This window comes from Quercus robur, chromosome 7 (assembly GCF_932294415.1).
Source record: "Quercus robur chromosome 7, dhQueRobu3.1, whole genome shotgun sequence".
In the NCBI taxonomy this organism is placed as follows: Eukaryota; Viridiplantae; Streptophyta; class Magnoliopsida; order Fagales; family Fagaceae; genus Quercus; species Quercus robur.
This window is the reverse complement of record NC_065540.1, coordinates 50,618,813-50,690,901: the sequence shown is the minus strand read 5'-3', so window position 1 is coordinate 50,690,901 and position 72,089 is coordinate 50,618,813. Positions and strand designations below refer to the sequence as shown.

At 36.4% G+C, this 72,089-nt stretch overlaps 2 protein-coding genes and 2 long non-coding RNA genes across 6 annotated transcripts in view; 2 read left to right on the top strand and 2 right to left on the bottom strand.

Annotated features, from left to right (window-relative positions):
• LOC126691567 (uncharacterized) overlaps window positions 1-1,148 on the bottom strand; it is a 1,619-nt gene extending 471 nt beyond the window's left edge. The window contains exons 1-3 of the mRNA XM_050386586.1: window positions 903-1,148; window positions 432-829; window positions 1-349 (exon numbers count right to left, since the gene is read on the bottom strand). The exon at window positions 1-349 is cut by the window's left edge and continues 38 nt beyond it. Coding sequence (XP_050242543.1) covers window positions 1-349; window positions 432-827 — 745 coding nt within the window. The 5' untranslated portion in view covers window positions 828-829; window positions 903-1,148. The remainder of the gene's footprint in view (window positions 350-431; window positions 830-902) is intronic.
• A 38,927-nt stretch (window positions 1,149-40,075) lies between these two features.
• On the bottom strand, window positions 40,076-48,027 carry LOC126693812 (uncharacterized). The gene is made up of 4 exons (XR_007645535.1): window positions 47,951-48,027; window positions 43,828-43,917; window positions 42,252-42,309; window positions 40,076-40,625 (listed from the first exon to the last, which is right to left on the bottom strand). It is a non-coding gene; the product is annotated as an uncharacterized LOC126693812 (long non-coding RNA).
• Window positions 48,028-50,894: 2,867 nt separating this feature from the next.
• Window positions 50,895-59,635, top strand: LOC126693811 (uncharacterized). Of its 3 annotated transcripts, none has more exons than XM_050389954.1 (13): window positions 50,896-51,203; window positions 51,884-51,979; window positions 52,139-52,254; window positions 53,176-53,205; window positions 53,327-53,463; window positions 53,595-53,774; window positions 53,910-53,973; window positions 54,080-54,187; window positions 54,760-54,913; window positions 55,903-55,992; window positions 56,639-56,694; window positions 57,597-57,654; window positions 59,143-59,635. In XM_050389954.1, the coding sequence occupies exons 2-13, from the start codon at window positions 51,898-51,900 to the stop codon at window positions 59,484-59,486; spliced, it is 1,419 nt and encodes a 472-aa protein (XP_050245911.1). In that variant the 5' UTR covers window positions 50,896-51,203; window positions 51,884-51,897; the 3' UTR covers window positions 59,487-59,635. The 3 variants fall into 3 exon arrangements, with proteins under 3 accessions (XP_050245912.1, XP_050245911.1, XP_050245910.1); XM_050389953.1 differs by having other exon boundaries at window positions 51,860-51,979; XM_050389955.1 differs by lacking the exon at window positions 59,143-59,635 and having other exon boundaries at window positions 50,895-51,203; window positions 51,860-51,979; window positions 57,597-57,659.
• Window positions 59,636-60,554: 919 nt separating this feature from the next.
• On the top strand, window positions 60,555-63,827 carry LOC126693810 (uncharacterized). Its single transcript, XR_007645534.1, has 3 exons — window positions 60,555-60,641; window positions 62,570-62,639; window positions 63,515-63,827. It is a non-coding gene; the product is annotated as an uncharacterized LOC126693810 (long non-coding RNA).
• Window positions 63,828-72,089: the final 8,262 nt, after the last annotated feature.

The following is a 72,089-nucleotide window of genomic DNA, read 5'->3' as shown; positions in this document are numbered from 1 at the left end:
GACGGAGAGAATCATCGAAGCCTTGAAGGAAAGACTTTGACAGCTCGCCCAAACAGGACTCTGAGTCGCGGTACTCCTTGACGGCTACCTCTTTCACATGACGGATCTCTTTCTTGAGTTCTTTAATCTCCGCCTCCTTTTTCTCTATGACCGTCAACGCATCGACCGTCTTCTCCTCCAGCTCTTTCCTTGCCTTCTCAGAAAGCTCCAGCTTCTTCTCCATATTGGACCTCCATTTATGGAGTTGACCAAGCTCTTCCTCTGTCTGCTCCGCCTTTGCGCGCACCCGGTCCAAGGTACTCTCACGATTGAGACACCGGTCCAGTAATCCCTTCATCATGACCAAGGACTGCAAACAAGAAAAGAGCCCGTCACATAATGTAAATAACAACGAAAGAGAAAAACAAACATATTTGACGAATATAACCAACCTGAGCAACGGCAAAGAGGCCCGTCTCCCCCATGGCCTCCGTCGAGTGGTTTCCAAGATCTTCATAGTCTTCCGCCGTGATGATAGACGACAGCTTCTCCAACGCATACTTGGAGTCGTCGCGGAGAAGGGAAGGAGGTCTCTCTTGCTTACCGTCTGGGGCCGTCATGAATCCTTTTCCCGTCCCCTGCTTAGCTGGGGTGACGGTCTTGTTACCCTCAGCCATTAAACCAACCACAGGTTCAAGAGAGACCTTTGGTTGCTTAAATGGACGGTCGGATTTTGATGTCGGTTTCCTCTTCGGGGCTGAAGCCGACACCCTAGGTACCACCTCGCCGGATTCCCTCTTCTTGACGGCTTGAGACTTAATTAAAGCTCTCCTTTTTGCGTCTTCCATCTCTGCAAATAATGACGGATGAAATTAAAACTAAGTAAAGTCAGTTAAATGGCAAAGTAAAGTCGACGGGCTTACGTCTATGAACTCGCTCGTCGTATCTAATTGCCTCTTGGGTGGGCTCAGGACCGTCGCAGTACCAATGTATGGTCTTCGGGTTCACCAACTTAGCCCAAGTCCTTTCCTCCGGCGTAGTTTTTCTGCAAATCTTTTCAAGGAAACTAAATTCCTCAAGGCTAACTTGTGGGCGCCGTCTACCTGCAGAGAAAGGCGATCAAGATATACACATAAAAATGGACGGATACGAAAAGCATTACAAAATTAAGACGGGTGCATACACGATTGATTTATCACTACCCAGGTTGTGCCGACGGGCATATACTCCGTCTCCCCTGGACGGCCCATCCATCTGTCACCTTCCAGGAAGAAGTAGCGACTCTTCCAGTCTCTATTTGAGTCTGGGGTCTCAAAGATCACCTTCAACAAGGGGCTCCGACTAGCAAAACTATACATCCCCCTTGATCCAGAAATCTCGTCTGGACGGTAACAGTGGAGAAATTCACGGACCGTCAGTCTCCTTTCCCCATCCGACATTGCACCGTAAAGAATCTCCATGGCTATGAAGACCCTTCAGGCGTTAGGGGATATCTGGGTGACGGACAACCCCAGATAGTGCAAAAGTTCCCTATGAAGTGTAGAAAGCGGGAATCGAAGTCCAGCCTTCAACGCCTGCTCGTATACTCCGACACCGTCTACCCCTTCATAGTAACACTTCTCCGACACATATGGTAGACGGATGGAAACGTAGTCCGGGATTTGGAAGTTGGTTCTAAAAGTGCTGAAATGTTTCTCCCTGATGACGGATGTAAACCTATGCACCGTCCACTCTGGCAACATGATGAACCGCCTTAGTCCATCAGCACCTACAACGGACTCCAGTGCTTGATTCCCGTCGTCATCAGAACCCTCTATTTCAACTATCTCCACATCCTCATTTGTTGAGGATGAAGAAGAGGCAGACGGACTCCTATCTTCGCCGGGGCTCTCTTGGTCTTTATGACCGGACGGGTATACATCCTCGTATTCCGTCCCATCACGAACCACCGACTGGTTACTTGACGCACTAGACATTTCCTACAATTGACGATGAAACCTAAGACCGACGGGTTTTAAAGTATTGACGGGTATGGAAAGCCTAACAACAATGCATGGACGGAAATGTAACTTGATTATGGTATTAGAAGTACTTACCACACTTAGCAGAGGAGAGGTGACGGTTGGTGTAATCAGTAGATACTCGTCCTCGACGAATTGCTCTGACAAGGTTGACGGCTTCGTTCTGACAAACGATTTCTGATTGAAAATTGAAGAAATGAGAGAGTGAGGCGCCTTATATATATAGGAGATGCACGGAAGACGAAGCGACGCTTCGATCCTATACAACGGCCATTCAGAGATTGACACGTGGCATGCTCAATAAATGCTGACAACCTGTCAGTACGCATCAACAGATTTGTACCCATCATGTAACCGTCAACTTGATGGATCTTCCTCTGAAGGGTTGATTCGTCTGGAACCGTCATCCTATCTTGCGTAAATCCATCAACCAGTTGTGACTATAAACTTGAAACCTTCTTTTGTCCCACGGATTTCACTCCGTCATAAAATACCCGTCATACCCATACGTTAGGATCGTCACCCCATTGATCCTTTGACCTAAAAGGTGACGGACCATTGGGGTGAAGGGGGCAACTGAAGATGGTAAAATATAGAGCCTGATGGGCCTACCTTAATGGGCCTGACGGATCGGAACTGCTGGGCCTGTATAAAGATGATCCCCTGCGCTTTGAAGGCCCATCGCTGACAGACGTAGTAAGGGCCCATGATCCGAAATCCGTATCGCCTAGAAAAGCCCTAAGATCCAAAAATGGAAATCCTTGCTCACCACGCTCAGAGGAATTTGTATTAGAGTCCCACATGGAAAAGATTTGGAAACCAAGAAGAAAAGTCAACCCTTTATCACTATAAAATGCCTAACACCCTCAGAAATCGAGGTACGCTTTAATTGACCCTTTCTAACACTCTAAGTAAAACAGAAGAATTCTAACTTGACCGTCGGAGAGCTTTTGGCCGGCACCACACCGGTGCTCTCTGAAGGACTTCTTTCGATCGCTTCTGTCGTGCAGGTTCGCTTCGATCGCTTCTGTCGTGCAGGTTCGCTTCGAGTCACGAGTACGGTGTGACCCATTGGTGACAATTTTCGACGTCATCACATCCCATTCACATGTACATGATCAGGTAGTGTGAATGAAAGATGTGTGATATATATGTTACTTTCTTTGCTTAAACTATTACGTTTTGGATCAAGTACTAGAAGTTACTGAACATTGGAATAATCTTTCTTCTCATTCTTCTTTTATCCTTGCTTTAACTGAACATTTGGAATAATCTTTCTTCTCATTCTTCTTTTATCCTTTCCTTTTTCTAATCAATGTACATATAAATGATTCCCAAATGAAAATGTTAAAAGGAGTTCACCTGTTTATTATCCCCATTCATAGGAGCAAATGCCTTGAAGATTGATAAAGAATTTTGCTTTTCTACCCCCATAAGCTTCCTAACCAAATCCCAAAATTCAATCTTTCCCTCCTCTCCTTTCCTCTATAGGTGGCTTCAAACCATTTTTATTCTCCGCATGAATCCACAATTACCAATTGGGCCTAGGAATGTACCTCCTGAGCCAGGTGATGTACATAACGCATCGCGGAACGTACCAAATGAAGTGCATCATGACATGCCAACAGTAACATTTTGGCAAGCAGTAGAACATTGGTGGAGAATTAATCTTTGGAACCAACAGGCTCCTCAAGTTGAAGGTGATCACCTCCACGAACATGTTCGCCCAACCCCTCTAGAGAGATGGTTCACAATAAATGTTCATCCCCGGGTGACCCCTGTCCGAGTCTTTTGGTTCCTTCTAGGCTTGATTAGTTCTCTTTGTGCTCTTTCCACCTTCACTGCAACTCAATTTTACCTTTTAAAGATTGGAGGTCATGGTAGTGTTGTTTGCATGGTGGCAATCTTGCACACAGTTGCACTCCTGTGTCTCTTACTATTTGGGTTCTTTAATGCTGCATGTGAGAGATATAGGAAACATTTTATGGTCAAATCAATTGGAAATTTTATAATTATGTTTGGACTATGTTTTCTGACTTCAGAAACAGGACGCAAGCTTATTAGTCCCTTTGAGGCACCATATCCAGTGAGGCCAACTTATCACCAAAAGATAAAATTCTCTGAAATTTCAGGTGTTGTAACGAGTTTACTTCTCACAGTTGATGCCCTCTCTATAATCAATTTACTGAAGCCTGGCCACCACTATTTCATCTTTGAAGCCACGGCCACGTTGACAATGCACCTGAGCATGGATTTGCTACTGAATTGGAACCCTTTTCAAGGTGCTTTTGTAGATTCAATTATCTTTGTGATTGTTGTCTTCAAAAATTTCATTTGGCGTAATGTTGTAAATGGGCAGCCCCCCATGAATCATCAACATCGCCTTCCATTGGTTCCTGCAGAAAATATTGCTTGAGTTGGATCGTTGCATGGAAAATGATACAAATATAACTTAGTAGAATAATATGATAATATATAGAAATGTCTAGCAATAAGGGAGATTGAGATTCAAATCCCACCTACGCAGAAAACCAACTAGAGTTCTAATGATAAAAACAATTATCATTAGAACTTATACTGTATATATCCAAAATAATAATATTGTACATATGTATGTTAATAGAAGTTCTTTTCATAAATGTGGAACAAGATATGCAACTGTAGTACTGTCTTCTTTTATCCATAATAAATTTGAATTTATGTTGGTGAGAAAGAAGATATGTACTATAAATCTATATATTTCTTCTCTTCTTCTTCTTTTAATAAATACTTCCTCTCAAGCCTAAAGTCAAAACTCATGTATATTAAGTTTCACTTCTTTTCATTTTAATTTTCTAAGTTTGCATTTTGTCATTTCAGTCCTCTAAGTTTTAATCTTCCCCAATTCAGTCATCCATTAACATTCAATCCATTCCTACAGTTAACTTGCCCAAAACGACGTAGTTTTGGCCTTAATTTAATATTTATTTCTTAATAAAAAATGTTAATTATTAAATAAAATAATAATAACCCAGAAATTATAATAGCAAAGTACACGTCCCTCCTATCTGAAGAACACGATCAAATAGAATCCCACCCACCCCTCGCCTAACCCATCGATAGCAGAGATTAAAATTCCGAAATTAAGTAACTTAGGGAAGAAAATCACCCATTTCTAGCTCATATGTACTACAGATATAATTGATGTGGTGAAAAGCATCATAACCCATAAAGGTTCATTAGGATGACAAAACTATCATTCATGACGACATTGATATATATGTTATTTTCAGAATTTGAAGTACATTGGTATAGGAGGATTTTGGTTTACGATTAACATTTGCAGCCCATCATCAATTCTTACCAGAGATGCTTTAGTACTGTATATATGAGAAATAACCCAGATCTTTCCTTATCCCTCTTTAGTCTCAGCTATCGATGGGTCAGGCTAGGGGTGGGTGGGGTTTCTATTCGATCGTGTTCTTCAGATGGGAGGGACGGAATTTTTTTTTAAAATAACAATAAATATTAAACAATTTAGTTAATTGTCATATTTCAAAACAATTTTGAAAAATAACATCTCGAGTATCTAAAACTCGAGTTCCAGATAGAACTCGAGTTTTTAAGTCTCGATTTGGAGAAAAAAAATTGCGCTGAAAATCGAGTTTTAGAGACTCGATTTTTATAAATTGCAAAAAACGCCGCTATAGGTCTATAAAACGTCACTATAGGGCTTAAAAACGCCATTATAGGGCTCCTTAAACCTGTACTTATAAAAAAAAATTTTGCAGGAAAACGTCGCTATAGGGTTTTAAAACGTCACTGTAAGTCTTAAAAACGCCACTATAGGTTAATTTTTTTTTGCATAAAACTGGAGTTTTAAAGGCTCGAGATCTAAAGCGAGTCTTTAAGACTCGAGTTCTAGAATGGATCTCGAGTTTCAAAAACTCGAGATGTTAGTTTTCTAAATTGTTTGAAAACGTGCCTAACTAACTAATTTGAATGGTTGAAGAAATCTAATATGCACAATACCTCGGGAGGGACGAGTAGTTTGCTATAATAAACTTGTGTCCATCTATTGTTAAATGACTTCATAGAGTCCTAAGTGTAGTCTCAAAGATAAGGGAATTTTGGTTTTTATTTTATATATATATATATATATATATAATTAAGAAATAAATATTAAATTAAGGCCAAAACTATGTCGTTTTGGATAGGTTAACGACCGGAATGGATGGAATGTTAACAGAGGACTAAATTGAGGAAAATTGAAGTTTAGAGGATTGAAATGACAAAATGCAAATTTAAAGGACTGAAATAAAAAGTAGTGAAACTTAGAGGGTGAGTTTTGCATTTTGGGCCCAAAAAAAAAAGTCATGGATATAGTGGGAAAGACCATCTTGAAAACATAATAAAATTCAATCGGCCAAAATGAAAAATCTCAAATTTAAAGAACTATTTTTGAGGAAAAATTTACAGAACTACATGGTAAATACAATGAAAATAACCTCTAAACTTTAAGGGTTAAAAATATAATTTAGTTTAAAATAAAATAAAACAAGTTAAACAAAAGAGGGCTGGTTTGAAAAATAATATATCTTCATAATTTTTATGTTAAAGCAATCACATTTCATAAAAAGTTGAATTTTCAAAGATGAAGAATAAAATAAAAATGGGAATAGAGGGAACACCACGTAAAGTTAGTAATAAGTCACTATAAAATCTGTAAGGACCCAAATTGGGAGACAGCCCAAGATGAATGGACTTAGGCCCAAAAAAGCCCAAAACAATGAATTTGTAGAGAGTGGGTTGGAAAACTGAGCCAGAATGAGTTGGACCACAAATATAATAGGCTTAATTCACAAGGACTAAGACAATAGATTGGATTAAGTTCAGAAGAATCGTCCTCGGCACAAGTCCGAGGTGGTCAGTTTGTATGTATTCCTCACAAGTATGTTTACAGGTTTGATTCTTGAATGTTACAATGTTTCTTTCTTGATTTTTTCGATCCCCCTTCATGACCTATCTCTTCCCTTATATAATTCATTTTCAACAATCTTGGCCCTCCACCTGTTGATCATCTATGCCTCCACTTAAGTGCCTGTCCCTTCGGACACTACTTCTAGCCTCTTATGTGCATTAGGGAAGACAATATAACCCTGTTTAGATGTCTCCTCCACATTAATGCAACCAAAAAGTTAGCTGTAGAGCCTTTAATGCAGTGGTAATAACTTTCTTCTTAGATATTTCAGGACTCCCCTCTGTACTTTGTTTTTGCCATTCTTATCTATGCCTCCAGGACTTCTGGGAACATCCTTCCAGACGGCAGACCGCCTGTTCGGACCTCGGCTTGGTTTATCTGAGGCGGAATTTGTCATCGGTAGGCCTTCTTGTGCCATTATGTCCCTAAATGACTTTGTCATTCACTAACACGGGCTCTCTTAGTAACATTTCCCTATTCTCGGATGATCCATAATCATCGGCTTGGGCTTCGGGCCCAATACTTACATGGATAATGAGTCCCTAGGCCCAATACCCCCACAAAATCAATTATTAGTATCTCTGGTTATCAAAATCTTTCACCTAAATCCATAATCATCATTCTATATGTTGTCGCAAAGATGATAGGTTTTTTTTTCCCTCTAAAGAAAGATGCAAGTAGTCATTCACATGGGCTGTATAAATTGTGGAATAAACACACATTTTGTGTATGTTTGGGTGGCAGCACATTTTGCATCTGGCATTTTAAATGTGGGTCTTGTGCACTGTTTACGGGACCCACAAATCTCTTTTTTAGCAAAATTTTCATTAAAAATGGGTCTCACAGCACTATTCACTTGTTTAAAAATTATTTTGTTATAGTATTTTCAGTTTTCAGCAATAAGCAGTATCCAAACAGACCCTTTGTGAGCGTTTAGATGCACGTCTCTCACCCTACGTTTTGCGTTTTAGCCAGTTTTTTTTTTTTTTTTTTTAACCAGCGCCTATTGCATTGTTCATGGGACATGAACAGTGCAAATAAGCAAATGAACAATGTTTTTGATGTGAACAGTAATCCGGAAATTATTTTTTTATAGTTTTCAATTTTCTGCAAAATAAGCGATATCTAAACGCACCCTTTATCTAATCTATATATATATATATATATAAAACCGAAGCTTTTGAAGCTTCCACAAATTTCCACGTCAGCACAATATTAAAAAAAATAAATAAATAATTAATAATAAATTTTTTTTAAAACCCTACCTGATGCTCTGCGTTCTCTCACTGTTTTATTTTTCTTTTTATTTTAGGCTCCAGAGAGACCGAATACTTTCTTCTTTGCCGTTCTCTCTGCTTCTCTCAATTCTCAGAATCCCCAACCCGATGCTCTGCGATCTCTCACTATTTTATTTTTCTTTTTATTTTAGGCTCCAGAGAGACCGAATACTCTTTCTTCTTTGCTGTTCTCTCTGCTTCTCTCAATTCTCAGAATCCCTAAACCATAGCCCATGGTCACTCTCTCACTCCTTCAGTGGCAAAAAGTGCCAGCCTCCGGCCGCCACCGTCATATATCGCCAAAGCCACTACCAATGCAGGTATTTTATGATTTAATTTTTGCTATCTTAGATTTAGGTACTTGGATTTGGTTTGATTTTCTTTAATTTAGGTATTTGGATAATTGGTTTTGATTAAGGTTGAACCTGTGCAAAATTGAAGATATCTGCTTCTTCTTCAACTCTCTCTCAGCCTCCATCTTTTCCCTCAAAAACACAAAACACGAACTGACCTCTGACCTCTAGGTTATTGGTGTTAAATTTTTTTTTTAAATTAAATAGGAATTATTGAAGCTTGGCTTAGACTATATGGGAGTGAAACACAAGAAAATGATGGGAAAGTTAAGAAGATTCTGCCGTGCGAGCCTTTTCAAAGGCGATTCTGACTTTGTTGGTGTCATGGTGGGTTAACCCCTGAAAATCTGTCTTTATTAATCTTAATTTTCTTAATTTGTTTTTTTGTTTTTTTTTTTTTTTTTTTTTTTTTTTTTTGTTTTTTTTGTTTTGGTTAGTAAATGAATTATGAATGAATATTGGCCTCAGTGTTGTATCAATATGCCTCTCTTATATTTTAGGTTTGATTTGTTCAAGTTTAGTTGAAGCTACTAACTCTGTTGGTTGACCAAATTTGTTGATTTAATGATTTTAGCATCATCTTCTTAAATCATTTTCTAGGGAGGGTTTATTACTTTTATTTTATTAGTTATTGAAGAAGACCTTTGTTCATGTTAGGCACACATTCACGCAATGTTTGAACCAATCTTAGATGCCTAAACCGTTCTTTCCTTTTTTTGGGGTTTACAATAAATGGATTATAGGAATTCAAACCTAAAGTCTTTCTAGAGAGAAAATTGAATAACACCATTTACTTATCATTGGAGAGTATGTTGTTCCTGTGATACAACCTCATAATTACGAATAGCTACTTTTCATCTGTAAGGGCAGGAAGAGAAGATGTGGAAAATTGTGGTGCTTTGGTTAGCCAAAATTAAGTTACTGGTGAAGGATCTGTCAATTGCATGCCACAAAACCTGCATAAGTTTGCATACTCCTAATTTGGCTTTCAATATTGGTCATTGTCCCTAGCAGGCGATACAGCAAGACTTCTTTTGCATCTCTCACGCCCACATGAACCACATTGTGAGTGTCCTTTCTGTGTTTTTCTTACTTTCTCTTTGTTTATATTGATTGCTCTTGGTATTGGAAATTTTTTGTATACTTCATTGTGTGTGTGATAAATTACAATGGTTAGATGTTAAATACTTAGTAACTATTTATACATTTGTATTTTGTTTAAAGTTGTACTACAAGTTGAAGATTTTGGTTGGTGACTATGTTATTTGCTCCCCAAAGCATTTGTAAAAATGCCTAAACCAAACTTTCCATCACTTAGGAAGTACAAGGAAAAAAAATCTAATAGAAAACTTTCCATCCTTACTGAAAGTTATTTTGAATCTTAACTTCAATGTGAAGGGTTCACTGAATTTTTTTAGATAAGCTTTCACTTTGAGGAAAATATTTCCTATTAATATAGCAGTCCTACACTCCTATTGTTGAGTGCTCTGCTTATGGGGATATTTAGATTTGCTTAGGAATTTTGATTCATGGGAACTGTTTTTGTTAAGGTGGTGCTGTCTTTGTTAGAAAAAGAGGAGAAGGAAGTTTATAAGAAGCCTAAATCTGAGATAAAGAAAGGGTATTTCTTTCCCCATTGTTACTTCCCAGAAATGCCAAAAATAATTGTTTCACTTGAACTTGGGACCTATATGGCTTGAATTGTTTAAGAACTTTGTATGTCTGGAGCAATTTAGTAATAATTTTCATTTCTTAATCCTACTTAGTTTCTGAAGATATTTTTTTCATCTATTCTTTGTTTGCTGATATCTATTTCTTTCAAATGGTAAATGTTTCAGTGACTCTACTTCTTTACACTATCAATGTTAAAGTTATTCTCTATATATGAGTGAAAAGGCTCCACATGTGAGGCTGTACTAACACTAGCATATATATAGTTTGAATGGCGCTCTCTTGATTTTCCTTATCTTATTGATGCAATTGAAATATTTAACTTTCTCATCATTGATGCAAAATTTCATACTCTTCTCTTTGGTTATATTAGTCCTAACTTTGTATTGCTTTGTTCTCTTTATTTTTTTTTAAAAATCATTTATTTGTTTCTTTTGTTACAATTTTATATAGTGTTGAGGTTAAGGTGTATATGACCATATCTACATTACATCTAATTTCACATCATGTTTTCTTGGGAATTGCTGAATTCCCAATACTAGGCTGCATCAGGAATATCCAAGTTGGGGTCAAAGGTACAATCTTTTCATCAAGGTAAACATATTACACATGTTTGTATTATTTTATTGTGAACAAAATAATTAAGAACTTATTATTGTCACTATCTAGAATAATTTGTGCATCATGTATCATAAAGAGCTTAATTGTGATCATAAATAAAACTGTCTTTTAAATATATATTGGAAGACTCCTAGAATAACCTACCGTAGATGGGTGGAATCTCATTAAAAATCTTGAGGTGAATGGGATGTATGGTCCACCATGGTTAATAAATAGACTTTAACAGGCACATGAATCAGTAATGAAATTGGTCTGTCCAGTTCACGCTGATTTGTTACTGTGATGATTTCCTTGAAACTTCAATATTAATGAAATGGTAGTGAAGTGATTTGTGTTGTTGCCTTCCATTTCTTTGTGTATTGGCAGAATACACACACACACACATTACACTTCAATCAATAACTTCCATGGGAATGTCCTGTAACTTCTGTTTATGTAAGAAATATGAAGTAGAAATCAAAAACTGCTTTTAAGCAATAAATGAGTAATCCATCCAATGCTAGGTAACAATAAGAAATAAAGAATTGAAGGAAAATTCAAGTCTAAAACAATAAAGCTAATCAAAATCGTAGAAACCCCATAAGAGATTATCCTAAAGAAAACAAAATAATTTTCTCTCAAAGACTATTTCTTTGGCTACTGATTTTATGGCTACTAAATTGGATATGTCACTTGATGATCTTATTAAAAATAGAGGTTCCCGTGAGAGAGTTAGATAAGTAACAGCTATTTGATTTAGTTTTATAGATTTTTGTAGATTAGGTATTTTGTTGTATATTTGCTTCTCATAGTGCTTATTAAAAGTGGCTGTATTGGATATTGCATGATGGTGGTAATGTTTTTTAGAGACTTTTAATTATTGATATTGTCCTTTTCAATGTTGGGCTTTTTTGGGTTTTGCATGTAATGCTATTCTTAAAATTTTAGTTGATAATCTATTTGAGTGATGAGGGGAGAAAATCAAACGTCTTGATTTGAATTATATGGAGTAGTAAGCATGGTTAAGCTATATATAGGTAAATCATTCCAAATTTTTGCAGCATTCCCTGTTTTAATGTTTTGAAGATAAAATGTTAAGGATAGTCTTTAAAAAAAAAAAAAAAACTATGTAGAGGGTTGTAATTTACTGCTTCAGTTTTTTAATCACATTTATGATGAGTATTTCTAATCATGACTTTTGATTAAAATTTAATGGCCAAAATTGCACCATATTTGTCACAAATAAAAAGATATATGTGGCAACTAACAATGGCAAAATTGCTAATTGATGTGCATCATTAAAATGTTGAATTTTGGTTAAAAGGCTGATATCAACCTAATTTTTAGCATCTTTCACAATTTTAAGTGAATACGTGTAAATTTGTTCAAAAGTTAATTTTTATGCCTTACAGGGTTTTGAGGAGTATATAAATTTAATTCTAGATGATGCTGGAAAAGTCAACATCAAGAGGAAGAGCAAAAAACTTTAGATGGGTTCATTTTCCTTTACTTTTAATCTCCCAAATGTACATGCTTTGAACATGGTACATCTATTTTGTTATGGGTTGATTACATCAAAAAAAAATGTAAAGGGTAAATTCTTCTTAAGAGATGCAACACAACAGCCACCTCTCTCTCTCTCTCTCTCGCAATAATGGAAAGTGATGATTTTAGCAATGGTGTAAATCGGCATTATGTTGCCTTTTCAATTCCATTAAGGTCTAGCATCTTTGTTTACTGGCAATGTTAGAATTTAGATACATCTTGGACATCAAGAATGATTAATATAATTTATGAAAGATATTTGATTGAATGAGTATGAAAACTATATTTGTGTAATTAATTGTATTGGATAGTACTTATATCAGTTATATATATTTTAAATATGATTTCAAGCTCTTGGTTATCACGATTTCTCAGTGCATGTGATAGATTTTATTATCATGCAAGTGATAGATTTTATTGGTTTGGTATATAAATTACATCATGATATTGATTTTTTTTTCATATTAGGGAAGTTATCAATAGCTTTCCCGTGCATCGCACGGGTTAGCGACTAGTATGAATGTACATTGTAAGCCTTTTTTTTTTTTTTTATAATTTACTTATTTGTTCAAATTTTTTTAACCTATAGAATACTACATTCGGCATTACAAATTGACTAAATTGGTATTGGTTCCATGCCGTTTCATGAAGCAACTTAACTGGTTCCATTCCTATTATTATAATTTTTGTAAGAATCTTTTTTCTTTGCCTACTTTGTACGTTTTCTTTTACCTTAGAAAAAATTTGGAATCTATCTTTGCGTCTATCTTTTATGCTTTTTTCTATATGTACAAGTAGAGGTTTGGAATAGATGCTATTTGAAGACCAATATAAAAAGCAAAACACCACAACTCTCCCACCAACTTCAAAACCAAAATCAAAACCCATTTTCAAGAAAGTTCGCTCTAGTCCTCTTCTCCATACCCCTTAATGCCCATTCAATTAACCTTCCTCATCACACAATGAATTTCCAGATGGAGATCTGGGTGGTGGCGGCATCATGCACCTTAGCTATTTGGAATGGGCGGAGTAGGGAAGATGTGTGGCATCAGTTCCCCTCCCTCAGAGGGGAGTTTCTAATGCTGCCCCATATCCGAAAGTGCCATACATATGGGTATTCTCTGAGTCAGTGTCGATGCCCTCTCTATAATCAATATTTTGAGGCTGGGTCATCACTGCTCAATATTCTTCTGTCACTTCAATGCAGCATTGATAATGTTAAAAATACTATAAATTTTACAACATAAACCTTACAGACTGACATGCCACCAATCACAGAAAATTTATAATTCAAACAATTATTTATTATATTGTTTAAGTGATACCAATCATATTCTTGTCACATCAATTTGTAATTTTTTTGTAATGAAATTTGTAGTAGATCTTATATTTTTTTGCATTGATATTGCACTTGAGCTATAGAGTATCTTAGCGCTTTCCACCCTTTCAAATTAGAGCAGTGGAATATTTTTTGGTGCTAGATCATTGGAGCCATAGATTGAAAACTTCTTTTGGAGCTATGTTAGTTGATGGACTATTTTATTATGTTTTCTTATGATAGTGAGTTTAGTATTTGTGAAACTATTTGAGATTGTATTTAGAGACTTTATTGTTAAAGTTTTAGTTTGATGGAGTTTATAAGAAAGACTTGATGGTTTGAATCTTATTTGTGGATATTTAATTACGCTTGGTTCCATTATAGCAAATGTTGATTATTTATAAGACAGATCAGGCATCTAAATCCTTAGTATGGATTTGGAGTGTTATAGTTGGTGTAACACAATGAAACTAGAACAACTCTGTAATGCATAAGCATGTACAATAAACAATAAATGTAAAGCTTAAAGAGAAGGGAAGAGAGATGCAAATACAAGATAACACCGAGACGTGTTATTGAAGAGGAAACCAAAGTACTAGATGAAAATCCTCTTCACGGCCCTTCAAGCTGAATTGATCCACTGGTGAATAAAGTTGGAGTACAAGGATATCAATTTTGTAGATATTGAGGGTTTATATAGTGTGAGTAAAGAAAATGAGAAAAACACTTTTTAAAACTTCCGAGTTGAGACTTCCATGGGTCACTCGCGACTTGGCCAAGTCGCGAAGTGACTCGCGAAATACAGCCTAGCTTAAAGACTGTTTAGATTCCAGTATGTGCTTCTCATGTGGCCTTTTATGAATTGTCCAATCGCGAGCCAGTCGCGAACTTCGCTATGTTGATCAATTCTTCACCAAACTCTCACACTTAACCCTTACATTAAATCCCACAAACAAATAAGGAAAAGATTAAACAAAATACAATCAAATTTGACATGGAATTAAAGCCAACAAAAAAAAAACATAGTAATAAATCACAACTTTACATCATCCAACATCACCTACTTACAATTGATTGTTGATTTTAAGAATATTGTCCTGTCACCACTTCAAACCATATTCCAACCAAGATAATATAAATTTTCAGCTTGCAATGCATCTTCACACAAAATTAATTGGATGCAGTGATATAAACTACGTACAGCAATCCACTGACAAGGAAATGAAATTCTACAAAATAATAAACTAGGCTTTATCACCAAACAAACAAAAACAAAAATATTTTGGAATGCCTGAAGTAAAATCGCCAAGACAAGTTCTCATATGAGGTTTGCAATTCCCTTTTGTGAAGCACTATATCTAATTTAACAGCGAGCGCAACAAGAAGACACAAGAAGTGTACATGGAATTTGAAATCACCTTGTCTAATTTAAGACATACTCCACTGCCTTTTCTTGGGGGCAAAGGCATGGGTTGTAGTTCCGAAACACTCTCTAGTCAATTTTTTTTTTTTAATAATTTAGAGAGAGAGGCAAAGAGAATCTATTGGCTGTGACCTGAATATCTTTGGTTCGTTCTCGGGTGAATTCATCTGTGGAGCGTGAAATTGCTTTGACCTTCATAGTAGTTAATTTGTAGAGACAATCTCTAAAAGACTAGTAATTATTTCCACCAGAGTGAGCAAGGGAGAAAGAGTATGTGCAATAAAAATTCCTAGTGTAAAATTTTTTTATCTATTTTAGCATATTTTTTACTTTACAATTACATAACCATTTTTATTAAAAAAAAAATCCACATCAAATTATCTATTTTACACTATATTTTATTAAAATATTATTTCTTTATCAATTTTTTACTACTCTCTCAAATTATATATGTAGGGTCACGTTTTTCAGGCCAAACCCAAAAAGCATGGTACCTTAGACCAGTGAGCCCGGTATAATGAATTTGTAGAGAGTGGGCCAAAGAGCTAGGCTTTAGTGTATGGACAACGGTAATCACAGTGTTCTTCATGGATCGAGTTTACCAGAGAGGATTGGTCCTCGGCACGATCCGAGGAGCTTTTTCTGGTGTCTCTGGTGTGTTGGGGGGTCTCAGCGCCCACCTTTCTGTCTCCTTCCCCTCCCTTTCTATAGTAGTTTCCTTCTTCCTGAATGGAGTTCCTTGGGTAGGTACTTGTCCCATCAGCCCTTTCCTCCAATTGTTGGGAGTGGTTGTAAAGGCAGAAAAGCATGGCTATGTCAGGCACAAGGCACTAAATGCAGTCATGGTAGCTTTCCCCTCTAACATTCCTATTTTCTCCGTTGTACTTTTCTGCTCTAGTCCTTTTACTGTTCCGTGGAATGATCTAGAATGTCATTACCAGTGGTGGATTGCCCCCTTTGTCCTCGGCTACATCCATGCCGAGAAGGGTTCTTCCCACAGCTGAGGAGGGGTTTTTCCCTGGACAGGGCCCTTGGCCCAATGTGGACGTTGACATGGACCTTTTTGGTCTTTTACCCCCTATAATAGCCCCTCAAAATCCTGCTGTCCGGCTCCTCGGACGGAGAGGAGGGTTTTGGTGACGTCGGGCTTATGTCATGGCCTGCCAAATCTTGCCCTCTATTAATGCCAGAGTCTCTTCGCTTGCCTGAGGCACGTTCCTGGCCAGGAGACATTCTTTTAGTTTATCCAAGCCGCGTTTCTGCCGTTTCGGTGCACGAGGCGCGCTTTCATTAGGATCTCTTCACGAGGCGATGCGAATCCAATGGCTGAAGGCTACTTTGGAAATTGAGTGAGATTTATCTCGCTTGTAATTCCTTCTTGGAGATTTGGGCGAATTGATTGCCACCAGGCTTGCCCCCTATATTAGACACATGGGGGGAAATCATTCTCCTTTATTCGCAAATCCCTGAGTTTTTCAAGTTTCTAACTCCCCAAATGTTCCCAAAGTCCCCACTATGAGAGTGATTGAGATTTAGGGAGTGAAATGGTCAAGAATAGGGTGAGGGTGAAGGAACTAAACCCTCTTCAGAAGTCCCGGATGTCTCCGAGATTTAGAATGGTCCAGTTAGGGCAAGGGAGACAAAGGCTAAAGATATTTCTCCCCATCGACTGGACAAGAAAGAAGTCTCTCTTCCTTCAGCCAAAATCCGAAGCAGGTGTAGTTCGCATCAGATTTTTTATGCAACAAAATTTGGGCTTTCATCCGGCGCCGTGTGTCACGCATGTGAGGGTTTGGGCTTCCTATCTCCGGTACCATCCATACTTGCTCAATTGCTGCTAGAGCAAGATTGAGGATTTATCGTTCCCGTGTACCCTTTTTTTTTTTTAATAGTTAGCTTCTAATATAGACTTGTCTAAGCCTTTTTATGTACACTGTACTCTTTATTTATCTAATAAAAAGACGATTTTATTTCATTTTGCATATCCTTTCTTTTCTGCAATAACTGTTTTATGAATGGATGTGCTGGTGTCTTTTCTTTCGAATAGTACTTAAAACTGATGCCATTGGTGGTAAAGAGTTGTCACTCTAAACTTATCAAAACTGACAGGCACAGCAACGCCAACTTTAAGTAAGTTAGCTATATTAGACTAACTGGGAAAAACAACCGTATGCTCTGTACTGTGAATAGGGCGACCGCCCGAGGACGTGTAACCTAAAGTAAGCTGTCCGAGGAGATCACCGTGTACTAGGGTTCATTTCCACGTTTCCGGTGATATTTATAACTTTAACTTGCTTTAGGCGTTTGGTCCGAGGATCGAGGCATGATTGAACTTAGCTTAAACGCTTAGAAAGGTACCATCACGTGTTAATTTCCACAAAGCCTGAAATCTGAGGATCACACAAGACCTTCGTTCCGTCTAGGTCTTAGGTTTTTCTTGAAGTAGCTAGTTTCCCATAGGTTTGAGTCCGAGGACCATACAAGACCTTGGTTCTGTCTAGTACTTAGATTTTTCTCGAAGTAGCTAGCTTCCCATAGGTTTGAATCTGAGGACCATACAAGACCTTGGTTCTGTCTAGTACTTAGATTTTTCTCGAAGTAGCTAGTTTCCCCATTAGTTTGAGTCCAAGGACCATGCAAGACCTTGGTTCTGTCTAGTATTTAGATTTTCTTGGAGTAGTTAATTTTCCCATAGATTTGAGTCCGAGGACCATGCAAGACCTTGGTTCTGTCTAGTACTTAAATTTTCTTGAGTAGCTAGTTTCCCCATAGGTTTGAGTCTAAGGACCATGCAAGACCTTGGTTCTGTCTAGCACTTAGACTTCTGGAGTGACTAGTTTCCTTATAGGTTTGAGTCCGAAGACCACGCAAGACCTTGGTTCTGTCTAGCACTTAGATTTTTCTCGAAGTAGCTAGTTTCCCATAGGTTTGAGTTCGAGGACCATGCAAGATCATGGTTCTATCTAGCATTTAGGCTTTTAGAGTGGCTAGTTTCTCCATAGATTTGAGTCCGAGGACCATGCAAGACCTTGGTTTTTCCAACACTTAGGCTTTTGGAGTGACTAGTTTCCCCACAGGTTTGAGTCCGAGGATCATGCAAGACCTTGGTTCTGTCTAGCACTTAGGCTCTTGGAGTGACTAGTTTCTCCATAGGTTTGAATCCGAGGACCATGCAAGACCTTGGTTCTATCTAGTACTTCAAAAGATTCTGGTTTGACCCTCGGCTTCTTTCTCCGGAGGGAATTCAGTGGACTGGACTATTAGGCCTACGAGAATTAGCCCCTTGTCAAGTGCACAAGGTGCACATCTGACGTTAGAAGCCCCTAGGACCACGCTTCGCTTAGCAATCCTTCCCGCATAATCAACGCTTCAAAGTGTGGACCTGAGTGGAAGCTGAGTTATGGCAATGACGGTGTGTTTTTGGAAATAATGGGGAGGCTTTCGTGTAGCTTATACCACCACCACAATGGTCTTCCTGAGGGACTCCTACTGACAGGAGCTTGATCCCACCGTGATTAGCCGTTGCACTTGATAATGCACAAGCTCTTCCCACAGTCGGCGCCAATTGTAGAGTCACATTTTTCAAGACAAACCCAAGATGCATGAGACCTTAGACCAGTGAGCCCGGTACAATGAATTTGTAGAGAGTGGGCCAAAGAGCTAGGTTTTAGTGTATGGACAACAGTGATCACGGTGTTCTTCATGGACCGAGTTTACCAGAGAGGATTGGTCCTTGGTGCAATCCAAGGAGCTTTTTCTGGTGCCTCTGGTGTGTTGGGGGGTCTCAGTCCCCACCTTTCTGTCTCCTTCCCATCCCTTTTTATAGTAATTTCCTTCTTCCTAAATGGCGTTCCTTGGGTAGGTACTTGTCCCATCAGCCTTTCCCTCCAGTTGTTGGGAGTGGTTGTAAAGGCAGAAAAGCATAGCTATGTCAGGCACAAGGCACTGAATGCAGTCATGGCAGCTTTTTCCTCTAACATTCCCATTTTCTCCATTGTCCTTTTCTGCTCTAGTCCTTTTACTATTCCGTGGAATGATCTGGAGTGTCATTACCAGTGGCGGGTTGGCCCCTTTATCCTCGGCTACATCCATGCCAAGGAGGGTTCTTCCTATGGCCGAGGAGGGGTTTTTCCCTAAACTGGGCCCTTGGCCCAATGTGGACATTGACATGGACCTTTTTGGTCTTTTACCCCCCATAATATATATCTCTCTCTGTATGAGTAAAGAATTAAAGTATTAAAAGATAAATTTGCATAAGAACACTGTAACTATAAATGCATTTTGCATAATATTACATAAGTTGATGTGGATGATTTTTGTAGTTTTTTTATTTTATTTTTTTTATTTTTAAGAAATAGATGATTTTTGTAGTTGGTTGTGCAAAATTTTCCCTTATGCCATTTTAATAACCATCCTAAAAAAGATTCCTAGAGCCGCCGTTGACATTTTACAACCAAATTAATCTATTTATACAAATTAAAATACTCATACAATTCTTCAATATGTATTACACATATGTTGTACATTGCACAACCAAAATTAATTCTTCCAATATCTAATTTGTTACTCCATTTAATTGATGCTTCTCACCTTACATGTCTATGAAGCAATGATTTTTCCACAATATTAGAGGGGAGGTAAAGATGACGTAAGATAAAATTTGAGGAAATCAAAGGATTTGATAAAGAGATAGAGAAGAAGAAGTTAAAGAAACCTAATTTTAGGAAAAAAATTTATGCAAAGAAAAGTGTTCAATGTACAAATAATAACTTCGATAGTGTCAAAGGAAACATACCTCCTTGAAAAGCAAGATGGTGATGAAGTGAGAAAAAAAACTATGATCAAAGGAATTGTGGAAAGAGACTTGATAAAGAGATAAAGAAGAAGAAATTAAAAAAAAAAAAAAAAAAAGTGAGATTGGTAAAAAATGATGAAAAGTAATTACTCATTCTAATTAATGTAACTATTGAATTATAAGAAAAGGTGCTTATGGTTATGGAACTGTATAGATTAAAAAGACATTTTCTTTTTATGGAAGATTAAAAGATTAGTCTTATGGAACTATCAAAGAAATCAAAGAATTATACATTAGTTGAAACAACATTGCAAATGATACTAATAAACAAAAATAAATAGATTTTTCATAAACTTGCGACTGACTGCATTAATTTCTAAGGTTTTCTTGAGAGTTGAGAAAATGATAGCTTATCTCTAGAGTCTAGACAAACCATGCAAGTGGTGTCAAATTTTCTGATAAACAGAGTTACCATGACATTTTCAGAGGCTAAATATTCTATTTAAATCAAGTATCCCATCTTTTCATTTTGCATTTTTTTTATATAGATTTATTTAATAGAATAATACACAACAACCATGCATATCTGTGAATAAAAAAGAAAATATTTTCTTTCACTCATTTTACATTTGCTAATGTACATATTTTAAAAGGCAAAAAATGTAATATTTACATCTAAAACATGAAAACATATGCGAGAGAATAAAAGCTCATGAATAATTTTTTTCTTTTAATAATTGGACTATGAATAAATCTAGTCTCGTGCTTATTGATGTTTCTCATCTCAACTTGATGGACATGAGTCACAGGACTACGAAATGTTTTAGGTCAAAGAAAATGAGCGCCCTAAGAAAAAAAAAACAAAAAAAAAAAAAGAGGAGAAAAATATAGTATATACCAATTTGAAATTACGTTGATTGATTGCCATTAATAGAGGTCTATAATTAACTTCCCAAAACGATAATAACTAATTAATTTCCTTCCATTCTTGCTAATATTTCAGTTTTTTTTTTTTTTTTTTTTTCCTTTCAGTTTCTTTGTCTTATATATAAGGTAAATACTAATTTCCTTTAACTAATTTCAAGTAAAATCCCCGTTTATCTATTGCAATATTATTTAGGCAGATTCACCATATGCCTAGCCGGAGCCGGATCTCTTAAAACTCTTCCCAAAACCAACATTATATAATTTCCATTTTATTATACAATTCACAAAACAAATTCGGAAATTTTATTCCTATTAATTTTAACTAACTAAAATTTACTCACGTAATTTATTTTATTCAGTTTTTTTTTTTTTTTCGAGAAAGTACTATAATTAAGGTCATCACCTTATGCTTAGACTTTACAATTGTATATTGTCTTACCGCCATTGTGCCATATACTGACAATTCTTCGTACCCAAGAACAAACTGATCAACACTTCCAAAAAAAAAAAAAACTCATAGCAATTAGTTGCGTCTGTGAATTGGTTGCTGCAACATGTTGTGGCAAAAGTGACCTTGATGCATCTTCCAAACAGTATTCAACCTAAATGAAGCTTCTTCCAATATTTATTTTCTTCATCTTGGTTACCTCCTCTAAGGTTTCAAGGGCTGTAGATTGCAAAAATGAAAATATAATTAGGTCCACCATTACTGTGGGCAAGTCTGGTCCAGGAGTATTTCAGACAATACAAGCCGCCATTGATTTGATTCCTTCCAACAATGATCAATGGATTAAAGTTCATATTTCTCCAGGCATATATAAGTAGGATTATTTTGTTATATAGTATTTAACTACTTTTCATATCTGTACCATTTACTTCTTTTTTAAATCAAAGTGGGACTACAATGGTTTTTTTTTTTTTTTTTTATTAAATTGAAATTTGGTTTCGTTAATGTGCAGTGAGAACCCCAACACTAGTGAGTTTCCCCGTTTAGATCTTTTGGACTCCATCTCACCACCCTCGGCAGGGGGCCAAGCCACGGACAGCACCCCAGAGGGGAACGATTCGGTTCTCCCTGGGGCGGCGAGGATGACGTGTATCGTCCCCATAGGAGGTCTCATAGATACATCTTTCTGAGGCTCTTGAGCTGCTTGGCCCAGATGACCGCTGGAGGGGTGTAAAAGGTGGCGTAACTTTCCTTCTCGGACCAACTAATCCAGATGATTCCATAGATTCCTGTAATCCTTGGTGGTATGCCTGTGGTCTTGATGATAATGACAATATAGGTTCTGGTTGCGCTTTGAGGGGTCTCTAACCATTTTACTTGGCCATTTGAAGAAAGGCTCATTTTTGGCTTTCTCCAGAACTTGTTGCACTGGCTCTCTGAATATGGCATTAACAGTTTGCATGTTGGTTTGTCCAACCTGTCTCGAAAAATCCCTTCTCGGCTGGTTATTGTTATAACGTTCCGACCTGTACTCATTCCTTTTGGGGGGGATGATCTTCTCCTTTCCTTTCCCTTGTAGCTGGTCTTCTTCCACCCTTTTGTATTTGTCAATCCTGTCCATCAATTGACGAACGCTGGTGACGGGTTTACCAGTTAGAGATTTCCTTTAGCCGTACTCAGTGGGGAGACCACTTTTAAACGTGCTGATGGCGACATCATCGTGATTTTCATTCATCTCATTATACATCTCCCAATACCTATTCAAATACGCCTTTAAGGTTTCTCCCTCGTGCATAAATAAGGATAATAACGAACTTAGGGGTTGAGGGACTTTGCTGTTTTGTAATAAAGCGAGAGCAAAAAGCCTGAGTGAGCTGCTTATAGGAATCTATGGAATTCATCTTCACTGCCCAAGAAACGACAAAATGATGTGTTAAAACATGATAGGATCTAATGATCTTACCGAGGAGAAGATGAATTGCCTTACCATCGCAAGATCTCTCTTCAGGGATAGGAACAGCTCGGGCTGTGAAAATAACCTGTAAGCCTCCATGTCCCTGGGAAGGAGCACGGGCTGCTCTAGGGCTTCAGCTATATACCCTACTCAGCCCCTGTTGTACTCTTGGACTGAAGCATTATAGGGAATGGTGGCTCCGTCCACTTTGAGTTTCGGGCTCCAAGTACGCGTAGTAACGCGCACTTCAACCAGCTCCATTTCTTCTCGGCTCTCTACAGATGGAGCCCTTTTGGCCCTATGCTCTCGAGCCGTTTTTTGCTGTTTACCCTCCTGGCGAAGACCCACCTCGCCTTCCTCGAGGGACTCAGCTGGCCTTTTCTTCTTCAGGTCGGGATTAACTTGGAGGGCACCTTCGGTGATTGCCCTTTGCCTGGGGAAGCCATCATCTCTCGCAAATTCTTTCCTTTGTCAGAGTCCATGTTATCCACCTCCTCGTCTGAAGAGTCGTCTGAGCAAGCAATAACAAGAGGAATGCCGACCATGGAATTTTTGTCCTGTTCTCCCTCAGGGTCTGAAAGCTCGATTAGAGGAGCTTTTGGAATATCCTTTTCAAAGTAAAACTCGTCTATCTCCTCCTCAAGAGAAAGATGAGATGATTCAGTCTCTTCTTTAACCCGCGCTGCAACTTCAGGATTTTCTTGTGGAAGTGGTTGTGTAGCTGGCTGAGGATTCTGAATAGCAGGCAAAACAATCGGCCTAAGATTGTTTCGAGCTAAAAACCTTGGCTTCAACACGTCGATCCTAGCCAACCTTGGACTACCAGCTCTTATGGATTGGCCGATGTCTTGGAAAGTGCGGGACAAGGGTTCATAACCCAAAATCAGATGAGCCGCTCGTAATTGTCCATCCTCATTGACGTAGATCTCTGACCTCAAAAGGTAGTTCAAGGCCTGAACGTTTACGTGGCTGAGCCGAGGAGCGATGTGTGCTCTATCTATAAAATAGCCAAGAAGGAAATTTTAGTTAGGTTACAAAAATTTTGAATCTTCGATCAAAAGAAAATAAAGCTAAAGGGCTGAACCCCCCTTCCCAGGGGATTTATCCTAAAGGCACCGCACTTGGATCTCCTTCCCAAGTTGGACAATGAAGACCGTCGCTCCACTCTCCTGAGGCAATAAGAAAGTCATCTTTCATACCCTTATTGGATTTAGGAAGACAGGAGATTAGCCTAACGATCTCAGACCGAGATTTAAGGTAGTATCCTTCCTTGTCAAGATGGTGGCATTCGTACATTTGAACTACGTCATGCCATGTAAGGCCTAAACCCATCCACTTGTTCAGGACATCTATGCTGCCCAAGACCCTAAACATGTTGGGAGCGCATTGATGCGGTGTCAACCTATGGTTAAACAAGTAGTCCCGGGTAATCCTATGCATGGGAAGCGTCATTCCTCCTTCTATAAAAGCAATCATGGGAATGACGACTTGACCCACTTCCCTATCAGTCAGCACTCCTTCCGGAGGACAATACTCCAAAACCACCCCCTGCGGGATGCGATATTTTGCCCTAAAGGCCTCCATGGCAGTCGGAGTATCTGCTAGATACTTGAATCTACCCATTTAGTCAAACCGGTGGGCCGAGGAGGAAGGCCGAGGTGAAAATCGAGGTTATAAAGAGGAAGTTGAACTTATAAGTATCCTTACGACAATCTCTAAAACTCTTAGAGATTTCCTCAGGGAAAAGTTTCTCACTGAAGTAATCACAAAAATTTGAAAGCCTGGAACATTAATGAAGGACTGGGCGCTGAAATTCTCTGGCAAACTGGAGCATTAGAATAAAAGAAAAGCAGAAAGAGCTTCTTCAAGACCTTATATAGCAAGAGAGAGAAGGGAAGGCCATTCCCTCTCAAAATTCTAGGAAGAATGTCAGCCGTTAGATCTGCGCTTCACCATTAGATGAGGGAGACATAAAGCCACCTGGAGTAATAAGCTGCATCTCGTAAATTGTAACGCGTCAGAAGCAACTACCCCCACACGTGCAAACCGGAAACTAATTGATCTTATCCCTTGAAAAGTCAAAACCCCGCTTTTCACCTCAGAAGGAGATAAAAATCGGAGTTTTGAGGGGCTATTGTGGGGACTATGGCCCAAAGTAACAAGTGGGGCCTTGGGCTCGTCCGAGGACACCAGCCCGTCTGAGGAGTTAACGTGGCATAGGCAATCCATGTTAAGCCTATCACTGGAAACCAAGAAAACAGGTCAGAGGAGAAATTTCTCCTTGGACACCAAAAATCTGGAGCAAACATACATCCAAGCCACTGAAGCCCATTCCCTAGATACATGAAAAGGAAGGAAGCACAAAATATCTAAGCAAAAGCTGCCACCACCACATTGAATGCACTACAACTACTTTCCTGGCCGCATTAATGTGAAGAAGACCCCTAAATAGTGTTACCTTGGCTACCGCAACTCACAAAGAACTGAAAGAGGTGTCTGATGGAACAGATGCTCAAGTGGAGGTTTGGATGATTGACAATTGTAAAGCCCAGATGATAAGAAAATGCCTATATAATGTGTTAAAGCCCCCATAAGAAGGGGGGAGAAAAAAGAAAAAAGGAAGGAGAGTACTGTAGCATACAAAGGAACCTTACTGCACTGATCTGTATACTCAAATTAAGTTTTTAGCCTATCAGATCGTGTGATCTTTCTGTGTAATGGCTTTTGTTCTTGTTCACGTGTTCCTTTATTCCATGCAATACCCCGCTTAACTTATTTAAACCTAGTTCTTTGACCCATACTCTACAAAAATTCATTATGTTGGACTTTTTGGACCAAGACTTACAAAATAGGGGTTTGGGCATCAAATTGTGGCCCTACAACTATTATTTTTGATAAGCAGCCTATATAATACTTATCATAACATCTTTTCTAAAGAGTCTTTTTACTACTCTATATTTTAGATATACACAATTCTACTATCTTTCTCTCCCACATATTTTTTTGTGAGAGATTTTCACAATTCGCTCCAATACCAATGGACTTGGTCTGCGATCAAATGCTATAAAAGATTTGTGCCCCCTCATCCTTTACCAATTGGTCGTTGGATAGATCGGTAAGACACATGGTTTGACAAGTGGTATTAGAGTCCGGTTATAGGTTTGAGTCGTTGGAGCCGCATTGTAAGGGAGGGATTGTGAGGGATTTTCACAATTTACTCCAATACCAATGGGCTTGGTCTGCGATCGAATGCTATAAAAGATTTGTGCCCCCTCATCCTTCACCAATTGGTCATTGGATGGATCGATAAGGCACACGGTCTGACATTTTTCTACAAGAATATTTGTTTTTTTAAGGAAATGTAATAGAAGGTTGTTCTTAAACCTCTTGTGAGTGGAAGTGTGTATAAATGCTAGGTAGCAACTTATAACCGTTGTCGCATGATTGTGAAACAAAACTTTGTCATAGATTGAATAACTTTGAATCCCCTAACATGGTGCCAACCTCGGGCTATTTGATACTTAAGTTAAATATTGTACTTTTCTTATTAAATCCAAAACCATATTTCTTTTTTAAAAGATTTTTCTTACTCACATGTTACCCCTCTAGTTTTCTGCTTTTTAAGGTCATTTTAGACTGTTACTAAAAGGGAACTATTTCCTCAAATTTTGGTGTTGTAATAAACAACATTTAGTAACTTATATCTATTGGGGGCGTAATTAAATAAATGCAATTGGCATGTTATTGGTTTGGGAAAATTCTTAGGTACTCCCGGAGCATGGAAAAGTAGTGTTCACTTTAGGCTCTTCAATACTTAATTTAGATATTGATATGTTTTCCTTAAAATGAAAAGTTAAATTTCTTTTTAAAAGAATTTTTTATTTTATTTTATTTCATAATACGTTGCCTGTTAGAATGCAAGCTCTCATACAATCTTCATTAATGGAGGAAAGCAATCAAACCATGAGAGAGATGAGAGAATTGTATATGCTTGTATTGATAAATATCTAATGCTCTACCCTTTATATAATAGGATCAGAGGTGGGAAAACTAACTGCTCTAACTAACTTCTAATCTAGCCAATACAGAGGTGACAAGTGTCAAAATAGAAAATTAACCAAATGCTATATACAAACTACATGTAGCTTAAGCATTTCTAATCTAAACTATCTTGTAAACTACTTGTAGCTTAGGCAGTCATGTACATAGTTTAACACTCCCCCTCAAGATGAAATGTATATATTTATCAAGTTCATCTTGGAAAGAAGATGAAAGAACTGCCTTTGTCCGAGAGCTTTAGTAAAGAAATTTGCTATTTGGTGCTTTGTTGGAATGTGGAAAGTCTTGATAACACCAGCTTGAATCTTCTCTCTAATAAAATAACAATCCACTTCCACATGCTTTGTTCTTTCATTATACACTGGATTGGCAACAATATACAGATCAACTTTGCTATCACAATACAAGTAAGTAGCTTGTGTATGATGCACCCCAAAGGTTTTGAACAAGGCAATTAACCACACAATTTCACTAGTTATTGTGGCCATAACTCTGTACTCAGACTCAGCTAAGGATCTTGAGACAACTTGTTGTTTCTTGCATTTCCAGGAAATTAAAGTATCCCTTAGAAACACACAAAAACCTGAAACAGATCTTCTTGTATCAATGCAAGTTGCCCGGTCATCATCACAACAAGGCTTCAGTTGTAGGCTTGAATCTGCAAAAAGAAACAAACCCTGCCCTAGTGTTTTCTTCAAGTATTTAATGATCCTATAGGCTGCTTGTAAATGAGGAACTTTTGGAGAACTAAGGAATTGGCTCAATTTATGCACTGAATAGCATATGTCAGGCCTAGTCAAGGTTAAGTAAAGAAGTTTGCCAATTAGTCTTCTATACTATGACACATCTGAAACTGGTTCACCAATAAAGTTGCTGAATTTTGCAAATGGCTCCATAGGTGTGCTTGTAGGTTTACTAGCCAACAAACCTGTATCAGCAAGAAGATCCAAGGTATATTTTCTCTGACATTAAGAGATACCTTTTGTAATTCTACCCACCTCAAGTCCAAGGAAATACTTCAATGTACCAAGATCCTTAAGCTTGAACTTACTATCCAAAAATTGTTTGAAAGAATTCACTGCATCCACATCATATCTTGCAATTAAGATGTCATCAACATATACCAAAATGATAATGATAGAGCATCCCTTAACTTTAGTGAAGACTGAATAATCAAATTTGGATTGTACAAACCCATGATTAACAATTGTGGTAAACAATTTAGCAAACCATTGTCTGCTAGCTTGTTTAAGTCCATACAATGACTTGAGCAATCTACAAACCTCCCCTTTGCTGCCAAACCCAAGTGGTGGATGCATGTAGACCTCCTCATGAAGATCATCATGAAGAAAAGCAGTATTGACATTAAACTATGTCAAATGCCAACCAAAAAATGCAGTAAGAGCAAGTAAGGTCCTGACAGTGACAAACTTAACCACAGGAGAAAAAGTCTCAAAAAATCAATTCCTTCAGTTTGGGTAAACCCCTTAGCTACCAAACAAGCCTTATACCTCTCCACAGAGCCATCAGCCTTTAATTTCACTTTGTAAACCCATTTACACCTTATAGGAACCTTGCCAGGAGGAAGTGGACACATAACCTAAGTGTTGTTAGCCTTAAGAGCATCAATCTCAGCTTGCATTGCCTCTTGCCATCTACGATCCAAGATGGCTTTAGCATAAGAATCAGGCTCCTTAGAAACAGAAAGGGAAATGAAAAAAGCCCTATAACAAGTAGAAATTCTATCATAAGCCAAAGTAGAGGAAATGAGGTAGAGAATACCTGAAGGAGTGGAAGCATTGGAATCATGAGATTGAGTAATGGAAGCTGAAGCTAACACATGTAGAAGCTAGATTACAATGACAATCAAGAAGATAAAAGGGTGCTTTGTGAGGTCTAGAAGATTTTCTTTGAGGCTGAGGTGATGGTGGAGAAACAAAATTGGGAATCACAGGTAAAGCAGGAGCAAAATGAGATTGCTCTAAGGTAGAAGGAAGAGGCACAAGGTCTGGAAATTCATCCGGAGGAGTTGCAATATATGTGGTAAAGGCAGGAGTGAATTTTGCAGAAACATGAAGAGTAAAAAGGTCTGTAGAAACAGGTGTGGAACTTGATTCAGGCAAAATAGGTTGAGGTGGAAACACTAAATCAAAAGATGAGAAGGAAGGAATAGGAGTGGATTTAGTAGTCCAATGTTTAAAAGGAAAACAAGACTCTTTGAAGACAACATCCTTGGAGACAAAACATGTCCTAGAAGCCAAATCATAAAGCTTGTAACCTTTGGTACCAAAAGGATAACCAAGAAAAATACAAGCCTTGGCCCTGAGATTAAATTTGGACCTCTCTCTAGCCAAGGTAGAAGCATAACAAAGGTAGCCCAAAGACCTAAGATGAACATAGGAAGGAGGCTTACCTAGTAACATTTGGAGGGAGTGAGATCATGCAAAAGAGGACTAGAAATTATATTAATCAAGAAAGTTGCAATTAGAACACAATCACCCCAAAACTTCAAAGGAAGATTGGCTTGAAATCTCAAAGCCCTAGCAACAGCAAGAAGATGCCGATGCTTCCTTTCAACCACTGAGTTTTGTTGTGGTGTTTCCACACAACTAAGGTGATGTATAATTCCTTTGGAAGCATAAAAGGAGTTTAAAGCAAATTTAGGTCCATTATCAGATCAAAACAAGAAGAAGAAGAAGAAATAGATGCAGGAAAAGGCAACCTTTCTACTTGGCTAGAGGACAAACAAAACAATCAAATGTTTTATTAATATTGCAAGTAATGACATTTGGTACAAGTGATTGCAACAAGACTAATCTTTGTGAGGAAGGGTGACCTAACCTACAATGCCATAGGCTAGTCTTGTTGATAGGCCAAAAACGTATTGACCCCTTGTGATTAAATTAATTGATTAATTAGCCAAATTTATTAATTAATCAAATTAACATGCAAAGCGCGTGGTAGCACAAACAAATCACCAATTAAACTAAGTGTAGCAGAAATTAAATTGACACGGTGATTTGTTTACGAATGAGGAAAACCAACACGGCAAAAACCCCACTGGGTGATTTTAAGGTCACCACTCCCAAAATTTCACTATTATCACAACAAGCGGTTACAAGTAAAGGAATCTCAGTACCTTATACCAACCTACAGTTGAACCCTTACCCCAATACTCAATTGAACTTGTTCTATAATGACAATTTCTCCTTTTGATGCACAGCTCCCAAGTACATGACTAACTAATTGCGCAGATCCTAGTACGCGACTTCAATCACCAACTAGAGAAGGTTGTTGGCTGCAAAGTTCTTCAGTTTATCCCAACGATGAAGATCAAGAAGATTCTTGGTCACAAAACCCTATGGTGCACATACACATCAAACACAAGAATGATGAACTAGGGCAAAACTTTGTCTCCAGTCACAATTTGCTTGAACAAACTTTGCTCAATGCTTGTGCAAATTGTGAACACTTTGACGGTCCTTAAAATAATCATTTTATATGTCTAGGGTTAGGAGAAAAGAAGTCTCAAAGACACATTCATGGATTCTAAGACAGATCAGAATTTTTGTTTCTTTCTTAAACCTCGACAGATAAGAGGTGTCGAGCAGCTGTCAAGCACACGGGCTGAACAACTTCTTAAACTTCAACACATGCTAACTATCGAGATAGCTGTCGAGCTTTAATGAACTTGCACTTCTCAGCTTGTTTCTTGGACAGACTTGATGACTTCAACACTTGATCTTGAAACCTTGTTTCTTGAAGTATTAAAAACACCTAGATCTACCCAATTACAAGTAAAGTGCATTTTGTTAAAGGATTAGCTAATTATATAAAATAGTGACATATGTTCCTAACAAGTGAATCACATATGTCCTAACAATCTCTCCCTTTGGCAATCCGTGACAAAACCACAACAAAAAAATAAGCATATGAGAGAAGTCATAAATCACTCAACTCATATTTACTTGTTGAATACAAAAAAATCTATCCTAACACAAACTCTTGAAAAACTTTGCAAGAACAGAGTTTATGGTAAGTAGACTTTAACAACTTGTATTTCGGAAACACTTGAAACAAAACTCATCAAGGCATCTTTGTGTGAAACAGAAATAATAGATTGCATACAAGTAATAAGAAGCATTTGCATAAAGAGAGAAAAGAAACAACACATGCAAGGATAGGTGAAAGAAACATACATCAACGTATAGAGAAAATAAGTACAATGTATGTCAATAATGATCACAAGACCCAAAGTACAAGAACAATGTATCTATAAAAGAAAGAAAAGAAGAGATACATAGCATCCTCACTACATCCATCAAGATATCAACACTCCCCCTAACAAAAATGTCATATACTAACTCTTCCCCTAAAAATGACTATTCTCATATCCAAAACTAAAACTACTCACCCTTTTTGTCACGAGTTACAAAGGGTAAGAGTGTTAAGTAGACATCTCATCAGTAGAGCTAGCATCTCCATCATCATCATCAGAAGCATCATCGTCATCATCATCCTCAGCCTCAGAATCAGAAGCCACTGAAGGAGGTGGTGGAGGAGAAGCCTCAGGAGCAAAACCACCCATAGTCGCTTGTCATCTAGCAATGTGGCCAACACGGAAGTTCACCTAATACAACTTTGTAGAGAGTGTATCTAGTCGAGCATCCATGCATTGAAGCTGCGACATGATGTCTCCTAATGACACAACGGTCGTGGAAGAGAAGGGAGCGGATGTGGATCGAGTAGATTGAGATGGAGCCGAACAGGAAGGAGGAGTTGCTGACTCTTGTCACGACCTAAATTGCACCTCGCTACGTTTTACGGTAGTGGCATCTATGGCACAAATATGAGTGAAGTGGTCGGACAGAGGAAAAGGGACGGAAAAATGGCGTAATATCCTTGTGATAGCAGAAGGAAAGATGAGCTTATCACGGGACGTCGATTCCAAATGAACAGATATAATGGAAAGAATAAAATGAGAGGGGAAATCAATAGTAAGATGCTCAAGAAGGGACAACAAAAACCAAGCATGAGGCTCTATAATGGAGTTATAATGAGGGAAATGATGGAGTACAAAGGTCATCACCATGTTCAAAAATCATGGGCCTTTTGCAAAGCCCGAACAATAAGTGAACTGGCGTTCACCCCACTTGGATGGACGCTCACAGAAAGTAGATTTGAGCTCATCTTTGGACACAATTCTCAGACGCTCATAATTAAAGTAGTCAGGAAACTCCACCCTAGGAACACGAAGCACATCCGTAACAAGTTGCAGTGTGACAGGAAAGCGCGTACCTCGAACGCAAGTGAAAAACTAAGGTACAGAACGATCAATTCATGCATGTTAGAGTAAAACTCTTGGATAAGAACGGAAGGACAAGTGATCGGGACATCACACAATGACTCCCATCCCCGATTGTGAATGACATTAGGAAGGTCAGTGTCGGCGAAGTCCGCTAGAATGACTTAGCGTTCAGATTGAATGCCTCGTCTAGAAAGGTTCTCTAAGAAAGCCTGTTGGGCATCCTTATCACCGAACCGAAGATGAGAAGGAGTAAGATCAGAAGACAAAGATGTCCCAGAATGAAGAGGGTTCTGAGACGGAGTAGACTTAGGTTTTGGTGCCATAGACACTACTAACGTAAACAGAAAGAGAATGAGAGACAGAGAGACAATCAGAAAAGTCCCAAAACATTTCAAATATAAAAAGTATATTGAAAAATAGAGTGCGTATGCATGGGAAATGCTTGAACATGTGACATGCAAAGTAAATTGCATCATGGGCTGAGCACAATCCAATCCTACCAGCATACAATCAATTGCACACTTTATACTAATGTTATGCAATGCATGAGATTTTAAACTCATTTAAGCAAAACCCATCCCAAAATTTCAACAAACACTCATCAATTTTGAAAAACCCCAAAATTTTTCAAAGTCCACAAAACCTAGGTTTCAAAACATGAAATGCATGAAGAATGAGAGATTAGAAGCTTACCAATCGAAGAAACTCTTGAACAAGCTTGAAGAAACCTTAAGGAGAAGATTGGGAGTGAGATGAGAGTGTTTAGGAGATGAAGAGATAGAGTTATCGAGAGAGAGATCAAGAGAAATAAGGTTCGGATCGCACGAGGAAGAATATATAGAACCTCAGTAAAGCACGACAGATGAAGGTGTAGAGAGGCGTCAAGCTAGGTGTTGAGGATTTTGCCGTCGACAGATACAGGTGTCAAGAAAGTGTTGAGGTACAAAAACATTAGACACAAGAGATAAGGCTCGATCGATCCACCAGGTGTCGAGAAGCTATCGACGGGACAGGAACTTTCTCGATCGATCCACCAGGTGTTAAGAAGGTGTCGAGATTGCGATAAGAAAAAGCTTGGAAGCTCGACAGATAGCTAGGTGTCAAGGGGGTCTCAAGCTAGCTTTTAAAATCAGTTTTTTGAGAAGAGAAAAACATAGACATGAATGTAATCAAGCATGCAACTCAACCAATGATACAAACACCATATTAACCTCTCAAAATCATCTCTCAACAAAAACGTTGAGCACAAAGATCCCAAAAACACACACACACACACACTGTTGACACCCTATTTTGCAACCCGTATTTAACCTCTCATGGAGTGTAAAAGGATAATTTCACATTGGAAATATGCATCTTGATTCTAGTCATTAGATCCTTAATCTCATTTCACCAAAATGATCTTGATATTATAACGATTAAATCGACTGGTCATGAGCCCTAATCGGACCATTAGATTGAAAGTTATCATCAAATCAAGTTTTAATGGCTGAGATGCACAATCACAAATTGAGTCCAACTATATGTGATTATGAACAACTGATTTCAATTGGTTATAAGTATAATCAATTTGAGATCGATGATGTGTCATAATTTGATTGGTTAGGACTACATTTTATGGTAGGGTTGCACACACCTAATTAACTAGATAGTTAAACATTAATTATTCAATGAGTAATTTGTGCAATTATCTTTTAATTAGAGTAAATTTGGAACCAATTAAGTCTGAAATGGGAGTGATTGGAGTCATTTAATGTTAATTGGGAGCTAATTTGGGACCTATTGATGTTAATTGTGCTGAAACCATTTTCTAACAAATGACCTCTGCTCACCATTTCATCGATATCTCTCAGAATATTTTGAATCTGTGAATGAGGTTAATTTTCCCAGAAACTAGACATCTGGGGCTTCAATTTGAGCACAAGAATGAGACAATTCTGATCAGAATTGAGGCAGATATGATTTTTCAAAATTGGCTCTATAGGCTGTTACAGCAGCTACGGAAAAACCGAATTTTAACTTGCTCCTCACTCCCACTGACAGTTTTTAGACCCCTTAAACAATTGATTAAACCTAGATAATTAGCCAAGTTGTTACTTAGTCCAATTAAACAAGTCTAGGTTATACAATAACAAAGAGCAAATCATGCAAAGCAGCGGAAAATAAATAATACAAGATATGATCACCTAGGAAACCAAACCGGTAAAAACCTGGGGAGGATTTGACCTAGCTATCCTCAATGTAAACTTGAATCCACTATCTTGAAAGAATCGAAGTTCATACAATAAGACTTACAAGCCCCCACGCTCGACTTCTTATTGCTACCAACCAGTAGAACTTATTGACATGACCACGTGCAAACTCCGAATCCACGGACTCCTTCTTTCTTGGATTCCCACCAGCTACAAGCACACCCGCTTGTGTATTCTTTGAGCTTTAATGGCAGCAACTGAATTGATCATCAAGGTGTAGATAAATCTTCTCCTTGAAAAACCCTAAGCTTGTGTAAAGGAAAGCTCCTCTAGATCTCACAAGAGATTTACACAAACCGCAAATATGAGCAACACTAAAACGTGGCTAGGGTTTGCCTTTTATACTTAGGACAAATAAGAAACCCTAAAAACGTTTTAAAACAAATAGGGCTGAGTTGGACGAATCTGCAGAAAAGCATTCTGCCCGAGCTTCGATTGGTCGAGCCTAAGCTTCGATCAATCGAGCCAGGCCAAAAGGCACAATGCTTCCTGCTTTAACTCGATTCCAACTTTACATTAACACACAACTTTGAGCTAGCTTTAAACACTTCTAAACACATTGTTTTGATCATGGTTTGCCAACAAGACAATTAGAGTTCTAAATACATAAAGTCCTAAACTTTAGAACCTAACAAACTCCCCCTTTGGCAATCCGTGACAAAACATAACTTAGAAGCTCAAAGTTTACAAAATGAAAAGCCCTTTACAAAATAATGCTCATAAACCAAATTCAATCCTAACTACTATCCATCAGTTGCAAGTGTAGATAGCAGCTTAATTGAATCAACCTGTATATTTCCTGAAACACTAAACAAAATGCATAACCGCATGTGTGGAAATAATACAAGTAAACAAAATAACTTCTTGATTTCAAACAACACACAAATAAAGACATATATCAATAAATAACTCATAAATATAAATCAATAAGCAGTTTGAAACAAGAAACAAATAAAGTACCAACAAAACATAAAACTCCCCCTAACATGAATATCCCATCAAAAACAAGGTAAGAGCTAAAAATGCATAAGTACAAAGTGAAGTACCTAGATACAATCTAAAACTCCACAAGCTCCAACCAAAAACAAATAAACTCCCCCTGAAAACAAAAACCCTACAAAGTACTCCCCCTTTTTGTGACGGAATGCCAAAGGGCAAACAAGATATCCATCATCAAAAGGGAGGTAGTCTAAACTGCGCCAACTCCGCACGTAAGGCACGGATCTCATCAAGCACGTCCACCAAAATCTGTCCTTGAGCCGCCTGAACGGTCAAGACATGATCTAACGTGCGACGAATGTCTGAATCATCCGAAGCAGTCGGTGGAGGAACATCAGCATCAGCAGCAGCACCTGAAGTCTCAACAGCAGCAGTACCTGTAGAAGAGGGAGGAGGGGGAACACCACTAGATGACGCACCTCTAGGACGAGAGGGAGCAACTCTCAACTGAGCAACTCTCTAACGAAGAAAGGTGGCACCTATGGGAGCAATCACATGAACAGGCCCACTAGACGGAAAACCATCTAGACCTAAGTAGAGCAAAATCCTATGAATGAAAATAGGATGAATTAGTGCATGCCTTACGACAAAACTCCTATGAACCTCGTTCAAAGAACGAAGGAACAAGTGAGGAAAACTGATAGACGCTCCAGAAGCAAAGGCGTACAAAAACACACATCGCTCTAAAAGGATGGTGTGAAAGTGAGAGATAGGCCACAAGGAATGACACGCAATCCAAACGAAAAGATAGGCCGTCTCGGTAAGCTCAGCGAACGTGATCCGAGGATCAGAACCCCACTGGATAGATGACCCAGTGATGTAAGACATGACAACGTCTAATGAGGGTGACTCATCATAGGGATAGTCAGCATCCCGAATAACCGGCACCCCAAGAGCCTCAGCCACTACCCGAGGGGTAATGGTGAACTCTACACCTCGTATCCAACTCCTAACTAGGGTGTTGGAATCATAGATGTGGCAAGAGAGGTTCGAGTAGAACTCTCTAATTAGGGCGGTCGGGGGTGGATGATCTATCTCTACGAGAGGCAACCAACCCCTAGACTCAAAATTGGCCCTAATGGCCGGATCAAGCACATCTAACACAACAGCTCGCTCAAACTAGATCTTACGCTTACAGTTCAAAGTGTCATAAGCTTCTCTACACTTATCATTCTTAAACAGCTCAACTCTAGTGGGAGACTCAGAGGAAGTGGAAGTGGTCCTATGGGCTCTAGTTTTCCTAGGCATGGTGCTAAGATAAGGATCAAAACATAGAGCGAAAGAACAAAAACACAAAACCAAAACCAAGGGCAGACTGCAAGTTAGCACAAAAAGAAAATATAGAATAAAAATCTATATGATGCATGAACAAGTTTAAATGTCATGATGCATGTTCTAATGTAGTGAATTAAGTCCAAAAGGTTCAAATTACAAAATTGGCTTGAACATTAAGGTTTTTAACACAAAAACCCCAAAATTTGGAAAACCACTTAATTAATTTGAAAAATATTGACAAATTAATCATTACACATGATATAATACCAAAAATAATGACCAAATACATCAATTGGATAAGCCAATTTCATCAATTTAAGCCAATTTGACAAAATCCCGAATTCGGATCAAATTCAAAACCCTAGAATTTTCAATTTTTCAAAAACCACAAAATTGATCAAATTAAACTATAGGGAACATCATTATATAGCATCATAGCACAAAAACCCATTGATCAATTTCACAAGAATAGGTTCGAATCATCAAAAACCCCAATACAAATGACACAGGGTATAGGGTTTAGGGTTTAGGGTTTAGGGAGCCAATGTGAAAGGATTCTTCATATGGTCATTGATGGACAACATGGAAATGGGATCAGGCTACAATGTTCAATTCGGGCTTAACTATGTGGATTACTTGGACAATCTAAATAGTCATCCTAAGAAGTCTGCAAAATGGCTCCGTTCTTTCTTGAAAGAATGACAGTTGGAAGGACTCAATTGTGATCTTAGTGATCTAACTTTTAGCTTTTTGCTTTCCTTGATGAGTTTGGTTGTTATCTTTCGCATGGTTCATTGCTTGTGGTGTTTCAAGAATAATTATCAAGGATATGTCATCCTCTCTTTCAGCCAACAGTTAATTATACCACTCCCACCTACGTCATTTTGTGCCCTTTGAAGTAAAAATTTGTAGCCTCTTTGGTATATGTAGCTTTTATAGATTCGCAATAGCCATCACTGTTCCTTGATAATCTTGATATTGATTATAGTTACAGCATCTCAGTTAGAAACCACGAATTAAAGTCTTATTAGGCTTAGCAACATGGGAAAAAGAAGAAGAAGAAGGATTAATATAAAGTACCCATGCATAGAAAAGAATTAACCTGTGACAAAAGTCACAAAAAGCATTTAAAAGAATATAACCAGGCATAACTTCTTATATCACCAAGAATCAGTATTTTGAAACGAGAGGAGTCTCATCACGGTTCCTAAAAGTGTTGTACCATATTAAAGATGAAAGTTATGCTTTAACTTTCAACTTTCAAGTAGGTTAATATATCAACAAGTCTACTGAATTTTATTTTATTTAATACCACAACAAATATGATGGAAGATGAGAGATTTGGATTCTGAAATATTTTCGTGAAAACTCTAGGAAGTGTCAATTAGTTGAGCCACAAGGCTCTTTGCAAGTCTACCGATTAATTTATATGTTCCTTACGTGCTTATGATGCGCATTGAATTCACATTAATTAGATGTTATATTTATTCTAATTTAAAAATTCCTTATTTTATATACTATAATAAAGGTTAAGGAGATTATGTTCCTAATTGATCGAACTCGTACTCTCTCTTACAAGAAAAGATGAACATGCTATACAATTTTTTTTTTTTTTTAGATAAGAAATACATGCATTTCATTAAATTGAAGAAAAGAACTTAGCATCCTAAGAAAGTAAGGATGCGATGAATGGAGGACAATCTGCCATCCACAAAGGAGTCAATATTCTTAGCATAGGCTGCTAAAGTATGTGCTGATCTATTCCCTTGTCTCCCCCACATGCAATGATTAGAGGGTATGAAACTCACGCAGTGTAGAGCAAGTTCCTAAGACTATAATGGAGATAGAAATCAGGGCATCAATGGGGCTCTCAATAGCAAGACATATAGTACAGAAGTCAATTTCAAAAATTTCGACACCACTCATAGTCAACCACTTTAGAGTTGTAACAAAAGTTGTGTTCCTAAACTTAACTAAATGTGGAGATTCCTAAACCTTCCCATCATACCACTCATGTCCCTGGAAGCAAACTAGGGATCCCAATCCAAAAGTTCCAATTAGATAATAATTAATAAGCGCATTCACATCAGTCTCAATAAAATAGCTTAAAGTTAAAAATATATCTAAAAACCCATAAAAGGTCTACACATCAGTCTCAACAAACTACCAAAAGAAAAAACCACTTGCATCGAACTTAATTGTTGATAATTAATTAGTGTGAGGATAATTGTTATAGTCCAAGAATAGTTGTTAGGTGTGCCAAGTAGTTGTATTAGGCTTTCAAAATTGTTCATTGTATTTTTTGGTGTCCCACAAAACTAACATTTTAGTTTTTTTTTTTTTTTTTTTTTTTTTTTCACAAAACATTTTAGATTAATTGCTTGTTCCTCACTTTTACCCGAAAGCAAGGTTCCACACCTGAAGTCAATCCTAACAAACTTCAAGATGGTGAAGCCAAAATCTATGGAAAGTGAATCCTCGGATCATCAGCAACCCTTCTTTTCCCCACAATGTGCAAGCAGTAACTAATTTCAATAAATGATCATAAAGGGGGATTTTTTGGGGAGACCAAACTTGGCAAGTTTGGGGGGATTTTGGCATATTGAAGAATAATGTAGTTTTAGCTTCAGGGAGAGGTTCTCTTTATGGTATTTTGTAAATGCCTGATGAGGTAAAATGTTGTGGTAATAATTCATATGTTGCCCCTCCAATTTGGATTAAGAAAATAATAAGAACATAAATGAATAAACAATATTTAAATGGAATAGAGGATTGGATGTAGGGTGTTTTCAAAAGTGGTTAACTGGAATGCTAAAGGTACGGGTTTAATTCTATAGTCTATATTATAGAAAATTTTGGATAAACCCAAGTGAATGCTTATAGTTCACATTTTTAACCCTGTTAACAACCAATCGAGATGGATGTTTAGAAGATTCAATCTGCAGACATGCTAGAGATACCCACCATTGGCAAAAGTCTTGTATGGGCCGAGTTAATGAGGTCTTTGTCTCACCGGGGCCCACCTATTTGTGAGACAATGGTTTCATACGCCCAATACATGAGATACTTTCCCCTGCCATTGGCATTTAGCAGATTATCAACTTGAATACACTGGTAATGGAAAATGTCCTAAAGGAAAACCTATGCATCAAACAGGTGGGCATAGTATAGTGTATTGGATATCCATTTCCAACTCTGGGCACAATACATCACCAACCACGCTTTAACTCACACTCAGTTGCTTGAATAAGTCGAGTAGTAAGAAAAGAAATTTGGATGGTGGGCATTAATAAGCAAGAGCATAAGTCATTGTTTAAATTCAATCAAAATGAAGCATTAACTTCTTCCATTATGTGTTAACCAGTCACTAATTAAGCATAACTACCTCTTTCAAAACAAAACTTCATTTCTGGACTTTCCCACGCTAGTCAGGAATAAAAGAAAAACAATTCCACAAACTGAATAAATTAACATCGTCATTTTGCTACAATATGGTCATCTACTTGCATCTTAGTCTCAGCTCCTAGCATAATAAATAACAAAAACATTAGCCCCTACGTTAATGATACATGAAGGCTTCCTGTACTCCTAATGTCTTTCTTCCTGCAAAAATAGGACACACAGCAACTGCACTCCAATCTTTGGCTTCTTTCATCATACATTCTTAGTCATAATGCATGTCAACGTTTGACTCCGGCGCTTTGGATTGTACACACAAGCATGCTCATGTAATAAATATGAATCAAGATTCATCATGAATCTCACATTTTGACATTTTGCCTTTCTTGGATTTTAACGTCTTGCTTCCCTCGTTTTCTTTCGATGCCTTCTTTTCCGTTCCATTGTTTTCTTTTGATGCCTCCTTGTTTCCTTCATTTTCTTTTGTTGCCTTTTTCTTCCTCTTTCTTTCATCTTCTTTTGATGCCTTCTTTCTTTTCACAGGCAGTGTTTCTTCCTCGTCTCTGATTTCAGTCTCATTAGCAATTTGTTCAACATTTAGAGGTAGATCTACTACTAAAGAAGGTTTCACTTCAACTCATAAGAATGAGGAATGTATAATTAGTAGGTGTGGATTAATGTTGACATTATAATATTATATAACTAGCTTTGCAAAAGAGGAACAATTAAGGTAAACATCATATAAACTAAAGTGCACCAAACTTCAAGTTCGAGCAACTTCAAAAACTGGAGTCAGATCCCATACATCCCTATCAAAGTTAAAGCATATTTGATCCCCTAAAAACCCTTTTTAAATCAAATTAGGCTAAGATTAAATTTAGTCCACTACTTTTATTTCAATAGTCAAATTAGTCCCTACGGTTTAATTTTTATCATTCTAGTCCTTTCATCCAAATTTGTTACTAAATGACTCCATTTTAATATTATTTTTTTCTTCATTCAAATTTTAACTGAAAACATTCATAAGTTGCTCCGTTTAATAGATCTTGTCATTTGATGAGTACTAGTTAGGAAAAAATATTAACACAGAAGTACCAGATTGACTCATTTTGATATAGTAGGGGACTAAAATAATAAGAATTAAATCTTAAGAACAAAATTGACAATTGAAGTAAAAATCAAGGGTCTAAATTGAATTTTAGCCTAAAAATTGTGTGTAGCATAGAGACCTCAATGGAAAATAAAATATTTTTATCATTTTACATCGCAACGAAAAAAATACCAGGAGGATAGGATCGATCTAGTCTTCACTCCTAGGCCATTACAAGCTGTTTACTTATAAGTAGTTTAATAAAGACAGACTCCAACCTCCTAGGAGATCCCTGAAGTTAAGTATAAAGAATGGATCCAAAGTTATAACATCAAATCAACCAATCTAGAAAGAGGTGAAACAAAGTTTAGCAAGTTGTTAGCCTCAAAGTTTTCTTTCAAAAATATTAGTTCCACCTTATATAACTGCTTTCAACGATGACCCAACTTTTTGCGTTGTTTTTTAGTAACTTCATTATAAAGTGATAAGACCATTTTTTTTTTTTTTTTATGACAAGGAACCCCCTCAAGGTATGAGCCAATGGGACACCACTGAGGGGTAAACCCAGGATGCCCACATACCCCACTGAGCAAGCATCAAGTAAATCGCAAAATGCCTCAGCTAGGAGTTGAATCAAAGACTTTTGGGTTTATAGTTATCCAGACACTCTCCCTTATTGTAGAGACATCCCAGGTGGGGGCAAAGTGATAAGACCTTTCCTTATTGGTAAGCTATACACATCTTGTGAGTCTTGAACTCACTACCTTACCCTCCGTCCCATTAATTGGGGAGGAGCATGTGTCATTTGAGCTAAAGCTCATTAGCTCCAGCCTAGTGTTAGAATTATCACTCATATCGTATAAGCAATAAATTGCTTCAAACTTAGACTACATTACTAGTACCTGTCCCCCCCTATCGTATAAGCAATAAATTGCTTCAAACTTAGACTACATTACTAGTACCTATCCCCCCCCCCCCCCCACCCCAATCATTCCTTGTTGACAAAATGTAACAACATGCCACTAATAGAATAATCATAGTACAAGGAACAATACTATTAGCTTGGTCCATAATGGACAAGACAAAACATTAAACTAACCTTCATCAGCAAAATTGGAGTCACAGACAACTTTTGTAAGATGTTGCAACAAGAAAACCTACACGATGAAGATAATAAAAAATAAGATGATGGAAATTTATGCAGCATAGCACATTAGCTTATAAAATCATAAACGAAAAAACTATCTATAGTCCCTACATGAGCTCTGTAAAAGTGTCAACCTTACAGATGTCAGGACCACAAATTCAAACAATGAAACTCAAACCAATACATAGGTCCGAATAAGGGGCAGTCATTAGGCTTGTGGACCAAGAGACGGTGCATGTTTAGGAATGCTTAGGCTTCAATTGTAATGTAGACCTTTCTAGCCAAAAGTTTAAGTGCACCATGCCCTAAGCAGACCTTAACAGCCAAGTATACGAGTACACCATGCATAAGATTAATGCACTTAAATTTATACATTCACCATTAAACCATTTTGCTCAATGTTTTCAACATTATGCCATCGTGTTAATTGACCATCTTGCTTTGGACTCATCACATGCAGATTACTAATGCCCCTCTAATAAGAGTCACAGTAATGTGCTAATGGCAGCATCTCACTTTATACAATATTCAAATGAATGGTAACTGCAATAATTTGAGTCTATTCATGAAAGCAGGAAAAAACTTCATTTTTCATTAACATAATATCCAATGAAATTGCTAAACCCTCATAAATGGATTTACTAATTCCTTTTAACAAAATATAAAAAGATCAAATGGTTAGAACAACAAGTTTTTAGCTTTGAATGCAAAAAAGCTTTATCACTCATCTCTATCACAGCCTAAATTTGTTCTTGGCCTCAAGGTAGAATAAAGAGTTTTGAGCATTAGGTAAGAAAATTTGAGATGCTAAAACAATGAGTAACAAGATACAAAAATGTAACTCTAGTAAGGGCAAAAAATAAATATAAGAGTTTAAAACTAGCACATATCTTCAGCCCTGTCTTTCAGCAAGAAATTCTAACAACTCTTCATAATCAAAAAGTATAAGAACATAACGTAGACAGAAGTTGCCGAGTCTTTATATCCCATAAGCGTAGATAACTGTCCAGTCCTAGAAATTAGTCAAGTTCTCAGTTTTAATGGTCAAGAAAATTTGGTCCTAAGATAAACAAACTTAACATCAAAAGGCAAAAGGATGGTTCGATAAAATTAAGTGAAATCAAACATGATGAAGTGCTAACTGCACGCACCTTCTTTTAATTAGAATAATAATATAGGAAATAACTTTAAGGAAAAAGAAAATAATACAAGAATAAACGGTTGTCCTTGCTTAGTAGGTAATATAGCAAGTGATTGAGTATCAACTAAGATGAATATTTCCTCATTTTCTTTCCCATTTCTCCATACTAAAAGGCTACCCTAACTAAAAAAGAAAAAGAAAAATAAGGTATGCACACACAATACGAAACACAGACTATAGACTTCTCTCTCTTGATGTGTGTGTGTGTGCGCACGCACGGGTGTGCATGTGCGTGTGTGTGCAAATGGTGTTTTGTGAGTATGTATGTGTGTCAGTATGAGTTTTGAGGCAAATTAACATAAAGGTAAAATAATGCAACATACTCACCACAAGATGCTATCATTGGAATCTCTGGGTTCCTGACTATAGATCTGATGCTTTCAGAACATTTGCCTAGAAAGCATGCCAATACTTTTCCTGTAAAAAGATACTTTCATCATTTACGGAGTTACAAGAGAGAAAAATATCAAATATGAATAAATGCAATAATAACATTAGCAACATCATAAATCAATTTTCACATCCACCTCAATGCAACTCAATTAACCTGAATCCAAAAATATGAAATAGTTGCCAATAATCCTAACTTGACCTTGGAGTAAAACAAGTTCAATTTTCAGAGTTAAAAATGAATAATACCCTAGAATACCTACGGTACTTGCAAAAGGACCTATGTATAGACATTAAACTTCATATGCCAATCAATTGTACATTAACAATTTACTTTGAAAATTTTTTTTAATTTCTACAAAAGGTTTGAGCTCTATTGCATTAAAATTTCAATAATTTCGATACTGAATTAGGTGTATGTGTGTGTTTGTGTGTGTGCGTGTGTGTGTGTGTGTGTGTGCATGCGTGTGCATGTGCAAATGGTGTTTTATGAGTATGTATATGTGTCAGTATGAGTTCCAATGCAGATAAAGGAAAGACTCACAGATTTGGCAGCCCAAATTTTAGTACAATTGTCAAGATCCGACATGTTCATTTTAACACCATTTTTGAGATGAAATACAAGAAAACCATTATTAAGGCAATGCACTTAAAAATTTTACTCAAACCGCAAAAGCTCATATTATTTGTTTAACTTACTAATTCTTTATTTAAAATGAGTGTTGGCCCCAAAAAGATGGTGAATAACATATTCAAACTAGTGACCACCTCTTCTTGAGGCGTGGCACCCAATGAATTCTACTATTCCAAGGGCAACATTAATTAAACTCCATTAGCTGCATAACAATTATTCAAACTGAATGCGTCAACAGCAAAAGAAACCCAATAAAAATAAAAACATACTACCAAGTACCAAGACAAAGATGCTTACAATTGCAATATTCATTTCTACATGAGATCCTATACACCCAATTCTACATTTAACCCATAGGACATGGAAGCTTCAATAAACGAAACAAAACTAACAATTGGAACCAAAACCAAACACTTAAAATAAATTTAAACATATTGCCAACAACGACACGTATGCTTGAAATTCAAAATTCAATAAACTCAAACAATTTGTAACACGTAACACATATCAGGTCATCTTTACGGTCATTGATAAAAGCAACAAGCATATATTTTGCTGAGTCCAACTCACCTCACCTCTCCACCACTCCAGGAGCCCCTCCTAAACTAGACTTAGCTTCAATATCTATTACCCCAAAAAAACATAAACACCAAGCAAAGCATTAAAAACCCAAACATATAAATACAATATAAAGCATATAAAACCCAAAAGACAAAATTCTTAGAAAATGGTATTTCTAATTCCGATAAATGAATAAAAGGATGTAAGAGAAAAAAATCACCTTTGATAAGTCCTAGTGTGTTGAAGGTTAAAGCTCGAAGAGAAGGGCAACCAGGACACTCTAATGTGGTTGTACGAGGCATCTTTTTGGTAAAACTTACGTCGTCTCTCACAAACAAGAAGTAACAAACCCCAACACCAAAACTGATGGAACAAGTGCAAGAAACGTTAAACCCTTGCAACCTCTGTGTGTGTTTGCGATAATGGATGTTTTAAAACTAAGCTAGTTGGTCGAAAGTAGGAAACGTTAAACCCTTGCAACCTCTGTGTGTGTCTGCGTTAATGGATGTTTTAAAACCTGGCCAGCTGGTCAAAAGTGCAAGAAACGTTAAACTTTTGCAACTTCTATGTGTGTCTACGTTAATGAATGTTTTAAAACCAGGCCGGTTGATTGAAAGATATAATCGGGAACCCGAAAGTCCAAATTTTGGGCCCATATGATAAGGCTAGGGATTTCTAGCATGGTCTCTTTAGGAGTGCAGCCAACTAGATACAGTTTAAGCCTTGTAAATATTGCTTCCAAGCTTCTAATGCGTTGGACTGGTTTCCATAGAGTGATAGAATAGGTTAAAAAAAATTTTAATCTTGGATTGTGTTGAGTATCAACAAAGATGAACATTTCCTCATTTTATGTCCCATTTCTCCAAACTAAAAGGCAACCCTAACTAAAAAAGAAAAAGAAGAATAGGGCTTGCATACATAATACGAAACATAGACTATAAACCCCACCCTCTTGATGTGTGTGTGTGTGTGTGTGTGTGCGTGTGTGTTTGTGTTTGTGTGTGTGTGTGTGTGCGTGCGCATGTGCGTGTGCGTAATGGTGTTTTATGAGTATGTATATGTGTCAGTATTAATTCCAATGCAGGTAAAGCAAAGGCTTACAGATTTGATAGCCCAAATTTTAGTACAGTTGTTAAGATCCAACATATTCATTTTAACACCTTTTCTAAGATGGAAAATAAGAAAACCATTATTTCATATATGAATAAGCTTGTACACTCCAAAATTTTACTCAAACCGCAAAGTCTCATATTATTTGTTTAACTTACTAATGCTTTATTTAAAATGAGTGTTGGCCCTAAGAAGACAGTGAATAACAGATTCAAACTAGTGACCAACTCTTCATGAGGCGTGACACTCAATGAATTCTATTACTCCAAGGGCAACATTAATTAAACTTCATTAGTTGGATAACAAATATTCAAACTGAATGCACCAACAGCAAAAGAAACCAAATTGAAATCAAAACATACCACCAAGTACCAAGATAAAGATGCTTACAATTGCAATATTTATTTCTACATGTGATTATGTACCATATTCTACATTTAACCCATAGAACATGGAACCTTCAACAAACCATACTAAACTAACAACTGGAACCAAAGCCAAACACTTAAAATAAATTTAAACATATTGCCAACAACAACATAGATGCTTGAAATTCAAAATTCAACAAACTCAAACAATTTATAACACTCAACATATACCGGGTTATCATCATGATCATTGATAGAAGAAACAAGCACACATTTTTATTAGTCCAACTGACCCGACCTCTCCACCATTCTGGGAGCCCCTTTTTAACTAGTCTTAGCTTCAATAACTATTACCCCAAAAAATCATAAACACCAAGCAAAGCATCAAAATCCCAGACATATAAATACAATATAAAGCATATAAAATCGAAAAGACAAGCTTTTTACAAAAGGGAATTGCTAATTCCGATAAATGAATAAAAGGGTGGAAGAGAAAAAAATCACTTTTGATGTGTTCAAGTGTGTTGAAGGTTAGAGCACAAAGAGAAGGGTAACCAGGGCACTCTAATGTGGTTGTATGAGGCATCTTTTTGGTAAAACCTATGTTGTCTCTAACAAACAAAAAGTAACAAACCCTAACACCAAAAATGATGGAACAAGTGCAAGAAACGTTAAACCCTTGCAACCTCTGTGTGTGTTTGCGTTAATAGATGTTTTAAAACCGAGCCGGTTGGTCGAAAGTACAAGAAACGTGATACCCTTGCAACCTCTATGTGTGTCTGCGTTAATGGATGTTTTAAAACCTGGCCAGCTGTTTGAAAGTGCAAGAAACATTAAACCCTTGCAATTACTGTTTGTGTCTGCGTTAATGGATGTTTTAAAACTGGGCCGGCTAGTTGAAAGATATAACCAGGAACCTAGAAGTCCAAATTTTAGGCCCATATGATAAGGCTTTGGATTTCTAGCATGGTCTCTTTAGGAGTGTAGCCATTAGATATAATTTGGGCCTTGTAGATATTGTTTCCAAGTTTCCAATGTGTTGGACTAGTTTTCATAGAATGATAGAATGAGTTAAAAAAAAAGATTTAATCTTGGATTGTGTTGAGTATCAGCTAAGATGAACATTTCCTCATTTTCTTTCCTAGATCTCCAGACTAAATGACCACCTTAACTAAAAAGGAAAAAGAAAAATAGGATATGCACACACAATATGAAACATAGACTATATACCTCTCTATCTTGATCTGTGTGTGTGTGCGCGTGCACGCATGCGTGTGCGTGTGTGTGTATGCATGTGCATGTGCAAATGGTGTTTTTGTGAATATGTATTGTGTGTCAGTATGAGTTCCAATGCAAATTAACATAAAGGTAATATAATACAACATACTCATCACAAGATGCTATCATTGGAAGTTCTAAGTTCTTGGTTATAAATTTGATGCTTTCAAAACATTTGCCCAGAAAGCACCCCAATAATTTTCCTGTAAAAAAAACTTTCATCATTTATGGAGTTGCAAGAGAGAAAAATCTCAAATATGAATAAATGCAAGAATAACATTAGCAACATCATAGACCAATTTTCACATCCACCTTAATGCAACTAAATTAACCTCAATCCAAAAATATGAAATAGTTACCAATAATCCTAAATTGACCTTGGAGTAAGACAGGTTCAATTTTCAGAATTAAAAATGGATAATACCCTTGAATACCTACGGTACTTAGAAAAAGACCAATGTATAGACATTAAATGTCATATGCCAATCAATTGTGCATTAACAATTTAATTTGAAAAAAAAAAAAAAAATTTACTTTCTACAAAAGGCTTAAGCTCTATTGCATTAAAATTTCGATACTAAATTAAGTAAGGGTGTGTGTGTGTGCGTGCGCGCGCGTGCATGTGTGCATGTGTATGTGCTTGTGCAAATGGTGTTTTATGAGTATGTATTTGTGTTAGCATGAGTTCCAATGCAAATAAAGGAAAGACTCACAGATTTGACAACCCATATTTTAGTACAGTTTTCAAGATCCGACATATTATTTGTTTAACTTACTAATTCTTTATATAAAATGAGTGTTGGCCTCAAGAAGATGGTGAATAGCAGATGCAAACTAGTGACCACATCTTTATAAGCCATGGCACCCAATGAATTGTACTACTCTAGGGCAACATTAATTAAACTTCATTAGCTGCATTACAAGTATTCAAATTGAATGCATCAACAGCAAAATAAACCTAATTGAAATCAAAACATACTACTAAGTACCAAGATAAAGATGCTTACAATTGCAATATTCATTTCTACACGAGATCCTGTTCACCCAATTCTACATTTAACCTATACAACATGGAAGTTTCAACAAACCATACTAAACTACCAATTGAAACCAATTCCAAACACTTAAAATAAATTGAAACATATTACCAACAACAACACAGATGCTTGAAATTCAAAATTCAATAAACTCAAATAATTTGTAACACCCAACACGTACTGGGTCATATTTACCTTCACTGATAGAAGCAACAAGCACACACTTTGATGAGTCCAGCTCACCCCACATTAGCCCCTTCTTGACTAGCCTTAGCTTCAATAACTATTAGCCCAAAAAAACATAAACACCAAGCAAAGCATTAAAATCCCAGACATATAAATACAATATAGAGCATATAAAACCTAAAACACAAGCTTTTTACAAAAGGGTATTGCTAATTTCAATCAATGAATAAAAGGGTGTAAGAAAAAAAAAATCACCTTTAATGAGTCCAAGTGTGTTGAAGGTTAGAGCTTGAAGAGAATGGCAACTATGGCACTTTAATGTGGTTGTACGAGGCATCTTTTTGGTAAAACCTACGTTGTCTCTCACAAACAAAATGTGACAAACCCCAACACCAAAAACCAAGGAACAAGTGCAAGAAACATTAAACCCTTGCAATCTCTGTGTGTGTTTGCGTTAATCGATGTTTTAAAATCAGGCTGGCTGGTCGAAAGTGTAGGAAACGTTAAACCTTTGCAACCTCTATGTGTCTCTGCATTAATGGATGTTTTAAAACTGGATCGGCTACTCGAAAGATATAATTGGGAACCCGAAAATCCAAATTTTGGGCCCATATGATAAGGCTTTGGATTTCTAGCATGGTCTCTTTAGGAGTGCAGCCGACTAGATATAGTTTGAGCCTTGTAGATATTGTTTCCAAGTTCCCAATGCGTTGGGCTGGTTTCCATAGACTGATAGAATGGATTTAAAAAAAAAAAAAAAAATCTTGGATTGTGTTGAGTTTGGGATAATGATTTTTTCAAACCATTTGATCCAATCCAAACCAACATACATACAAACTTATTTTATTACAATTATTTCACTAGTTTATTTTGCTTCATATAGGTATTTTTTGAGAATTATTTCATGGGTTGAGCAAAGATATTTGCTTAACAAGCCAATAAATAATATTATTTGTACCAATTTTATCTAAAAATTGTGAAACTTAAATCTAATTAGGGTTTTAGGAAAATGGAGCTCAATCTTAATCTAATTTCTCTAATATTACCATCCAAAGAAGTATGTATGCTTATGTTAAGCTTTTTGGGGAAGTCTTAGCATATGATTTTCTTTCTTGAAACACTTTGCAAAGAGTCAAAATGGCAATGTTAAGCCTTTTAATTAAGATTGTAACTAATTGACATTATGATTCTCTTACTATTTTCCTTGCCCCGTTGGAGGAGATATGTCATTTAGCACAATGGCACTTGACAACAAGCTAACCTATTGGTTGTTGCCATCATCTACATGATTAACCTTTCTATTTCTGTTCATTGTATAGGTTGGACTTATTTTTTCCTCCGCTCTAAACATGGTAAACAATTGAGTTTTTAACCAAAATCATAACAATTCAAATGATATGCATAAAATATTTTCAAATTTTAGGGATTCCATATTAATGAAAAGGAGGTTAAAATCCAAACCCATGACGAGACAAACAATAGAAGAAACATATGCACTAAATAGTGAAATAATTATAGTAAAATGAATTTTATATATGTTCAGTTAAATTGAGTCAAATGATTTAAAAAATCTATTAACCTGAACTTAATACTACCCAAGATTAAAATAAAATTTTTTACCCAATCTATCAATATACGGAAACCTACATGAGGCATTGAGTTGGGCCCCTTGGCCCAAAAAAAATATTTGGTTAGATATTTTCAGACTTTTTTAGGATTGGGCCCCACTTATCTAAAACCTTGCCCCCCCTTCCCTAACAGCCCAAATAGCCTAGCCAGCCCAACTGAAAAAAAATTAATAGCCCAATTCAAACCCACGGTTACAACTTAACCTAATTCAGAAAAGAAAAAAAGAAGAATAAGAGATAGGATACGTCAAGAGAGAGAGAGACCGAGAGTGATGTGAGTGAGTGACTCCGCCAACCACGCTGCCGCCATCCAAGCCGCCGCTGCCACAGCCGCTGTCCGCCCATGGGAGACTGACCTCACTGCCATTGACTCACACCCACTGAGCAGCCGATCAACCTAGTGAGGCAGAAACTGACCTAGAGTTGACGCACCTCCAGTCGCCGCCGCCCTGCTTGATCTGCCCACCTCCGACGCCGGCCGCTGCAGCCTCTAAACTCCATTCTGCTTCAAGTATTATTTTTTCTTTCCTTCAACTTCAAAACCTGACATTGATTTTGAATCTTGATATGATTCAAAATCAATCTCCACTCCATACAATTATAATGTTTGTGAATCTGTCGTTTGTGATTGTGGTGTTTTTTTTTTTTTTTTTTTGGCTGAGGGTGATTGTGAATTAAAATTGAATATGTGAATCTGTGATTGTGTTTGAGAGTCTGTGTGAGTGTCTGAGATAGTGTATGAGTGTATGAGATAGTGAGAAGTGAGTTGTGATTCGTGAATAAAGTTATAATACAGAGAGAGAGTCTGTTGAGAAAGAACAATCGACAGAGGTGAAAAAAAGGGTAAAGTTAGGAAAAAGTTAGTGCATTATAAATTCTTAGTAGTGGGGTAATAGTGTGTTTGGGGCAGTGGGTGCGTGGCAATCCGACAGAGACAAAGACAAAAATACATAATATAATAAAAATGTAAAACAAATTTAATAAAACCAAATAAAATTGACACTTGTGTGCTTACTCGCAACTGCGTTGTGAACATTGTCAGCTATGTAAGTTAACCTTTGTAACAAAATGAAAAATGATTTTTTAACAAACGCTTTAATGTAATACTATATTGATATTTATTTGATTTTTTTACTTATTTATTTTTCCCTTATCTCTGGCCCTAAGTCCGTCCTTGGTGAGAGAACGTAGATTTTACCAAAAAGATGCCTCGTACAACCACATTAGAGTGTCCTGGTTGCCCTTCTCTTCGAGCTCTAACCTTCGATGCACTTGGTCTCATCAAAGGTGAATTTTTTTTCTTACACCCTTTTATTCATTGATCGGAATTAGCAATACCATTTTGTAAAAAGCTTGTCTTTTGGATTTTATATGCTTTATTTTGTATTTATATATCTGGGTATCTTATGCTTTGCTTGGTGCATGTCTTTTTTTTTTGGATAACAGTTATTGAAGCTAAGGGTAGTCAAGGAGGGGCTCCTAGAGTGGTGGAGAGGTGGGGTGAGCTGGACTCATCAAAATGTGTACTTGCTGCTTCTATCAATGACCGTAAAGATGACCTGGTATGTGTTGGGTGTTGCAAATTGTTTGAGTTTATTGAATTTTGAATTTCAACCGTCTGTGTCATTGTTGGCAATATGTTTCAATTTTTTTTAAGCGTTTGGTTTTGGTTCCAATTGTTAGTTTAGTATGGTTTGTTGAAGTTTGGAGTGTTTGAGAATGAACATATGCTTTCATGTTCTATGGGTTAAATGTAGAATAGGTGGAAGGATTTTGTGCAGAAATGATAGTACGTTTTGATTTCTATTGGGTTTCATTTGCTGTTGAAGGTTTCGGTTTGAATGCTTGTTATGTAGCTAATGGAGTTTAATTAATGTTGCCCCAAGGGTAGTAGAATTCATTGGATGCCACTCCTCATGAAGAGGTAGTTGTTGGTTTGAATCTGCTATTCACCATCTTCTTGGGGCCAACACTCATTTTAAATAAAGTATTAGTAAGCTAAACAAATAATATGAGCCCTCGCGGTTTGAGTTAAATTTTGCAGTGGCTATTACAAATTCAGTTTGTAATTGTTCACGAAGTTTGGGACTTCAAGCATTGTACTTAATTGCCATTGCATGTTTTGTTTGTTTTCTAAAGAAGTTAGAGGCAACTTATATGTATCATCCTTTAAGAGAAACAGGTTCTAATATTGGTTGCAACCGGTTGATTGGATTCTCTAGTTATTCCCTTGCATGTATCTGGTGATAATGCATAATGGCTTGCTTGCCAAAGAGCAATTTGCAAGTTTCACTTATTGCCTAAATAGAAGCTTTTAGCTTGAACTAGGACAATTTATCCTTTTGTTTTGCATATGTGTATGAATTCAGATATTATATCAATCTTTTTCTAAAAATGTAATTAAGGCCCTCAAATCCTTTATTTTGCAAAAGTGTTTTTTTTTTTTTTTTTTTTTAAGAAATATTTTTCTTTTTCTCTTGCAGTTATTAGCAGTGGCAAGAAAAACTGGCATGGTGAGTTACACTCTAGGACTAATGAATATCTGGCTACATGTTTCAGTTTTCAGTTTTGACTGTTAGTTATAGGCTTATTGAAGATCCTATTCAATATTTGTGTTCTTAATGTATCCGATAGATTGAGGTTCTCAGTGCAATTAATGGGGATATTCGTTTCACGGTTTCTAATGCCAATGAGGATGGTCCTAGACTTGCGGATGATGCTGTTGTTGGGTTGCATTTATTTGCCGGACAGGGATTGGAGTTGACATCTAGGTACTGCAATATTGTTCCTTTCTAGGCTTTGCCACCTAATTCCACAATAGGTGCTTACATCTTTGATTTCCACCTGCATTCTTCCGATATGCATACAGCTTCTGATCTTTGAATTTATTGTTAAATTCTAGGTCTTATATTTTGCTTGCTTGTACAACAAAAGGAAACACAAGCATGAGGTCCATTGAAGTTACTGATTCACCTGCAAGTTCTGCGTCTATTGGTTCGTCAAACACATGGAGTGTATGCGGTTCTGGCAACATCTTATGTTCTAAAGTGGATGGTAGTGAAAAATATGCTATATTTGGAGGGTGAGTGCTCTCGAGTTTCACAATTAGAATTTATAAGCTTGAGAATTAAGTCAATTGTCATTCTGTAGTGGGATTTTATGGTGTGTACTAGCTTATTCATCTATGAAATAATGGTTTTCTTGATTTCCATCTCAGGAAGAGCGTTGAAATAAACATGTGGGATCTTGACAACTGTACTAAAATCTGGGCTGCCAAATCTGTGAGCCTTTTCTTTATCTGCTAAATCTTGAAAGAAATTCACAAATTAATTTTCTATAACTTGCATTTTTTCCTTGCATTTATTTAATAGCTTCTACCCTATGCAGCCTCCTAAGAACAGTCTTGATATTTTTACCCCAACCTGGTTTACATCATCAACATTCCTAAATAAGGATGATCACCGCAAAATTGTGGCTGGCACCAACAGCCATCAGGTAATCTTTCATTGCAAATTCTTCTTTCATTTTGGAATGAATAACTGGATATCGGTAACTTCTGGGAATGCAACATTCTTACGGATTTTTTTCTCACTTCCTACTGTCCTTTGAGCATGTGTTGCTTGGTGCTGACTGGAATTGAGTTTTTTTTTGTGTACTTGAATTCTCTTCAATTGAGATATCATCAGATGTTATGTCACGAGAGGGAATACCCATGTTCTACATGTTATTGATCATGAGCCATTAAACTAACAATGGCTAATAATACACCTAGGATGAAATTTATTAATTTTTCTTCTTTCATCTGGAGCTAAGAAAATGTGAATTTCATTTATATCCTTTGTTAGTTTTATGATATTCAAGTTATTGTTAGTTAACTTTTTTTTTAAATTTTTAAAATTTCTTATTTTTTATAGAACTTGGAGTGCTTTCTTATCATTTTGTCTTTGCTGGTTTCTTGGAAGAACCACAATTTCTTTATTGCCTTATCTCTAGTAGACTAGTAGCTGTATTGTAATCGTAATCATCCAGCCACTCAAAAACTTCAATTCATTTTTTTTTCATAACAGGTTCGCCTCTATGATATTTCCGCTCAACGAAGACCTATTATCTCATTTGATTTTGGGGAGACGCCTATCAAATCAGTAACTGAAGATTTAGATGGCTATACAGTCTATGTAGGGAATGGGTCTGGTGACCTTGCTTCTTTTGACATGCGCACAGGTGAACTGTAGTTCGATCATGTTGTCACATATTTGATATTCTATTTGTGTGGAAGTCTGGAAGATACATTTAACATTCTCTCTCTTATAGTGCATTCTGGTAGTGTAAGTGTTCTGTTTATTTACTTAATTAGTTTTCTTCAGTAGAAAGCCTTTGATTATTAAAAAGAAAAATGGAAAAAAAGAAAAGAGCATTGCTTTCCTTTAGTACTGTCTGGCTAATTTAGATTGGCAATTATCATTTAAGGTGATCAAGCCTTATATGCGGGGTTTCTCTATGTTCTTGTGTGAGCGAGTGTGCAGGCATGTGGGTTCATTTATATATATATTGCTAAATGCTGGCTCCACCATGTATCTTTTTGGGGGGGGGGGGGGGGGGGGGGATATACAAACTGATAGACTTGCCCTTATGCTTGTTTTGATCTGTGGAAAATATTTTTCTTATGTAAGTTTTAGATCCAAAAGATGAGGCATATAATACTTAGGAATTATATGATGGTTTTCTTTTGGCTTCATTTCAATTGTTTGCTTCATGTTACATGCATTGAAATTTTTGTGTCTAAGGGGTCATATCTGGGAAGGGCTTGATCACCGCAGCAAAACACCTAATTTTGTATTGAAATTTTAATTCAATAGAGCTCAAGCCTTTTGTAGATTTTTTTTTTTTTTTTCAAAGTAAATTGTTAATGCACAATTGATTGGCATATGACGTTTAATGTCTGAACATAGGTCATTTTGCAAGTATCATAGGTATTCAAGGGTATTATTCATTTAACTCTGAAAATTGAACTCTTACTCCAAGGTCTACTTAGGATTATTGGTAACTATTACATATTTTTGGATTGATGTTAATTGAGTTGCATTAAAGTGGATGTGAAAATTGAGTTATGATATTGTTAATGTTATTCTTGCATTTAATTCATATTTTTTGAATGATTTGAGATTTTTCTCACTTGTAACTCCATAAATGATGAAAGTATCTTTTTACAGGAAAATTATTGGGGTGCTTTTTGGGAAAATGTTCTGGAAGCATTAGATCTATAGCCAGGCACCCAGAGCTTCCAGTGATTGCATCTTGTGGTGAGTGTCTTGTATTGTTTTACCGTTATGTTAATTTGCATTGGAACTCATACTGACAAGTGTACATACTTACACAACACCATTTGCATACACACACGCACACGCACACGCACACAGACGCACACCCACACATCAAGAGAGAGAGGTCTGTAGTCTGTGTTTCATATTGTGTGTGTATACCCCCTTTTTCTTTTTCTTTTTTTGGTCAAAAGGTTTGCATGTTCACCCTTTGTTAGGAGGTCAAGTATTGGCTTCCTTTAGAAGACATCCACTACTTGGTTATGAGTTATGGATAACAAAGTTTAGTTAGGGTGGTCTTTTAGTCTGAAGAAGTGGGAAAGAAAAGGAGGAAAATTTTTATCCTAGTTTATCCTCAATCATTTGCTATATTATCTACTAAGCAATGACAACCTTTTATTCTCATATATATATATATATATATATATATATATATATTTTTTTTTTTTTCTGAAAGTCATTTCCTGTATTAATATTCTAATTAAAAGGGTGCGTGCAGTTAGCACTTCATCATGTGTGGGTTCACTTAATTTTATCGAATCATCCTTTAGCCTTTTGAGGTTAAGTTTGTTTGTCTTAGGACCAAATTTTATTGACCATCAAAACTGAGAACTTGACTAATTTCTAGGACTGGACAGTTATCTACGCTTATGGGATATAAAGACTCGGCAACTTCTGTCTGCGGTATGTTCTTTCACTTTATGATTATGAAGAGTTGTTAGAATTTCTTGCTGAAAGTCAGGGCTGAAGATATGTGCTAGTTTTAAACTCTTATATTTATTTTTTGCCCTTACTAGAGTTACATTTTTGTAGCTTGTTACTCATGGTTTTGGCATCTCAAATTTTCTTACCTAATGCTCAAAACTCTTCATTCTACCTCGAGGCCAAGAACACATTTAGGCTGTGATAGAGATGAGTGATAGCGCTTTTTTGCATTCAAAGCTAAAAACTTGTTGTTCTAACCATTTAATCTTTTTTTATTCTATTAAAAGGAATCAGTAAATCCATTTTTGAGGGTTTAGCAATTTCTTTGGATATTATGTTAATGAAAAATGAAGTTGTTTTATGCTTTTATTGATAGACTCAAGTTATTGCAGCTAACATTCATTTGAATAATGCATAAAGTGAGATGTTGTCATCTGCACATTACTTGACTCTTATTAAAGGGACATTAGTAATCTGCATGTGATGATACCAAAGCAAGATGGTCAATTAACATGATGGCATAATGTTGAAAACCTTGAGCAAAAAGGTTTAATGGTGAATGTATAAATTTAAGTTTAATCTATTGTGTGGTGCACTTGTATACTTGGCTGTAAAGGTCTGCTTAGGGCATGGCAAAGCCTAAGCATTCCTAAACATGCACTGACTCTTGGTCCACAAGCCTAATGACTGCCCCTTATTCGGAGCTATGTATTGCTTTGGATTTCATTGTTTGAATCTGTGGCCTTGACACTTGTAAGGTTGACACTTTTATAGAGCTCATGCAGGGATTGTAGATAGTCTTTTCATTTGTGGTTTTGTTAGCTAATGTGTTGTGCTGCATAAATTTCCATCATCTTATCTTGATTGTCTTCATCGTGTAGGTTTTCCTAAAGCAGCATCTTACAAATGTTGTCTTCGACTCTAGTTTTGCTGATGAAGGTTAGTTTTCTGTTTTTGTCTTGTCTGTTATGGACCAAGCCAATAGTATTGTTTCTTGTACTATGATTATTCTATTAGTGGATGTTGTTACATTTCTTGCACAAGGAATGATTGTAGGGATTGGTACCAGTAATGTAGTCTAAGTTTGAAGCAATTTATTGCTCATATGATATGAATGATAATTCTAACACTAGGTTGGAGCTAATTAGCTTTAGCTCAAATGACACATGCTCCTCCCTCGTTAATGGGATGGAGGGTAAGGTAGTGAGTTCAAAACTCACAAGATGTGTGTAGCTTACCAATGAGGAAAGGTGTTATCACTTTGCCCCCACTTGAGATGCCTCAGCAATAAGGGAGAGTGCCTGGATAACTATAAACCCAGATGTCTTTGATTCAACTCCTAGCTGAGGCATTTTGCGATTTACTTGATGCCTACTCAGTGGGGGTATGTAGGCATCTTGGGTTTACCCTTAGTGGTGGTCCCACTGGCTCATACCTTGAGGGGGTTCCTTTTCATAAAATAAAAAAAGAAAAACTGAAGGTCTTTATAAGGCAGAACTAAAAAACAATGCAAAAAGTTGGGTCATTGTTGAAAGCAGTTATATAAGGCAGAACTAATATTTTTGAAAGAAAACTTTGAGCCCAACAACTAGTCAAACTTTGTTTCACCTCTTTTTGGACTGGTTGATTTGATGTTATAACTGTGGATCCATTCTTTATACTTAACTTCAGGGATCTCTTAGGAGGTTGGAGTCTGTCTTTATCCTCAAACTACTAATAAGTAAACAACTCCTAATGACCTAGGAGCGAAGACTAGATCGGTCTTATACTCTTGGTATATTTTTTCTTTGCAATGTAAAATGATGAAAATATTTTATTTTCCATTACTACACGCATAATTTTTAGGCTAAAATCCAATTTAGTCCCTTGACTTTTTCTTCAGTTGTCAATTTAGTTCTTAAGATTTAATTTTTATTATTTTAGTCCCTCACTATTTCAAAATGAGTCAATCTGGTACTTCTATGTTAATTTTTTTTCCCTAACCAGTACTCATCAAATGACAAGAATTATTAAATGGAGCAACTTATGAATGGTTTCGGTTAAAATTTGAAATAAGAAAAAAATAATATTAGAACTGAGTCATTTATTAACAAATTTGGATGAAAGGACTAGATTGACAAAAATTAAACCCTAGGGACTAATTTGACAACTGAAATAAATGTAGTGGACTAAATTTAATTTTAGCCTAATTTTATTTAAATAGGGTTTTTAGGGGATCAAATATGCTTTAAATTTGATAGGGATGTATGGGGTCTGACTCCAGTTTTTGAAGTTGCTTGAACCTGAAGTTTGGTACACACCTTACACTTTTTAGTTTAGATGATGGTTACCTTAATTGTTCCTCTTATGCAAAGCTAGTTATATAATATTATAATGTCAACATTAATCCACACCTACTAATTATACATTCCTCATTCTTATGAGCAGAAGTTAAACCTTCTATAGCAGCAGATCTACCACTAAATGCTGAACGAATTGCTAATGAGACTGAAATCAGAGACGAGGAAGAAACACTGCCTGTGAAAAGAAAAAAGGCATCAAAAGAAGAAGAAAGAAGGAAGAAGAAAAAGGCAACGAAAGAAAATGAAGGAAACAAGAAGACATCAAAAGAAAACAATGGAAGCAAAAAGAAGGCATCAAAAGAAAATGAGGGAAGCAAGAAGTTAAAATCCAAGAAAAGCAAAAGATCAAAATGTGAGATTCATGATGAATCATGCTTGTGTGTACAATCCAAAGCGCCGGAGTCAAACGTTGACATGCATTATGACTAGCATAATGTTTCTAAAAGCTTTTCTCTTTATATATTCATTTTATGTAAATTGTGAAGATGACGAGTAATGGTTCTTGATGTTTTTAACCCAATGACATGTCAGTTCATCATCATCATCATCAATCTGTGCATTATGTTGTGGAATGGCAACCAATTTTCTATTTCTTTGGCATTTATCTTTCTGCTCACATTGCGACACAATAAAGTTCAAGCTGTATATTAATTATATGCTGTTGTGCCTCGTTTCTCCATACCCTACCATCTGACTCTCTTTTCTTTCACTCAGATCTTTCATCTTTTTCTAATAATGGTTCCATCAAGTTTTATTTACATAGACTTCAGTAATATTTCATAAGCCTCCATTTTGACCTTTCTTGTTCTGTGTGATGGCACTAATTGCTAAGTAATGTCCATATTTGGCTTTTAAAACAACCTGGATTACCCTTACTGGTTTTCTTGGGCTGACATATTTTAAATTACTTGGAAGAATAAGAGAGGACCATCAATTATTTGTGTATCTAGGTTATGATTTTTTAATTAGGGAATCTTAGTTTCCATCTTCCTATTTTGAGTTAAACTTCACTACTCTTTGATGTGGGGGAGGCCAGAGAGGGGGAATTCATACCTTGGATGACTCCATTGGAGAGACTGGGAAATGCTATTTGACCCAAAGGTCATTGGCACTTTTGAAATAGAGATTCATATTTTGGCATCTTTCTCTGTTTCCATCTCTGAGGAGGCAATGGCTTTGTGTTGTTCTTGGAGTGGCATTCATGATTCACCTCTTTTGGACATTGTCTTTTGTTGCTCTCTTACATGGAGGAACATTAGTTGAATTGATCTTGATGAACATGCTTTGATATCGACTTGTTAAGTATGACTTCTATTGGATTGAAGTCAATTTAGTTTTGGATTCACTCACTAGGTTGTTTTACTTATGGCATTTTCTTGCTACATTTTTTTTTTTCAGTTTTTTATATTTTATTTTGGATTCCCAACTTAGAAAATCTTTTCTTTTGTTACTTTGTACATTAAGCCAATTGATTATTTATAAGTTGCTAAGTGATATGTCAATGGAATTTTATAGGAGGCTATCCCTGTTACACAGCTTGTATAGGGAAATTGCTGCTGTTATGCAGGAGTTCACTCACTCCGGGTAATTATTTCTCTTCTGGAATACGATTCACTTCTTTCAATTAGTTCATGTTCATTCATTATGTGAAGAGTGGCCGTTTTTTTTTTTTTCTTTTTGAATTTTTTTTTTGTTTTTTGGGGCGGGGAGGGGGGGCGGTTGAAGTCTGTTGGGTATCATTATGCACCTTAATCATAGGTGATTTGAAAAAAGAAATGTAGAGGGCACAAGGCTGAGGTTATTGAAATTTAAAAGGATGCAAGTACATCATCTTGCAAACAATGGTGGCTTCAGGAATATTTCTCAGGGTGTTTTTTAAGAAGCATAAGTGTTTGTTTGACAATATTATTTTTGCCAACTTATTATACTATTCAGCTTATTTTTGCTACTATTCATAGGTTTCACTATACTATTTCAACTAACTTTTACATTTATCTATAGTACTTTTAGTAAAAAGTTTTCAATTTCAGTAAAATAAATGGATCCCAAACAGACCCTAAATTACACAATCTAATAAAAAGATATTGATCTTGGGCTTTTTTCTTGGGGTCTATTGGGCATTTGGGCTTACTATGTTAGAATTTATTTATTTTATTTTATTTTATTTTTTTCAGATTTTAGTTCAAAAATTTTTTTGGACTTCTTTTTGCTTGAAAGCTCTAATATATCGTTGAGTAGAACAAATTATGGAGCAAAGTTTAATTTTATTGGCATAAAAAAAAACTGTCGGTGTTCCCAAAATTTTTTTAAAAAGGTAAACAAATATAAAATTTTAAATTATTATATATTAAAAAAAAAAAAAAAAAATTCAGGTCAAGGTGGTCCTGTGACCACCTTGGCCTTTAAGTACCGCCGCCCCTGCTTGCAAATGACTCCAAAACGAGTTTAAAATTCAGTGCAAATCTTAAGTTTACTTTTCATCCGTTTAGACACCAGTTGTTACCTCAAGTGGCCTCCAACTTGTGGAGAAATTTCTACTCATTTAGGATCAGTTTTGCTTTTCCTAGTACAAAATGTAACTTGGGGCAGATGCCAAGCTCTTGCTAAGTTACTTTGGTCTGGTGGCTTCTGTTGTTCCATGTTGGTCTGTCCAAGGGATATGTAGAAGCTGGATTTACTCCTTTAGTAGATCGTGAGGGGTCTGGTGAACTTCAGGGAATTGGCGTCATAGGTGGTGGCGGCATTTGGGGTATACCACCCAAAAACGACGGAAGAGGTGCCCCCATTGGTTGTTGGGTCTGACCAACCACTTGTTGAGCTTGGCCCGCCACTTGTTGGGCTTGATTGTTCACAAATTGCAACCTTATTCTACATGCAAAATAAAGATATGAAGATATCAACAACAGATTTCTAATGAATTACTGAATCATGTTTGCCAAAATTCCTTTTAGAATGTTCTTGAATAACCTTGTATTGAGTTCCTTGGGACCATCAAGACTTCCATTTGTCCCATGTTGAGGATAATTTGGTATGTTTGAGAAACTTGAATAATTGAAAATGATCTGCCAAGATTTTCTCTCGATGTGTATTTTCACGAAAAACTTAAAAATCTTAAAGTTGGTCAAATTAGGGCCCTGTTTGGTACACCCACTCAAACACATGTTTTCAGTTTTTAAACACGTATTTCCACACATATTTCACCCACATGTTTTCAGTTTTTAATTGCATGTACCAAACACCTCCTAGATTTTGTATCTATTTATGATTGGTAAGTTACGCACCCAATATGTCATGTCATGAGTCCATGACCTCATCCTGCGCCTATAACTTATAAGCGGAGGAGGAGCTGCATTGTCATTGGATGAATCAGATTTTGAACTTGACTTTCAATTATAGAGCTTTAATACTAGTGGATGCTTGATTTGTGTAAACTCAACTAAGGAAAGTCTCAAAAGAATCACATTTCATTCCTGTTTTGGAACTCTGATTTTTATTTTTTTTGGTTCTGTTAGTGGCGTTCGTACTTTCGGAGTTTCACTACTGGTTGCTGGGTTTGACGACAAAGGTCCACAATTGTATCAGGTACAGTAGTTCTGTTCTAATCTTGTGTTAAACAATTTTCAGATGCCATTGCATTTGAGCTCAAGCTGTTAGAGATTATTAATATCAGGTCTTATTTGGATCTGGTTCTTAGTCTATGATGCAACAAATTTTGAGCTTATGAGAACATCTGTGCGCATCTGTAAAAATCCTGAATAACACCCCATGGCATGTTAAGATCTAGTCTTTTTCAATCTTCTGACTGTTAGCTATGGATTTTTTATTTTATATTTGTGATGCATTTGAGCAGGCTTGAATTTTCTTGCTCTGTTTTCCCCAGAACTTTGGTTTCAGTTATATTTATGACATGTCATATATAAGATATGCTTTGGCCATGCATTAAATAGTTTGAACTAAACCTAAAACCCAGATTTTGGAGTTCAAAATGATGCTCCTCCAATGTGCTTTGGATAAAAAGCATGTTATTTTCTGAGAACTCCATGGCTGCAGAGAAAAAATGTCAAGTTAAACTTTTGTTCATTTCTATCGAACAGAAGATCTGAAATTAAGATCTATTTCATCTAACAAATGTCAAAATTTTGAGTTTTTTATGTTTTGAAAATTTACAAAATGTGTGAAGTTGTGTATGTGATAGTAAATAATGAGCATAAAGAGAACATGTGATCTAATAGTAGGATTGACAAAATACTAATCTCGTATAAATGTCTATATATTGTTAAAGTATCACAATTTGTAACTTGAACCCATTTCTATTGTTTTAGGAAAAAAAAATGCGATAGACTTTGGTTAGGCATTTCATTTGGATGATTTAAATGATTTAAATCATTTAAACCAGTCTTTGTAACAGAAGTTTGGTTGCTTATGTTTTCTTGTTTGAATGATTTAAATTTTGGCAGAGTACTAACACCAGCTGAAATTGATGATTACTTGGCTGAAGTGTAGTTCATTTCCCTTTAATGAAGAAACTGGAGAGAACTTTTATTATAGGGCAAGGACTGGTTGAGTTATTCGATTTATACTGGTCCTTGTTACTGCAAAATGCCTTGTTTGTCATGATGATCTACTTAATTATATGTACTTGTACACTTCCCCCCCCCCCCCCTTCTTCTCTCTCTCTGTTGCAAGTGGTAGTGGTACTGATTGGATGATTTTGTTTACTGAAATTACTATTCGATATCACTTTAGTAAGTTATCACCTTTTTTATTTTACTTTTTTTGCTAACCTGATGGCATATGCATGTGGTCTAATCTCGTTTTTATTTATTTATTTTTTGTAAGAGAATAATTTGTTAGAAAGAATGAACGCCCAAAGGACAGAGTCCTTAACTACATACGAACACAAATGAGGTCCAAAAAATGACAATAAAACTTCAAGACACTCCCCCAATCGAAGTAAAATATTTTTTTTTTAAAAAGGATCTCAAGGAGCATATTTAATATCTTGCATATAGATTGTTCTTTGTTTTCAATAGTTCGGATCCCCCAAATGGTTCATAATTCATATAATCCACAACACTATTTGCCTCCCCAGCAATAGTGCAATGCAGCAACTAGTGCTTAACCATTTCACAACCAGTAGTTACCATTTAACAAAATTATCTATAGTATGCAATTCAAATTTGTTAATACAAAAAAAGATACCTTACTAGTAACCTTACTACCCCGACCTAAACACCTTTCCAAAGGGAAGATGGAGTTTGGTGTGCGTCACGAGCACACTAAACTCCCCTTTCCCATTTGAAGTCCAAAAGTAGACAATCTTCATTCCATTTTACCATCAGCCTGGAGTATAGTAAGTCCATCAACTACTTCATTCCTAGCTCCCAATCATGGAAATCCCTGGGGAATCTATGATTCCAACATTCGCTTTGCTTCTACCATCCTCTTCAAACATAATCAACAAATGCAATGATGCAACCTTCTCCACTGCAATGGAGTATTAGTTTGGAAACACAACCTGCAAAGATTGATCTTCACATCACACATTATGCCAAAATATTTCACTATTGCTATTTCCCACCCTAATCAATATGAAATTATGAAATCTTTTCCAACCAGCTAAATTGCCTTTCCACATACTACAACAACCATGAGGTCTTCTCACTAACATCTTAGACCAATCACCCCTACTGCTCCTTATATTTAGCCTTCATGGCACCATGCCAAAATTTCTCCTGTTAAATCCCATATCTCCGTATCTATTTATCGAGCAAAGTTTTATTAAAAATGATTGATTGTGAGTGATGAACAATTACTTTTATATGAACTTATTATATGTGGAGGTTCCTAAATCTTACCATCATACCACTCATGTCCCTGGTAGCAAACTAGGGATCCCCATTCAAAAGTTCCAATTAGATAATAATTAATAAGACCATTCACATTAGTCTCAATAAAATAGCTTGAGATTAAAAATATAGCTAAAAACCCAAAAAAATCTACGCATCAGTCTCAACAAACTACCAAAAAAAAAAAAAAACACTTGCTCCCAACTTAATTGTTGATGGTTAATTAGTGTGAGGATAATGGTTATAGTCCAAGAATAGTTGTTAGGTGTGCCAAGTAGTTCTATTAGGCTTTCAAAATTGTTCATTGTATTTTTTAGTGTCCCACAAAACTAACATTTTAGTTTTTTTTTTTGGACAAAACATTTTATAAATTAATCATAGTCTTTCTAAAGTAAGCAATATATTATCTGAGGAAAAAAGAATGACTTTCACCAAAATTTGAAGAAATTAGTATATATTCATAAAATTCAAGACTCACATGCACATATTCAAAGCTAAAGATAAGTATGGATTAAGTTGTTACTCATTTTATTTAAGAAAAAAAAGCTAAGTCTCAGCAGATCATGAAATGCATAAAAAAATGAAATCAAATAACTAATTAAGATCATAATATTTATTTATAAGATATGTTATATATTTTTATCAATTTAATAATATATTATTATATTTATATGTTGTATAATATATATTTATTTAATAACAAATACATAATAGTTTAAAAAGTCATGATTTTTATCTGGGGAGTTATTGTTAAAAACCATACATGTGGTGACTCCATTCTATTAGATTTGGAGCAATTGTCCAACTCTCTAAGCAAATTGTACAGCACTAAAAGCTAAAAACTTTATAAACATATAAGAAAGACTGGAGATTAAGAAATCTGAATGATGAGAGAGAGCAGAGGTTAAAGACTCACTTGTGAGTTGTTGGTAGAGAAAGGAAAACTCCTTTTCTTCTTCTTTGTTTGATGTAATTAGAAGCTCTGACCTCTATTTTTTATTTTTCAGAGTGATTAGGAAGGGCTACAGGTTTTTATTTATTTTATTTTATTTTTACATGGCAGCTACTAAATTTTTGAGATAATTAGATAAAGATAAAAGAAGATGTAATTGACCCATTTATGACCTGATTCAAAACACACCTAATTGCCACCCCTATCGGTTACTAATTTCTAGTGATGTAGGACACGGTTTCTCTAATTTTAATATTTTATTTAATTTTTGCTATTTTAGGTTTAGGTGATTTATTTCCTTGTTTTAGGTACTTTTAATGTTGTTTAGTCAAATTAGGGTTTTATATGTTTTCGTAGCCACTTTAGGGTTTCTAGCCATTTTAAGTTTTATTTTTACTATTTAAACACATTGTAGCTTTCAACGGCAATTCAATTTTTTAGATTAATAAAAATACATATTTTGTTTATTGTTTTCTCTGGTGAATTCCAAATCTATCACCTTGTGGATTCGAGGTTTACTACTTAGAAACTAATAGTTTAGTTTCTGTCCATCAGAGAGAGCATCGTGTGTGCTTTCTTCAGGCTTCTACAATATCAGTTGGTATCAAAGCCTTGACATACTCTGGTATGATAGCTAACCGACGAGATAATGACCACCACAATAATGATGGCAGTAACGACGTCAACAACCCAGTCCTCACTAGGGCTGAGTTCCTTGAGATTCGTAAAGAGGTTCATGATGAGAATCAACAATTTCTTGAAAAGAGTCAGCAAATTATAGGTGAAATCAAGCAAAAATTGTTACTTTTTCTATACCACTCACAGTTAACCACTTTAGAGTTGTAACAAAAGTTGCATTCATAAACTTAACTAAATGTGGAGATTCCTAAACCCTACCATCATACCACTCATGTCCTTGGTAGCAAACGAGGGATCTCCATCCAAAAGTTCCAATTAGATAATAATTAATAAGAGCATTCACATCAGTCTCAATTAACTAGGTTGAGGTTAAAAATATAGCTAAAAACCCATAAAAAGTCTACGCATCAGTCTCAACAAACTACCAAAAAAATTTAACACTGAGTTTTACCTCGCCAGAAGGAGCTAGTCATTGAATCTCGTTACTCCAATAAAATCAATCTTTTCTACCCTACTTCTTCTTCTTCTCTCTCTCTCTCTCTCTTATTATTTTTTTTTTAATGTTATGTTCTCTCATATAGTTTTTAACACATAGTGTTAAAAATAGTTGCTTACCATCATGATGTGTGGTTTTGATAATAATTTTATGACAAATGAACAATAACATTTATTGGAGCCATAAAATTTGTTCACTTTTTGACAATTTGACTAGGAGTGTTGTGAATACACAACAAAATGGTACATTATTTCACAACCATTGAGTTGTAGCTAAAGTCGAATAAAAAAAAAAAAAATATATATATATATATATATATAGTCTTTTGTTCTTATGGTACATTATGGTAAAAAATATGTAGTTTCACAAAATGGTACATTATGTTCTTAAAAATATATAGTCTTTTGTTGTATATTTAGACTTTCTTTTTCACTAATATTTAAGAGAGCGTGTTGTGTGTAGTATAACTTGCCCCACCTTCCCTTAAAAGTTACCATGGCTTTTGAGTGGAGTTGTGATGTGCCTTTATTTTAGAACCCTTTTCCCTCTCCCTTGTGTGTATGTGTATGTTTGTTTCTCAAAAAAAAGAAAAAAGAATGGGTAATTGTCCCACATTGCTTAATAGAGTGTGTTGTGTGTAGTATAACTTGCCCCACCCTCTCTTCAAATTTACTATGGCTTTTGAGTGGAGTTGTGGCGTGTCTTTATATCAGAACCCCTTTCCCTCTCCCTTGTGTGTATGTGTGTGTTTGTTTCTCAAAAAAAAAAAAAATGTAGTAAAAAATAGAGTATAGAGTCTGATACATGTGCATACACATCCTAGCTAAACTGGAAAAATTAGAGTTTTTTGGGTTAGTTCACCTAAAAATCTGAGGAGACTGGTGTGAATACTCTAATACCCACCAAATTTCCCATATACTTTTGAATTCTGAATGACCTCTTCTTGAGGAGATAGTAAATAAAGCAAAAGCCCAAACTCACATAATTGGCTGTTTCATGCCCCCTCTATTTTCAACAAAGTAACCTCCATCCAAAATTATTAACATTCCATAACCTAAAGACTCTCATAACCCAATTGAACCATCAATCTTGGCCCACTTTTTCTGAAATCCACAAGCCCTCCCAAAGAATCTCTAAAAGAAAGTGTTAGGTTTTAAAAGTTTAGAATAATTGGCAAACTGTGAGCACAAACTTGTCTAGATATAGATCTTAGAGTCTATAAGATTTATTAGACATTGCTCAAGGTGTTACAAGTCAGAATACAAGAACATTCAAATTGCAGAAAGGAGAATTCAATTTCTAAAGAGTTCGACTGATCGAGAAATAGGTTCGACCGATCGAAAGTCACAGACATAAATTTTTTACAGAATTCTATTTCAACCCAAACTTTGCTTAAACGTTTTGGGTTTTAAGTGAAACACTTCTAGTATATAAAGAAACTCTAATTACGTTTTAGAGGTTCTTGGAAGACTTTGGAGGTGCTCTTTTGAGATCTAAAAGGTAGTGTGCATTCTCTTTTCAAAGTCACTACTGAAATTTCACCTATAGATTATTAGAACCGGTAGATCTAAAGTTGCTGCAACAAGATCATATATAGCTGATGATTTAAACCTTCAAGGGTGGTCTTGGAGTCACAAACTAGAGAGTTTGTGTTGCTAAACCTTTGAGTGGGATCTCAAAGTCACAAACGTGGGTGTTTGTGTTCAGCAAATCTAAGATAGAAGAGTCCGTGGATTCGGAACTGCACGTGGTCGTGTAAGTAAGTTCTACAAGAGGTAGTTTTAGATTTTAGGAAGAAAATCTATTGTAATCTTCCATTCTATCATAGTGGATTTGTTTACCTTGAGGATAGTTAGGTCAAATCCTCCCCAAGTTTTTACCTTGATACGGTTGGTTTCATTGATTTTCTTGGGTGATCATATTACTGTCTTCTTTATTTTTTTCTGCACTAAAGTAATATGTTTGCATGTGTTTAACCTAGATCTCTTAATTAACCTAAGTAAATATTGGGGTCTAAACAAACAAACAGAAAGTTTAGCCCAATTGAAAATAGTCTTGCCCATTTTTTATTTTATTTTATTTATTTTTTTTCATAAACATTCTTGGTTATCCATTGGTTAGCTGGTCGTTTCTTCACCAAACGGGTTTTGAATGTGGAGGCAGTGGGTCGTACTTTCAAACCTTTATGGAAGCTGACTGGTGAATTAAGGATTCAAGACCGCAGCAACAATATTTTGGTATTTTATTTTAAGGACGGTCTTGATCTTGAGCGAGTTCTGGATTTGGAGCTGTGGATGTACGACAAGCATATGGTGGTGTTTGAACATGCTGCACAGATTGAAATAGTGCCATTGTTGGAGTTTAATAGGGCTATATTTTGGGTTCGGATTCATAATGTCCCCGGGAGGTCCCTCACTCAAGCCACAGGTGAATCTGTGGGCAACACTATTGGGAGGGTTCTTGAGGTTGCTGATCTAGAGGATGACGATGTTGGTAATGAGATCCCTTAGGGTGAGGGTTTCCATTGATATATTGAAACCCTTACCACGATGTTGTAAACTTTGGGTGGAGGGTAAGCAAGTGGGATGGGTGGGGTTCAAATATGAATGCCTCCCCAATTTTTGTTACTAATGTGGCTGGGTTACACATGGAGAAAGGGAGTGTGAGTTGTGGCTCTAGGGTAAGGGTAGTTTAAGGAAGGAGGATCAACAATTTGGAGAGTGGCTTTGGGCTGATTCGGCATAAGTGGTTAGGAAGTCTGTTACAGTTATATCTGGAGCGGCTTGTGCACAAGCTCCATGGTGGAGGAAATTGGGAGCAAAGTTGATTCATTCCCTAGGCAGTCCGAGGAGATAATGTCCCAGGTTCTGAAGGTTGGTGGAAATGCGAAGGGTGTAGGTGCTGAAATGATGATGAGGGATATCGAGGGTTTGAAGTTGAATAATGAGGTAGTAGCACTGAATCCGTACCAAGTAGGAAGAAAAGTTCTAGGCAGAATTTCTGTGGGACCGACGTGGGTTCACATGCAGCTAACCCTCCCTCCATCCCATTAGGTGATTGCACAAACAAGACCCATCCCCTGACCCCCCATAAAGTTGGCGAAGAAGTGGAACAAGCTTACTCGTGTACTCAACACAAAAAACCAAGCAGCCCCTCAGCACATGGATTCAGACCGTAGGCCTATAATTGAATCAGATGATGAACAAGGTGGTAAGAGGCAGTGTATGGATATTTGTGAGGAAGAGGATAAGGAAAATTTTTAGGTGGTGACTGGTCCCCAGCACCACCATGACCAATGGGTTGCTTAAGTTGGAATTGTTGAGGGCTTGAGAACCCTCAGACAGAAGATGAACTAATTGCTTTGGTTAGCAATAAAGATCCCAAAATTGTTTTCTTAATTGAAACCAAAATTGAGAAAACTTTGATGGAAAGAATAGGGTGTAAAATGTAGTTTACTAATATTTTTGTGGTTCCACATATTAACAGAGGGGCAGGTTTAGCATTGTTGTGGAGTGAGGAGATTAATTTGGATGTTAATACATATTCTGATTATTGAATTGATGTGTTTATAAACCATGGAGTGGATGACGCTTGGCAGTTCACGGGTTTCTATGGAGATTTTGACACCGCCAGCCTAGAAAATTCCTGGTCTTTACTCAGAGCATTGAGTTACTAAGGTAACTATCCATGGGTAGCTATGGGGGATTTTAATGAAATAGTTTTGGTAGAAGAGAAACAAGGGGGTTTGGATCGGCCCGAGCACTAGATGCAAAGTTTTAGAGATGCCTTGGATTTTTGTAAGTTAAAGGACTTGGGTTTTAATGGATTTCCTTTCATATGGTGCAATAGGAGACCTGGGGATCACAGTGTGTGGGTTCGGCTTGACAAGGGAAGAGTAATCTTAATGAAAAGAGTTGTATTATAGATGAAGAGAGGATTTATGAATTTATTTTGGTATGATATTAATAATTAAGCATTCATACAAAACAAAAGGCAAAAGAAAAAGAAAAAAAGAAAAAAAGAAAAAAGGACAAGATGGAAAACGATCTACAGGAGCCAAGCCATCCTGATTGATGCTAATAATAATGTATGCTTTAATTTAATTTTAATCACAATGAGTTTTCATCAGTCCACCCTAGAAATTCACCATCAATTTGTTCAATTTCTTGTTGAATAATGCTTGTACCACAACTCGCCTACGTGGTGAGTTGTGAGTGGTAGAGAGGTAATAGTGGGTTCATATGGGGTTACTTCTTTACCACTCACAACTCGCCACGTGGGCAAGTTGTGGCACAAATTGTGCCACTTTCTGTGGCACTAGCATAACTCTTTCTTGTTGCGTATCCTTTGTTGGATGATCTTCATATCTTGGTCACAGCTGTACAGAGATTAAAAAGCATGTTATTATATATGCAAGTACAAACTGTACATCCAAGTTGCAACACAACAAATGTGTACCATTAATTATAAATTATATTAGAGTCACGCCCTTAAAATTGTGGTATATTTATTCCAACAAATGTTAATCTTGGTAATTTTAATTCCCATGTTATGGAGAAGTATACAAAAATAAAAATAAAAATAAAAAGTCAACAAATAATATTCTAATAGTCATATTATTTGATGGCAAGTGTCTTATTTCTTATTGTGATTATGGATTCCATCTTAAGAAATAATGTTCCCATAACAATACATGTAATTACTTGACTTTTTAAGGATTTAACCTACATATCACATTTGAATCCACCATCCTCAAGATTAATCATCTATGTATGCTCTTAGTAGTTGTGAGTTTAATTATTCAAGTGACGACAATTTGTAGAACAACAAATCAAATCGGTCTAGTTCAATGTATTCTAATACATCAACATATCAATCAAAAGTCTCCATTTCCATGATTAAGGTGAATATCATGGTTAATATAAATTATACTCTTGTTAAATAAATTACTCATTTAATCATTTATTACGAAATAAAGTTTATATGTCACAAATGAATTGTTCTTTAGATCTTTAATATTCATAAAACTAGTGTAGCTAAAATAAGAATATTAAAATGGATAAGTGGTGTTGGGAGTCATTTTTGAGAACCTAAGA

Coding starts and splice junctions, on each gene's coding strand:
- LOC126693811 (XM_050389954.1), top strand. CDS start 51,898: ATGCCTCGTACAACCACATTAGAGTGTCCTGGTTGCCCTTCTCTTCGA. Junction 53,206..53,326: donor TGGCAAGAAAAACTGGCATG/GTGAGTTACACT, acceptor TGTATCCGATAG/ATTGAGGTTCTCAGTGCAAT. Junction 53,775..53,909: donor AAATATGCTATATTTGGAGG/GTGAGTGCTCTC, acceptor TTTCCATCTCAG/GAAGAGCGTTGAAATAAACA.